We start from the raw sequence: 69,796 nt of genomic DNA, 5'->3' as shown, positions 1-69,796 counted from the left end.
AATGCACAGATAGTTTCATTAATAGTGTTACTATGTTGAAACACATGTACGGGCCCATTTACCAAGTATTACATCACTGACAAATGGAAAAGTTGCCTTAGTATTACATCAATGAAAAACAGAACAGTTGTGTTACTTTATTCAAATTTCATGTCAATGACCCATTTGGAATCACTCCCTGCCAGTGCAATTTCATGTCCAAAAAATTTTTCCATTTCAATTGCACTGTATTTCTTTATTATCTACATTATCCATCATCAATCATTTAAAATCACTTCTATTATTTCTCATGCAATTTAAAAAGATGCCTGTACAGATATTCAATTCTATCTTTTTCCTATTATTCTTTATCTTTCTTTTATCTTTGCTAAATAAGAGATAGAGGAACCTTTTTTCATGTTATTTCCATCAGGGTTACAAACTATTCCGATGTTTTTGAGTAAATAAATTAAAAAACAGAGAACCGGCGAATAAAGGCTACAATGTGATAGTATCTTATACCTGACAGCAACCTTGCCCAACCAATCCTGATACTGCCATGTGCACATGTCTCCTGCACAAATAAGTGGAACAACAACGATACAGATATTAAACCTGAAAAATGAAAAGGTGTCAAGAAAATATTATTATGAATGAACTAAACATAAAAATGCTAAATGACAGTAGAAAGACTTGAAAAAAAAATAATAAATCAGCACAAGAAGAAAAGGACCAAAGATAGAGTTAGATCCTAGTGGCGCACAACCTTACCTTTTATTTTGCTTTAAAAGGAACAAAAGTTAGCACTTGTGTATCAAAGGCAACATCTCAACTCAGAGGTGACCAAGTCAAGAAAGGCATCTAGAGTAAATAGGTCAATCCTGAGAATAGAACAGGAATCCTTGCTAGCCAAACCAAAACCAAAGCCAACTAATCTCATTGAAGGTTTGTTTCTGACCCAATCATAAATCGAATTATCCTAATGCTGAGCTCATTGTGTACTCCTACCCTCAAGCCGTGCAACTGTTTAGCAAACCCAACCAAACTTTGTGTCAACAAGCCAATACAGAGCATAACAAGCAATGTGGAAAGCTAAATCTTTTGCCACCCTTTATTGATTAAAATTGTGGCATTGGGGTTCCAATATTCAGATAATTTAAATCACCTTTGCTGATCTTTTGGCAGCGTTCTACATAAATTAAAACTATAAGGACCTGAACATGCAGCAATTCCAACAATTATAGACACCATTGCAGTATCAGCCTATTATCTAAGCAATCAGGCAAATGCTGAGATTTTGGCCAACTATATCAACATATTTACCAGAACTTAATGCCTTCCTCAAGGGGAATTCCCCAACATATAGCCCACACGGAAACTAAGTATATCTTGGGCAATTGATCAACCAGCTTACTGTAATTGAGAAGCCAGTTATTCAGTTCTAGAGCAGGGTCCTTACTATATACGAATTTGCAAAACGGTCAATTCTTTTTTCTTTGTAAAAGGGCAAACAAGAATGGTGAAAGGAATCTCATTACAATTGAAGATACCGAATCAAATCTTAAGCTCTAAGCTCCACATAATTCTCAAATTTAAGCTGAATATTTCATCAAAAACTGGAACCTCCTAGGCATTAAGCAAAAAGACACTCACTTTCAAAGAACTCAGACAACAGAGACTATATATCCAAAGCCAAAAGGGTTCAATTCACCATGATAAAAGAAACTATCTTCCACATTCAAAGCACAAAAACAATCCAAAATACGGAATTTTTCACCCATGAAGCACGTAATGGACTCTTCTGAGTTAAAGCTTTGAACTTTGAACAGCTACCAGATAAGAAGACGCTACTTATGCCTTTGATATTAAATTAACTACCTGCAGGTAATAGCAGAAATGTGCCTGTGAGTGAACTCACCATGGACTGTTTGATAATTTGGAGCAGAAGAAGCTATTTCTGTTATATATAGCTGTCTACATCGGATACTTCCTTTTATCCCCTCTTTTCTTGTCAGGATTTAAGGATTGTTTACTGGGGAATCCAAAAGGTACAATTTGCAAACGCCAAAATCCGCCATCAGTCCTCACTTAAACACCTTTATCTTTTTTTTTTCCTCCATCTTGCTCTTCTTTTTTTTTTGGGAAAATGGTTCAAAACCTCCCTCACATTTTGTAAAATAACTTTTTTCGTCCCTCACTTTTAAAAGTATAATTTTATGTCCCTTACATATTCACATCGGACAAATTTAGTCCCTAATTAGGTTTCCGATCATTTTTTGACCGGAATCCATCACGTGCAAGGCACGTGATCATTTTTTAAGGGTAAATTTGTTAAATTATATTTTACATAATCTGATCTATAGTCCTCCACATTTTATAAAACAAATTTTTCGTCCCTCACATTTTATAAAATGATTTTTTTCATCCCTCACATTTCATAAAATGAATTTCTCCATCCCTCACATTTCAAAAAATGAATATTTCCATCCCTCACTAATTATGTATGTGAGGAAAACCCTAAAAAAAAATGTGTTTGAATACATTTTGTTTAAACACATGTATATGTCTATTTGATTTTGTTTAATAATACGAATAGCATAAATATATGTATGTGTCTATTTGATTTCACTTAACAATACGAATACCATATATTATACGTGATCATTTGATTTCATCTGGTATTAGCTAGTAAATAATCTTGCATTCATTGTCAAGTTGGCCAATAAAGCTATTTTTGGTCAAAATACAATAAGAATATGCAAATTAAGGTTCTATTGGTAAATATTAGTCATAATCATACAAAAAGAGAAGATAGCCCACAAGTTGGGTCCAATTACATACATGTGTTTATGCTATTATTATTAAGCAAAATCAAATAGGCATATACATGTGTTTTAAAAAATGTATTCACACACATAATTAGTGAGAAATGAAAAATTCATTTTTTGAAATGTGAGGGATGGAGAAATTCATTTTGTGAAATGTGAGGGATGAAAAAAATTATTTTATAAAATGTAAGGGATGAAAACATTTATTTTATAAAATGTGGAGGACTATAGATTAGATTATGTAAAATATAATTTGACAAATTTACCCTTAAAAAATGATCATGTGCCTTGCACATGATGGATTGCGGCCAAAAAATGATCGGAAACCTAGTTAGGGACTAAATTTGTCCGATATGAATATGTAAGGGATATAAAATTACACTTTTAAAAGTAAGGGACGAAAAAAGTTATTTTATAAAATATGAGGGACGTTTTGGATGATTTTCCCTTTTTTTTTTGGGTTAGAGGGCTTTTCTTGGGCAAGATACGTTTTTTCAGTTTATTTTCTTTTGCTTTTTCTTTCTGGTTGGCTTTTCTTAGGGAATACAGATTCTTTGCACTATATACCAGCGAATTTTCCTAATTATAAATATTTTTGGGTACATAAATTAATTTAAATATCAACACGACATGGAAAATAGAATCTCCTTATTCATCAATTTATATCATGATTGTTAATCAATTAATGTTCAATGTGAGGACGTGATAAACTCGAATTTCAAATTTAACTAAAGTGATGTTGTGAGTATTAGTTAGTAATTTATTTAAGATCAAAATGCATATAATTTAAATAATCTAAGATAAAAGAAAGAAAAGTCAGATAAATATGCTCTTTAAGGAAAATATCTCTTAACGCGTTGCATGAGTTTTCGGTCAATTAAACCAAAATCAACCAATAACACTGAAATAGAATTAACCGTAAAGAAAATAACAGTTTGATTCTTCCGCTACTCTATAATTACAATTCAATTATATGACAAAAATTTTGCTTCTGCAAGCTTAAAAGTGAATTATTATGGTACGAGTCCACCTATACAAAGTGATAAAAATCACTACATTCTTATTTGGAAGATACAAACAAAAGAATTGCTAAAATCAGGAAGGTGAATTTTTTTTTTTTAATTTGTAGTATAGAATGATTCTCATGGAACACCACGTACAAATGTATTTCCTAGCATTTTCATCTACTAATATCTTTCCTGTTTGGGCTTTTACAAGACCTATATATACCCAGTTTCAGAAGGCCAGAGGCAGTCGCCTCTTCCTGAAGGAAGCCAAGAAACCCTAGAAGCAAAATGGAGACATTTACAATTTGCAGCTTTTCCGCTACCATCACCTCTCCTTTCCTTCTCCTCCCTAATTTGCCTTTTTCTTCTTTTCTCCAATTGATCATGCAATAAAGGGCTGGATGCAAATAAGGGGAGAGTTCTTCTACTAATGGCTCTGAAATACCCTGCAGGTACTCTGCAGGTTGCCCTGCAACTCCATGCCCTATACAACAAACTATTATGGCATCATAGTACGGGTTTGTTTGCTTCAAGTGGGCATCTGTTAGAAGTTAGTAAGAATTCTTTTGGTCTCTTTTTGGGCCAAATTTATTTTACTTTCTTCTCATCGTTCCTCACTCGGTCTTTTTTATCACAAGCCTGCCTCCAAATGCCATTACATTTCTTAGATCCATTCTCTTTTATTGTTTATTTTCCTGATTTAGAAATTATATTCAAGTTTGGAACGAGAAATTTTAATAAGACTAACGTTATTTGTGTTGTTTTTGCTGTGTAAGTTTATTTTCAAGATTAACTTCTGATTGACCGTTTCGGCAATGTATTGACAAATGAAACCAATTGCTTCTCAAGAAACCAGCTGATAGTGTGTGTTTCTTGGTGAGCTGAGGCAATTCATTGGGCATGAGACAAATCTACATGCAGAAAGTAGTTGAATCGGTCATGGAGAAGAAAATTCAAGAAAAGCAATTGCATATTTTTGAAGGAGTTGAAAGCTCCAAGCTCAGCAAGATTCTACTGCAAACAGTTGAACAGAGTTGAACTGGCGCCTATTGCCATTGGTTGTTTCCAAAAAGCAGCATATATTCATTTGAACTCATTAGTAACTTAATGAGTATCGGTTCATTAGGCTGTGCCTAAGAACAAAGATAGTAATAACTAATTTGTGATGGCTACTGAAACTGCTAATTCATCAGCCGAGATGACAAAGTTCTTGGCTTCAAGTGTAAATACTGGAGCTGAATTACTAGGACAGATATTGCAGCACACAACAAAGTAAATAAAATATGACACAACAAAGTGATATTTGGTTTGCATTTTGTTTGCTAATTGGCAAACAATCCCCTGTCCAAAACCCAGTCTTCTATCATTGCTTGAGAATTCAAAGGCTGATCAGCAGGCACAAGGTGTCCAGCATTCAACACCACAACATGACTCAAATTCTCATACTTCTGCACAGAACCTGCTAAAGTCTCATTCACTCTCCAAACTTTCTTTTCTGCCTCCAAGAACTCTCTTATTTTTTCCCACTTCAGTTTCTTCACCCAAGCCTCATTCGACACCACATTATCCAGCATATCACACTGGCCCTGGTACAGTAAAACCTTAGTTTCCTGAACTAAGTAGTCAACCATATACCTCACACTCTTCATGTGATCTTCATTCAGTGCCTCTGCCACAACTGCGCTACAATCTTTGAACACAATATCTTCCTTAGCCCCTAACGCCTTTTTTACCTCTGAATTTGTTAAAAACTCAGCCACTAAATAATCTTGATATGGAACTAACCTTCTAAAATCATACATAGTTGACAAGCCAGTCATGTCTAGCAATGTTTTGAACACTATATGCCTCGCATCAGCAGCACCAGTCCAGTTCCCAATTCGTACCAATTCAACAGCCTCCTTTTGAAGATTCTCCAAGACTTCCTTCTGCTTATCATTAATGAATCCAGAATAGTAAGCATTCAAAGCATGTGTGGTCGTTTGTGTTGCAGGATCAGTTATCCCATTCCCTATAGCTACACCGGCTAAATTGACCCTATTAGAAACTGGCAACATAGCATTCTTTGTCAATATGTAGTGGCCAAGTGCTGGAACGTATTTTCCAGCATAACTTTCCCCAGCAACATAAATTGGCCTCGTTTTAAACAAATCATCTAGCTTAATAAACTTCTTGATTGCAATGAAAAGATGTTTCGCGACATCATGCTGATTTCTTGGGATTTCTTGAGGCGAAGCGGTAATGCTGAATCCAGTTCCAATTGGATTATCAATAAAAAGGAGACCAAATATCCTGTTCCAGGCCCCTGGATTAGGCTTAACTGAAACATTAGACGAAACCAGCCAGGGGCCTAGTTCATAGAAGTTTCCAAGCATGGAGGAGCATCCAGGCCCACCTTGGAGCCAGATGAGAAGTGGGGTTTGACAGAGGGGTGTGGCCGGCTCTTGTGCCTCGTAATATGTGTAGAAAAGGGCTGAACCAGTTGTTGAGTTGACTTCGAGGTATCCAGAATTGGTCGGCAGTGCTTCTTTGGGAAGGAGATCGAGAGAGGTGGTTGAGTGTTGTAGATGGTGGAGGATGGTGAGGAAGAGGAGGAGTTTGAGGAGGTTGTGACTGTGCAATTGAATTACTGACTCCATTTGAGTTGAGAAAAGTGACAGAGCTAAGAGCTTGAATGGATTTTGAATTTTGATAGTGCAAACAAAGCCAACAGATTCCACTTAGCCTCCTGAAGGTCCAGACAAGTTCTACTGGCGTGCAAACAATTCAGGGTTGTATACTGTCAAATCTGGCTGCCGGTTGGCAAAAAGGAAGGAAGGAAGTCGAACACAGTGCGTGTTCGACTTGGGATAAGCACATGAACGCGGAGATGCTGGATTATTTTGGATAATTTTTTGAAAAAAAAATTTGCAATAAATTTTTTATATGATGTATGCGAGATGAAAAAATAATTAAAAAATATGTTAATTATGTAATCAAATAAATTTCTATAAATAATCCGCTATCCAAACAAGCACAAATGAAGCATTGGTGGGGCTTAATATCAAGCACAAGATAAAGCACTTCACAAATTTTTTTTGCATCAAATGTCAGTAATTTATACCTACACTTATTCCCTGCTCTTACACCGTGGAAAAGGACATAGATTTACCTAAGTCATTGATAGGAATGGCAGTTAGGGCGGGTGCCTGCAGGGGACTAATGGGGCGGGGTGGAATTTTTTCTCCCCTTTAAGAAACGGGGCGGGGCGGGGGCAGGGGATTATACCCCAGCCCCATCCCCCAGCCCGCCGATCCGTTTAAATATATATATTTATATAGATATGTATATATAATATTTAATTTAATTAGTTACAAACTTATAATAATGATATTATTAGTTATAAATAATATATAATGTATATTAGTATATGTAATATAATTGACATTATCAATTATACTAATAAGTATACATGTCTACTAATAAAAATTATTAATTAGTTATACTAAATTTATTAATACATTTATACTAAATTCCTAATTACACTTAACATAATAACACTTTTTTTCTCAAAAAAAATATATAATAATGACTTAGTGATTGTATTTATTTCAAAAATGAAAACTTGACTACTTTAGTTGTATTTGTTTCATCATGTTGGATTGTATTCAAATAATGTTTCTATGGATTTCAATTGTGAAATTACAATGAATAATAATTTGATGATGTGTTGATATTTTAAGACTTAATTATTTGTTAAAATTTGACTACACTAAAATCATATTACAAATTTTTATTAACCCTACAAGTTCCCCCGCGAGGAAGCGGGGCAAGGCAAAGGGAGCGGGGGATGGGGGCGGGCTGGGGGCAGGGGGAAGTCGTAGGTAGCGAGACGGGGGGCGGGGGAAGTAGGGCGAGGTGAAAGGAGCAGAGGATGGGGGTAGGTGGGGCTGGGGGAAGTAGTAGGCAGCAACCTCCCCTGCCCTAAACCCGTCCCGTTGCCATTCCTAGTCACTGAGAATCTGCAAAGACTAAACCACTTCTAGACCCACTGAATTTGGAGAAGTCAACCAAGAGTGGCAACACCCGCTAGATAAAGCACTCCGTATGGAAATGCTTGAAGAACATCCTCTCAACCAATGGAATTATTAGTAGGAGAATAAATTAGGATTGCAAATGAATCGAATCAAGTCGAGTTTTGATCTAGTCGAATCGAGTATAGACTTAATTTTATCAAATTTGAATTCGAACTCGATGAGTTCTCAATGTAAAACTTGAGCTCAATCTGAAATTCGAGTCAAGTCGAGTTCGCGTTCCAGTTTAAAATGATAAAAAATTATTCATTTTATATTTTTAAAAATGAATAAAATAGTAATTTTTTAATAAATAATAAAATATTACAAATATATATGTAATTTTACTATTAAAATAATATATATATATATAAAATCGAATCGGCTCGTGAGCTAACAAGTTGAGTATTTTGTAATTCGAATTCGAGCCTGATTTGATTAATTCGAACTTGAATCGAGTTTTTAACTCAAACTGCTCGCGAGTGACTCGACTCGTATGCAATCATAGGACAAACTATCGTTTCTTTCCACTTCTCTTTGAAGACAAACTGTCCAACAAAATAGCTGTGTTTTGGATAATTTGCTGAAATATGGTTGGATTTCTATATGTTAAATTTGTTCTCACTTGTAGGGTCGTAGGATAAGAATATGCAATTATTCATCAGTATTTTCTGTTTTTTTTTAAACGTTTTGGAGTGGCAATGATCTTGCATGCTGAAGTTGTTGACGTTTTCCTTTTGGTAAGTGTCTCTATTCGGTTTTACGAACTGATAATTCTGTTTTAATTGCTCAAATGTTGTTCAAAGGATGATTGATTTAATTGAAGTCTATGCCAGACCACTGAAATTGTGATGCCCTCCAAAGAGTATTTCTTTTAGTGAACAAATCAACTACTAGTAAGACTATTGTACCAATGAGATTACGAGATTAGCAGCATTTTCTTGGGCAAATACAGGGGGCTTTTCTATTTTTCCTTCTTTCCGGCTTTGCTTGGGGATGATAGGTTCTTTGCCATAGTATCCCCCTTTATTATGAATGTTTTTGGGACATGTTTCATATTAGTGGACATATATTAATTCACAAATGTACGTTAGAGTTTTATCGTTGGCTGGTAAAAATCAGAGATTTTGACTATTAATTGTAACAATTTAAATAATTTAAAATATAAATTACTATCATTTTTAAAGAAAAATATAAATTGAGGGAATGGTTCTTTAGAGGGACCATAGAATTGCTCACTTGGTCTTTCTTATCACAAGCATGCCTCCAAATGCCATTACATTTCTTAGATCCATTCTCTTTTATTGTTTATTTTTCTGATTTAGAAATTATATTCAAGTTTGGAACAAGAAAATTTGATAAGACTAACATTATTTGGTGTTGTTTTTTTCTGTGTAAGTCTATTTTCAAGATTAACTTGTGAGACTTTGGGGAAATTGTTGGATGGAAGTCATACAATGGATGATTGATAGAGCATTATTTGTTAGTAATTTTATTATTAATTTCCCCTTTTATCCCTGATAAATATTGTGTTAATTACTGATATCTACTCATATTTGGTATCTGAACTTAATTTCAGGAATGAAACAAAAAACTACCAAAAAAAAGAGATTTTATGGAGAATATGGAGACTTCTAAGGGTTTCAATCCTTGGGCCCTTGGATTGGTGGGGACCACAAAGCTATAAGTCATTTGGGCTCTTCAAAGAAAGCTACGTAAGAGACTTGAAGCAAGAAGTACTTTGGAGGTTTTGTCCACATGTGTGGGGACCACCTAGATAGCTTTAGCCTATCTTTCTTTTGTTGTTTAAATAGGGATAACGTAGGGAAAGAAGACATCTCTAGTTTTAGTTTTTTAGTTTAGTTCTAGTTTTCTTTCTTTTGACTGGCCTCTGACACACGCCAGGTATTCGACAATATTCCCCAACGGGAAGATTTTCTCACGAGGCGTGACTAAGTTTTTCTAGTCAAGGGGACAACTGACGATTTGGTTCGACAATTACTGTGAGATCGAATCTGTTTTAATTATTTTCTTCATTTATTGGTATTTATATGTTCCTTGATTTTAATTGCTATGGCCTTGTGTATGATTGATTAGTGCGCAATAATTAATTATTCATATAGGCTATTTTTGCTAAATAGGGGTAATTGAATCCGTAATTGTTCGTTATCTCTATCTTAGTAGCAACTGGCGTAATTGGGTTTATGTCAGGGGAGCATATGATCTAGCTTAAACAAACCCTCGTAGCGTGTTTGTTGGTTAGGATTGGGCCTTTCTAATTTTTAATGCAATCTAAAAATTAAATCCTACGGTCGTACCTAGGGTTGTTTTTGGGTTAGAGAAATAGCTAACGGTCGTACCTTAGCTATCGAGAAATTAAGGAAGGGTTGGTTGTTTATCGCGTGCATGACAACTATAACTAATCTATTACTAAATGTTGGAATTATTTCTGTATCAATGATCAGTGCATGAACCATTTCTGAAGTATACCCTTGGCTAGAGTTTTCCCTTAATTATTCCTCTTAATCAATTATTTTCTGTAGTTAATTTATCTAGTTAGCATTTAATCCAAAACCCCCCATACCTTGGATTCTAGAAGAAACGAATTATCCCCAATCCCTGTGGATTCGACCCTACTCACCGCTATATACAAAATCTGTATTTTTCTCGAGTAGATATTTATTATTGAACAGGTTCGGCACCTGTCAATTTTTGGCGCCGTTGCCGGGGACTGGTGTCAGATTAATTTGTTTCTTTTTGAGTTCATCTTGTTTTTATTTATTTTTTTATTTTTCTCTTATTTTTTTTATATAGTTTATGGTTTCTAACACTCCATATTTTGGTGATAGACTGGATTTTGTTTCCGGGGAAGGTGATGAGACTAGTTTTTTTGCTAAGTTTGCATATGCAGAGACACTAAACTCTATTAGAGAAAGAATGGCTGCTGCAACCTGTAAAATTTGTTATGCCAGGGATCATTCAACCAGTATGTGCCCCGAATATCAAGATAATCTGAATGTCCCAATCAATAATTATGGAGATTTTTCACCCTGGTCTCAAACGTGGTATAACTCTAATCCAAACGGGTATGATCAAGGATGGTGGGATAACTCCAGTTATGATTATACAACAGGGCCAATGAATTTTCAGCAGCCAATGAATTTTCAGCAGTATGAGTCTCAAGAACCGTCATCCATGTCAGGTATGTCTCTTGAAGAAATAGTTGAATTAATAGCTACTAACACATATCAAATTCAACAGGAGGTACATCAACTTCAACAGGAGACACAAAGGATGAGTAAAGAGATGAAAGAAGCAAGGCGTGAATGGGCATTTAAAACGAGCAAATTGATTTCTCCAGTTTATGAAGAATTGCCCTCACCGACTATTATCGACCATGAGGAAGATGAGAGTGCAATTATTCTGACAAATGACATGGTACTGCAAGAGTCTCAAGAAGAAAAATCTAAAGATGCAGTTGAAAAGAAAGTTGAAGAGCAAAAATTGAGACCCTAACATCAAATGGTTCAAGTGAATGAATCCAGTGAACAATCTCCAAATGCGGTGACATCTCCTCCATTCCTTGACCAATATTTTCCTGACTCTTATTCTTTAATTCCTGTTAGTGAGACTGATTTTATTATACCAGACGATTTTGAATTTCATGCCAGGAATAAGTTAAGAGTCATGATGGCAAAATATTTCGAACCAATAAGTGCTCGTGATGGAGGAGTGGGTGAAAATTTAAGATCATCACTTGTTTGTTTGGCGCCATCTACTAATCCATGGAAGACCGTAGCTCGGGTGGTCAAGAATTACTCCATTTACGAGGGCTATCAGGATTACATAGAAGATGAAGCACTGAAACGAGCTACACGATTTTATCCTCCATGAATAAACAGGACAATGTCTAGCCGAAAACATTAAAGAAAGGCGTTGTTTGGGAGGCAACCCAAGACTATTTGTTTCAATTTTCATACATTTTTTTTTAGTTTTAGTTAAGTATTAGTATCAATTAATAGTTTGATATTTGGTGGCAGGATCTGCGGACTCTATAGCAGTTAGACGTGCCCACGCCAGGTGGTCACGCCTGAGGGAAAGGAATTTTCGTTCAGGATCTGCGGAGTCTATAGCAGTTGGACGTGCCCACGCCTTAGCCAGAGGTTCCTTGAAAAAAAAAAAAAATCGTAGGCCTACTTTTTCTTTTCTTTCTTTTTCTTTCTTTCTTCTTTTTCTTTCTTTTCTTTCTTCTTCTTTCCTTTCCTCTGCTTGGACCGCCGCCGCTCCCCACCTGGCCGCACGCCGCCATTGCTGTCCGCCGCCGCCACTTTGTAGTCCGCCAGCGCCACACGTCCGCCGCCACAGTCCCTCCAGCTCAAATCCTCCGTGCGCCCCCCTGTACGCCAGCGGACAGCGCGCAGCGACCTCCCACCTGGCAGCACGCCGCGCGCCAGCGCGCGACGTCTCTCTCTCTGCGCAAGTCCATCGTGCGCAGATCCAGCCCTGCAGGGGACCGCGCGCGAGCTCCTCTGCCTAGCGCTGTCTTGCGCGACCTTCTGCCTTCTCTCCAGCAGTCCGCTCGTCACAGCCACCAGCGCACCTCTGCAGCCACGCGGCCCAGCAGCGCCTCCCTCCACGAAGCCGCTGCAGTCTGCCGCTAGCTCCTCTTCACGGCCATCAACTGTCCAGCCGCGCCATTCCACCTGTCGATTTCTGACAGGTGGAGGTATTGTAATTTCTTCCCCAATTAGTTTGACTCCCTGCAACTTGTTGTTGGTTTCTTGATGGTTAAAGGAAGGTGATAATTTGGGCATTTTCTGGGCCAATTTTGGTTTGAATTGAGTTTAATTGCTGCTAGATTGTTGTCCGTTTGATTAATTTTTCCATGTGGCTCACCAGTGGTACTGGTTGAGGTCCTTTGCCTATCATTGTTGCCGCTATTTGAAGATACTTGCGTATTTTACAGTTTAAGTTCCCGCGGTTGAGTTGCTGCCATTGAATTTAATTCTTTTCTGTCTGTGCACCAGTGGTACTGGTTGCGGTGTTGCTTGCAATTCTTGAGATTTGATCGAATTATATTCGGTTGTCGCTGGAAATCGAATTGGATATTTGACTGTTCAATTGGAGACAGTTGTTGGATTTTGATTGGAATTGTGTCCTAGTATTGTGGGTATTTTTCTGCGTGCATTTGTTGAATTGGGATATGAAGGTGCCATTTGCACTGGTCTGTTGAAGTAGTTGCCTCTATTTGCCTTGTTTAGGGGCTATTGTGCCATTTGCTCTGCTTATTCTGATTTGATACATCTAGTGAGATTGTTAGGCTGATCTTATTCTGCTTTTGCCTTAATTGGGAACACCAGTGGTTATTGCTTGCGCTCTTGTTAGGATAGTTCGTATAACCTGTGGGCGAGTGAATTGTTTCTCTTGATTCATTAGGCTGGTTTTGAAAATTGTTATTGCTTGGAATTTCCGCGTGACCCAGCTTGGCTTCAACTTGCATGGCATGGCGCAGAATTTGGCAGCATTTATGCACCGTGTGGGAATTGAGCCTCAATTCGCACTCGATCCACCCCTTTTTTGACGACCTCGGGGAAGTACCGTTGCCCTTCTCCTTCATGTTTGCTGTTACATTTTCACATTGAGGGCAATGTGTAACTTAGGTGTGGGGGGGTCGGTTTGGGTGTTGGATATTTTCAGTTTTTCGTTTTTTTATTGTTTTCCTCTTGTTTTCTGTTTAGGTGTTATTCCCTTATCCCTTTTGGGTATTTTTTCCTTGATGTTATCTTGGTGAATATTTTGGCAGCTCACTTATTTATTGCTAGTTGTAGTTTACACTATGAATTGAGTTTCGGTGGCAAGTAAGAGCATGCTGTCTTGGTGAATTTGTTTGAGTTTAACGACTTGGTGCAATTTATAACTAACTTGTTTAAGCAATGTAAATATTTGGCTGGCATTGTTGTGTGGATTGGTCTCCTGTCTACCTTAGTTCTCCATATTTAGGACATGACGCAGGCTATGATCTTTAATTACTTGATATTTTGGTGCTTATTGGTGAATAACGTATGGCTATACTCCGCTAGTGTCGCCACCCAGTAACCGGGAGTCTTCACCACAAGTGTCGGCTCTCGCGTCAAAAAGTGGCGATATCTATGAGTAAGTGGATCTGGAGCTGTGAAAAGTTGAGTAACTGGATTCTTTCATCTAAAAATGTCAGAGTTCATGTCAAAAGACTTGAATAGCTTGGGACTAAGCAATGTTTATGCAAAATGCAAAATGCAAAAAAAATAATAAATATAAAAAAAAATAAAAAAATAAAAAAAAAAGAGAGAAGAAAAAAGAAAATCAGATGTGGAGATTATGTGAGTTTATGATCATGTTGGCCTGCCGATCCTTGGTTCGTAATGTTGAAATTTTGGTTGCCAGTTGACTTAACTGCTGACTATTGCTAGTTAATATTTGGATTTCCTAGACGAGTTAGCCATGAATTGGACAGGTCTATGAACTTAGGAGCTAACCGGGAGAGATATGTCTTGACACTTAGCCACTAAATCTTGATTTTGGGTATAAGCACAGCGGGCAATTATAATGTGAAAGCTAGCCATTGTTGAGTTGAATTGTCCCCATGCTTGAAGGCAAGCATGATTCAGGTGTGGGGGGAATTGATAGGGCATTATTTGTTAGTAATTTTATTATTAATTTTCCCTTTTATCCCTGATAAATATTGTGTTAATTGCTGATATCTACTCATATTTGGTATCTGAACTTAATTTCAGGAATGAAACAGAAAACTACCAAAAAAGAGAGATTTTATGGAGAATATGGAGACTTCTAAGGGCTTCAATCCTTGGGCCCTTGGATTGGTGGGGACCACAAAGCTATAAGTCATTTGGGCTCTTCAAAGAAAGCTACGTAAGAGACTTGGAGCAAGAATTACTTTGGAGGTTTTGTCCACATGTGTGGGGACCACCTAGATAGCTTTAGCCTATCTTTCTTTTGTTGTTTAAATAGGGATAACGTAGGGAAAGAAGACATCTCTAGTTTTAGTTTTTTAGTTTAGTTCTAGTTTTCTTTCTTTTGACTGGCCTCTGACACACGCCAGGTATTCGACAATATTCCTCAACGGGAAGATTTTCTCATGAGACGTGGCTAAGTTTTTCTAGTCAAGGGGACAACTAACGATTTGGTTCGACAATTACTGTGAGATCGAATCTGTTTTAATTATTTTCTTCATTTATTGGTATTTATATGTTCCTTGATTTTAATTGCTATGGCCTTGTGTATGATTGATTAGTGCGCAATAATTAATTATTCATATAGGCTATTTTTGCTAAATAGGGGTAATTGAATCCGAATTGTTCGTTATCTCTATCTTAGTAGCAACTGGCGTAATTGGGTTTATGTCAGGGGAGCATATGATCTAGCTTAAACAAACCCTCGTAGCGTGTTTGTTGGTTAGGATTGGGCCTTTCTAATTTTTAATGCAATCTAGAAATTAAATCCTACGATCGTACCTAGGGTTGTTTTTGGGTTAGAGAAATAGCTAACGGTCGTACCTTAGCTATCGAGAAATTAAGGAAGGGTTGGTTGTTTATCGCGTGCATGACAACTATAACTAATCTATTACTAAATGTTGGAATTATTTCTGTATCAATGATCAGTGCATGAACCATTTCTGAAGTATACCCTTGGCTAGAGTTTTCCCTTAATTATTCCTCTTAATCAATTATTTTCTGTAGTTAATTTATCTAGTTAGCATTTAATCCAAAACCCCCCATACCTTGGACTCTAGAAGAAACGAATTATCCCCAGTCCCTGTGGATTCGACCCTACTCACCGTTATATACAAAATCTGTATTTTTCTCGAGTAGGTATTTATTATTAAACAGGTTCGGCGCCTGTCAATGATTGACCGTTTGGGCAGTGTATTGACAAATGAAACCAATTGCTTCTCGAGAAACCGGCTGATAGTGCGTACTTTTTGGTGAGCTGAGGCAATTCATTGGACATGATGCAGAATGTAGTTGAACCAGTCATGGAGAAGAAAATTCAAGAAAAACAATTGCATATTTTTGAAGGAGTTGAAAGCTCCAAGCTCAGCAAGATTCTACTGCAAACAGTTGAACAGAGTTGAACTGGCGCCTATTGCTATTGGTTGTTTCCAAAAAGCAGCATATATTCATTTGAACTCATTAGTAACTTAATGAGTATCGGTTCATTAGGCTGTGCCTAAGAACAAAGATAGTAATAACTAATTTGTGATGGCTACTGAAACTGCTAATTCATCAGCCCAGATGATAAAGTTCTTGGCTTCAAGTGTAAATACTGGAGCTGAATTACTAGGACAGATATTGCAGCACACAACAAAGTAAATAAAATATGACACAACAAAGTGATATTTGGTTTGCATGTTGTTCTACTGCTAATCGGCAAAGAGTCCCCTGTCCAAAACCCAGTCTTCTATCATAGCTTGAGAATTCAAAGGCTGATCAGCAGGCACAAGGTGTCCCGCATTCAACACCACAACATGACTCAATTTCTCAAACTTCTGCACAGAGCCAGCTGAAGTCTCGTTCACTCTCCAAACTTTCCTATCTGCTTCCATGAACTCTCTTTGTCTCGCCCACTTCAGTTTCTTTATCCAAGCCTCATTCGACACCACATTAAGAAGCATATCACACTGTCCCTGGTACAATAAAACCTTAGTTTCCCTAACTAAATAGTCAACCATATACCTCACACTCTTCATGATATCCTCGGTTAGCGCATCTTCCACAACATCACTACATGCTTCAAACACAATATTTTCCTTAGCCCCTAACGCCTTTTTTACCTCCATATTTGTTAGAAACTCAGCCACTAAATAATCTTGATATGGAACTAACCTTCTAAAATCATATACACTTACGAAGCCAGTCATGTCTAGCAATGTTTGCACCACTGTATCTCTTGCATTAGAAGCCTGAGTCCAATTCCCAATTTGTGTCAATTCAACAGCCTTCTTCTGAAGATTCTCCAAGATTTTCTTCTGCTTATCGTTAATGAATCCAGAATAGTAAGCATTCACAGCATAAGTGGCCGTTTGTGTGGCCGGATCTGTTAGTCCTTTTCCAATAGCTACACCGGCCAAATTGACCCTACTGGAAACTGGCAAAATAGCATTCTTTTTCAATATGTAGTAGCCAAGTGCCGGAACATACTTTCCAGCATAACTCTCCCCAGTAACATAAATTGGCCTCGTTTTAAACATATCATCCAGCTTAATAAACTTCTTGATAGCGATGAAAAGATGTTTCGCAACGTCATGCTGATTTCTTGGGATTTCTTGAAGCGAAGCAGCAATGCTGAATCCAGTTCCAATTGGATTATCAATAAAAAGGACCCCAAATATCCTGTTCCATGCCCCTGGATTATGCTTAACTGAAACATTAGACGTAACCAGCCACGGACCAAGTTCATAGAAGTTTCCAAGCATGGAGGAGCATCCAGGGCCACCTTGGAGCCAGATGAGAAGGGGGGTTTGAGAGAGGGGTGTGGTGGGCTTTTGTGCCTCATAATATGTGTAGAAAAGGGCTGAACCAGTTGTGGAGTTTACTTCGAGGTAGCCAGATTTCGTCGGCAGCGCTTCTTTAGGGAGTAGATCGAGAGAGGTGGTTGAGTGTGGTACATGGTGGAGGATGGTGAGGAAGAGGAGGAGTTTGAGGAGGTTGTGACCGTGCAATGGAATCACTGACTCCATTTGAGTTTGAGAATGTAAAAAACTGCTCTGTTCGACAAAGCTAGCTGCGTTTTGGATAATTTGGATCCCTCACTTGTTGGGTTGTAGGATAAGAATATTCATCAATTATTCATCACTAGTTTCTGCCCTTTTCTAATTTTGTGATCTTGCATGCCAAGTTTTTGAGGTTCTCCTTTCGTTAAGTGTCTCTATCCTGTTTTCGGAACTGATAATTATATATGTTTTAGTTGCTCCAATGTTGTTGAATTCAAGGGATGATTGCTTTAATTGAATTCTAAATTGGAGTGCTAGACCACTAAATTTGTGATGATGTCCACCAGAGAGAGTACTGCTTCTTTAGGTAAACAAATCAGCTACTGATAAGAAGATTGTACCAATGAGATTTTCTTTGGCAAATACAGGGGGCCTTTTCTTGGGTAAATGCCTTATTCCAATTTTTTTTTGTTTGTCCTTCTTTCGCCTTTGCTTGGAGGCAATAGGCTCTTTGCCATAGTGTCCCCTTTTATTATTATTGTGAATGATGCTAAACCCACAACCCTACCTACGGTCTAAATCTACACATGGTATAACTATTAATGTTAATAGTACAAATTATCAATACTCATGATACAAGTCATTAATGCATTAGGGGTGTGAATTTAGACCATCCCAATATAATATATGTCCAATAATATGAAACATGTCCAAAAACATTAAGGGATGGGTTGAATCTACAATATACGTTAGAGATTTATCGTTGGATCGCAAAATAAAAGATTTTGACTATTAGATTGTAACAATTTAAATCGTTTAAAAAATAAATCATTATCATTTTTTAAAAATATAAATTGAGGAAATAGCTCTCTAGAGGGACCATAAAATTTTCCCATAAATTAACACAGCACCACATAAAAAAAAATTAGAATCTTGTGCTTCTTTACCAATTTTATACCATGATGATTGCTGATCAATAGGAGAGGACCCGACGATGATTACAACTAGGTTATGTTGTGATTATTAATTAGTGATGTCTTTAAGATAAGATCCATTACTCAGCATTGACAATGATGTAACTCCCAAATGCATATATATAATCTGAAAATGAAAATATGAGGTAGCTATATTTATAAGGAGAGTATCTTTTGCCACCTTACATGAGTTTTTAGCACATGAACCCAAAAATTAACCAATAACATTAAAACAGAATTAACCCTGAGTTAATGATAGCTTGATCCAACCCCTGCTTTACAATTATAATTCAATCAAATGACGTAGAAGATTATTTGAAAAGAATTTTTTAGAATAAATCTGCAACATTTTTTGTGATGTAATTTATGTGAAATAAAAAAGTAAATAAAATTTTTCGACAAAAAAAGTGTTAAAAAAGTATTTATTATGCAACAAACAAACAAAATATATATATATATTTTTTTACAAATAATTCACTGCGTAGACAAATCAAAAAATATTCCAGTATTCCATTCTAGAGGAGGACTGGAAACCCTGCAAGCAAAACATAGACATTTACAGGTTGCAGCTCTTCTACTGTGTCACGCACGTTGCCTTCTTCTTCTTCTGCTTCTACCTTTTCCTTCTTTTCTCCAGTTCATCATTTTAGACGAACAAAAATTGCAAGCAAGCATATCTGAAGAATACAATAAACGGCTGGACGCAAATATGGGGAGAGTTCTTGTACTAATCTTTATGGCTCTGAAATACCTGCAGGTTGCCCTGCAATTCCATGCCCTGTACGAACAACAGGAATGGCAATCATGGTACGGGTTTGTTTGCTTCAAGTTGGCATCTGGTAGAAGTTAATAGTAATTCTTTTGGTCTCTTTTTTGGGCCAATTTATTTTATTTTCCTCGCATCATTGCTCACTTGGTCTTCTTCATCACAGGCTTGCCTCCAAATGTCATTACATCTCTTGAAATCTACTTTATATCTGGTCTAAATAAGACTAACAGAATCTGTGTACTGTTTTCTGTATGAGATTATGATGAAGATTAACTTCTGAGACCTGGGGAATTTGTTTGGTTGAAATCATAAATATCAATGGACAAATAAAACCAATTTCTTCTCGAGGCAACCAGCTCTTATCATACATTTGTTTGGACATGAACTGATTTACATGCAGAAAGCGCTTGGAGAAGAAAAATTCAAGAAAAAGTAACTGCATTTTTTGTGAAGGATTTGAAAGATTCTACTGCAAACCCTGTTGATAACTCTGCGTCTCATTGCAACACTGTTGATGTGAAACCCCCTTTTTTTGATCCAATTGTTATCATTATTGTTACTCAAATGTCAAATATAATTTTAAATAGGCAAAATTAATAATTAGGATTATCAAGACTTCATTAACTAACTCCACAATAATGCAATAGTAGTGTCTAAGTTAGTGGGTGGTTAATTCTGATTAGTGGACAAATAAGAATAAAAGTTTCATTAGTAATTGAAAACCTAAGATAACTACACTTGACAACTAGCCTAATCAACGACACAGCCACTTCTTTCCCCATAGAAACTATAACAAATGTGAGAAAGAGATGAAGAAAAACTACCACTCCACTCCAGTTTTTCCTGTATGACTCCACTCCAGAAAAACGTGTGTTTCAGGTTTTGAGTTGGTCAATTGTGACTTGCCTACTTAGTCGTATGTCGGCTGTAATCAAGGGGAATCTTTGCATAAAAGTCACTTATATATTGATTGTTTACTGGGGAGAAATAATACCGTGGCATGCAAGCCATATTAGTTAAATTTGAAGTTGGCTACAAATTGGGTAACTGATCTTCAAGGTTTGAATTATGTCTGGGTTTTCAAGTTGATTTGTGAATCATGAAATGGACCTTTCATCTGTGAGCAATTTTTACTAAAGTTCGGATCAACATTACTTGGTCTAAAGCACTGTTTTAGTTGGACTACAAAATGGTTCAATTCAACTAGTCGATATGTTTTACTAATTAGATCTCAAATGTTGGTCATTGACCAATTGTGTATAAAAAAAAAAAAAAAAAAAAAAGCCTCTTGTTGGCATTATTAAGCTGGTGCCTTTAGAAATGCTTAGGCAATGACTAAACTGTGATTGACCAAGTTAATACAGGGACAACTATTATATAAATAAACCCCAGATTTTATGCATGACAAAGTTCATTTTTGATAAAAGGACTATTTTTACAAGCACACGAGTTGAGAAATGATCCCTATAGGGCTAAGATAATCATGATAAAGCAATTAAAGTATTTTAAAATTTCATTATGGCCCAAAAGGGTTTAACAATTGACTGTTTTTCTATGAACTAGTCTTATTGGTTAAATCGAGTCCAAAGTGTTTTGGAAGTAAACCAACGAAATATAATAATGCAGTGAAATGCCCAAACTAAGTAGAACAAGTCATTTTCATAAATCAGATTATTTATAAAAAAAAAACCAAATCTACTGTAAACTTAATTAGACTGCCTAAAAAAATTATTTTAAAAGTCCAACACTATTTTAAAGACCCAATTTTGTTTAAATGAATTCAAAAACTCTTTTAAGTACCCAAGTGAATCGGGAACCCAAATATAAATTTAAACAAGCCATTTTCATGAATGGACTTAACTCTAAGGCCAAGTCTAAACTCAAATTCGGTCTAAATTATTGTAAGGCCGTTTATACTAGAATATAGAGAGTTTCTTTGTGAATATATGAATTTAGGCAATTTCAAAAACAAAAAAAAAAAAAGAAGAAGAAAAGTTTTGAAATCGAGGAACCTTCTGGAAAAAAATTGAAACTTTATAAGTATTTTCTTGGAAGGGGAACCATTCTATTCTTAGGAAACTATTCAAGTACGTTTTATTGAAAATCCATATATGTTTTATAGAATTACTTGAGAAAGAAATAAGTTCTTTAAGAACAAGACATGAGAACTAATTATGGTATACATGTTATTGACAATAGGTTTGAAGCACGTTTAAGGCATGTTAGCAGTTCGAGGTAGGTGGTGCTTATCCCTCTGGGTTTTTTGAAATGTTATATATGAATTTTTCTCAAGTGAATGTTTTATTTTGATAAATGCAAATTGGATCATGTATGCCTATTTGAAATTTATTTGTAGTTATGCTATATTAAATAAAATGAGTGGCATACTTTTATGAATTTAAAAGAATTATGCATGTGACATGTGAAATGATTTTAAGTTATCCAAAAGCTCTAAACGATCATGAAATAAATGATATGGGATATAGTTCTATCAGTGTGACGATCAAGTGAATATTAGGGAAAATGCTTGATCGGTTATAAATAGTCATTATATGGGTAGATTAAGTGAAGATCAAGGACAATGCTTAATCTACCGCCCTCCTAGAAGAGGTTCAATATCTAGGCTGAATACTCAGAAGCCGAATATTGCGTGTACTTGTTTATGAGCTATATTTATGAAATGAGATGACGTGATTGATATGTTTTATAATTTGCAAGTATGTTTAATGAATACGATCATGTCATGTTATGTGTATTTCTACGCTACGTTCGACGGAAGTCAGCTCTAAAACCTGCGAGACTAAGTGCCTTGTCGGACGGAGGCCAATTATGTACATACCACTAGCTTTCAGTGAAGTATGTTTATATAATATTTGAAATAGGATGACAAATGTTTTTAATTGATGTAGTATGCATGTGGTATGGAGTGACCGAATTTGCAAATGTATAAAATATGTATATAGTTACATGATCTGACAGGGGAGTAAGTACTATCTACTGGGCGTACATCGCTCAACCCACGTCTCTTTATCTTTCTTGCAGATCAAGGAAGTCAACTCGTGTACATTTAGAAGATAAGTGAGAGAGGTAAATAGATAGATGTTTAAATTTTAAGAAGTTAGAGTAAAGTATTTTGTAGATGCAATTTAGTAAGATGTATGTATTTCATTAGTATTTGTAAGTTCTAAATTTTAGTGAAATTTTATAAGTTATGATCATGATACCTTGTATTTATGGGAGTAAGGTCTCGTAGATACGATGTGCCACGTTGCAAATTCGGTCCAAGGACCCGGATTTGGAGCGTGAAAGTTGAACTGATTCCTATTTGATCCTCTTTTTTTTTCCGGGAAGCAGAACATTTTATTTGAACGTATCGATAGAATTCAGGCTATGCCCACATCAAATCTATAATGGCTATTGAAGCTGCTTGTTCATCAGCCAAGATGGCCAAGATGATTAAGTTCTTGGCTTAAGAGTAACAATTGGAGCTAAATTACTAGGTAAATCAAATAATACAAATTATCAATTGGAGTAACAAATATAACAGCACACAACATAAAGTAAATCAAATTTGACACAGTAAAATTTGGTTTGCATGTTGTTCTACTGCTAATCGGCAAAGAGTCCCCTGTCCAAAACCCAGTCTTCTATCATAGCTTGAGAATTCAAAGGCTGATCAGCAGGCACAAGGTGTCCCGCATTCAACACCACAACATGACTCAATTTCTCAAACTTCTGCACAGAGCCAGCTGAAGTCTCGTTCACTCTCCAAACTTTCCTATCTGCTTCCATGAACTCTCTTTGTCTCGCCCACTTCAGTTTCTTTATCCAAGCCTCATTCGACACCACATTAAGAAGCATATCACACTGTCCCTGGTACAATAAAACCTTAGTTTCCCTAACTAAATAGTCAACCATATACCTCACACTCTTCATGATATCCTCGGTTAGCGCATCTTCCACAACATCACTACATGCTTCAAACACAATATTTTCCTTAGCCCCTAACGCCTTTTTTACCTCCATATTTGTTAGAAACTCAGCCACTAAATAATCTTGATATGGAACTAACCTTCTAAAATCATATACACTTACGAAGCCAGTCATGTCTAGCAATGTTTGCACCACTGTATCTCTTGCATTAGAAGCCTGAGTCCAATTCCCAATTTGTGTCAATTCAACAGCCTTCTTCTGAAGATTCTCCAAGATTTTCTTCTGCTTATCGTTAATGAATCCAGAATAGTAAGCATTCACAGCATAAGTGGCCGTTTGTGTGGCCGGATCTGTTAGTCCTTTTCCAATAGCTACACCGGCCAAATTGACCCTACTGGAAACTGGCAAAATAGCATTCTTTTTCAATATGTAGTAGCCAAGTGCCGGAACATACTTTCCAGCATAACTCTCCCCAGTAACATAAATTGGCCTCGTTTTAAACATATCATCCAGCTTAATAAACTTCTTGATAGCGATGAAAAGATGTTTCGCAACGTCATGCTGATTTCTTGGGATTTCTTGAAGCGAAGCAGCAATGCTGAATCCAGTTCCAATTGGATTATCAATAAAAAGGACCCCAAATATCCTGTTCCATGCCCCTGGATTATGCTTAACTGAAACATTAGACGTAACCAGCCACGGACCAAGTTCATAGAAGTTTCCAAGCATGGAGGAGCATCCAGGGCCACCTTGGAGCCAGATGAGAAGGGGGGTTTGAGAGAGGGGTGTGGTGGGCTTTTGTGCCTCATAATATGTGTAGAAAAGGGCTGAACCAGTTGTGGAGTTTACTTCGAGGTAGCCAGATTTCGTCGGCAGCGCTTCTTTAGGGAGTAGATCGAGAGAGGTGGTTGAGTGTGGTACATGGTGGAGGATGGTGAGGAAGAGGAGGAGTTTGAGGAGGTTGCGACAGTGCAGCGGAATTATGAACTCCATTTGAGTTGAGAATAGTGACTACGTTAAGGGTTTTTTTTTTTTTTTTTTCAGAATGTTGAGTAAGGCAAGAGCTTGAATGGATTTTCAGCAATGAGACGGATGATGATTTATAGTTGATAAAAAAGGGCAGGAGTCAATGAAAAAACAGCTAAGCCATCACCAAGCCTCCACTTCACATCTTATCAGTCAGAACAAAACACCTTAGAGAATCTGCCTTATCTTGGTGTATAGAAGCTCAATTTGAACACTGTTCGTTAGATTTGAAATTGGAGTCTTAGATCATTTTAATAATCCATGTCTTCAAACATGACACGCAATTTGCTTCTAGAAATCTAAACAGCCTTTGGACTGTGATTTTTTGCAGAAAAATTTTTATATTTTTTTTGAACACATTTTTCAATTATCTTTTTATTTCACGTGTATCAAATCGCTACGGTACATATTTTCACAAAAAATCCTAAAAATAGCAATTCAAACAGGACCGAAAATGTACTAGATGAAACCATAAAGGGTTATTAATAATTTATCCAAAATTAATTAGGTCCTCTGTCTTTCTTGAATGAACTTGATGTATATATAAATTCATCACTCTTTTTAGTCTGTCTCAGAATTTCAGACGCCTTTCAGTCTCTACTTCTTTAATTGCTTTTAGGTTCAATCATAGACTCATCAATCTACGGTATGAGCTTTCAGGTCACTTAATTGCATCTGTTTTTATCTTTTCCAGATGTATCAGAACTATTTTTGATTTGTCGTGGAATAAAATAACATACTAGAAAATAGAAGCATAGGCAGCGGGTGGACAAATAAAATTAACAAGAGGGGATTTATAATAGTTTTAATAAGCAAGTCTTTTTCCTGGAACTGTGCTATTGCCATTTTGAGGATAGTTTGAGTGAGGATTCCTTAAGAATATCTACGTGATCTTGCATTGTTTTGGGTCATTAAATTTTCATAGCACGTTGCTGGCAAGTATCATCTTTGAATTGGCATCTGGACTTGAGCCTTTAAAGGAGAATGACCCTTTCCTTACCTGGACTTGAAAGCAAACAGAAACAAAGCAATCCCCTGAAAATCGATGCTCTAATAATACTCATAGCCATTTTGTAGTTGGTTGATGTTTTTGGGTAGGCTGAACTTTAGAGGCTGAAGAAGAAAAAAAGCTGTTTGTTGATATTACAAAAAATTTGTGCTCTATTTATAGTTAGACATCTAATTCTTACGCATACATGCTTTCTTGTTAATAATGACATGCTAATATGTCAAAATTTTGATTTTATGCCACTGATAATATGTTTTTTTTTTTTTTTTTGGTGTACAGATGTTGTTGTTGTGACAGGTGAAAGAACGTTGGTATACCAAGGTCCTTGCTCTGAGTTTTAAAGATTGTAACCAAACTTGCATTGACAGAAAATTTCCACAGGGTGGCATTTGTGAACAGCCTGCTCCTGGTTCGCCCTTGGGTTGCTACTGCATAACCAATTGATTTGGAATAATAGGCTTTGGATTTGAACATGTAACTTTGTTCAACTAGATGTAATAATGCATTAAGAGTTGTTATGCATTGAGGATCTTGATGGGAAAATGGCCATTTTCGTCTCTAAACTTTTTTCTAGAGTCAACTTAGTCCCTAACTTTTATTTCTGGCCAATTTAATACATAAACTTAATTTTTGGATCCAATTAAGGACTTCTGTGGCGGCACCACCACCTAAAAGCAATTTATCTCTTAATTTAATATTAAACAAGTGTATTTTTGGAACTTCAGGTATGAATTGTAATCAAACTGAGTAAATTAAAAAATTATTAGTATTTGGGGTATTTTTAAATTTAAAACTTTTTGAAGGGATTTTTAATATTTTTAATTAACTTCTTAATTCTTCCTCTGCCTCACCCCTTCTTCCTCCTTGCCGCCACTGCCACCGCCACCGCCTCCCCTTCCTTGACTGGAGGCTGCTGCTGTTTTTGTTGGCTGCCTTTCGCAGCCGATTGGCCTGTGGTTGTGGGGTTGTTCCTTCTTAGTCTTTCATTGCTTGCCTGCTACAGAGGCTTTAGCAGAAGCAAGACAAGAAAAAGGTGCCGAATCACAATTTTCCGAATGCCAAATCAAGACAAGAAGGTGCCGAAGCTGAAGCAAGACAAGTCTTTCCGTATCAAGTCTTTCCAAATGCTGAATGCCGAATCAAGTCTTCATGCTGAATCAAGTCTTTTCGAATGCCGAATGCCGAAGCAAGACAAGAACAGCGCTGGCTGCTCTTGACGAGTTTGTTCAAAAATGTATTGGGAGTGAGATTCTCCAAGGTTTTGTGGTTGATGGGCTTGTTCAAAAATGTACTGGGAGTGAGACTCTCCGAGGTTTTGGGATTGATGGGTTCGTTCAAAACCGTAATAGGCGTCTAAATCTAGGGAGGTTTTGAAATGGTTTGCAATTGAACTAGAATCATGGGATCTATAGTGGTAGAAATTTATGGACCACAAACGTTGGAGAACAAAGGGTGATCTAGCAAGCTTGGGTTGTTGAGGATGAAGATCATTTTGGGAGTTTTGCTGGTGCTGATGGTTGTGGTGCTGTTTCTGGTTAGCTAAAGTCGAAGTAATTGCAATGGTACCAATCATGAGATTGAGGAGAACAAAGAGAACAGCAAGAGTAAACCAGCTGTTCATGGATGCCCAGATCGAAGGTATAGTGATTGACACAGATTCGCCAAACATCGTGCAACTTTTGTTCTTCAGAAATGAAGGGCTGGAATATTGGGGAACCCACTCGCCTGCACTTACAGATTTCCTCTTGTACTTTCTAAATTACAATGTAAACTCAAAGGTGGATGAAAAGAGAAGGATAAGAGGATGAGGAGGTGGTGGGTGGCTGGTGACGAAGGTTGACAGTGGAGAGGAGATAATTTGAAGTTTTTAAAAATGCTCTTGTTTAATGTTAAATTAGGAGATAAATTGCTTTTAGGTGGTGGTGCAGCTACAGAAGTCCTTAATTGAATCCGAAAATTAAGTTTATGTATTAAATTGGCCAGAAATAAAAGTTAGAGACTAAATCGACTCTAGAAAAAAGTTTAGGGACGAAAATGGCCATTTCCCCTGATCTTTATTTACTAAATAAAAATATCAATTTTGGATAATATAGTTTGAGTACTTCAAGGTTTTTCTATTGCCGAATTGATAAGTTTGGCGCAATCAAAATTACTATTTTGCAATTCTCTAAAGGCACACAAGAGAGAGAGAGCAAGAGCTTATGACCCACCTCGCAAAAGAGATCGAAAACAAACACCATGGATTTGAAAAGGAAAAAAAAAATCATAACTTCCCAAATATACATGCTCAAAAACATCAATTATCATTTTTATCGCTATCCCATGAGATGTTATCATTGATGATCTTTATTTAGTAAACAAGATTATCGATGTTGGATAACAATATTTTGACCCCAAGGTAAGTAATTTTGACATAACCATATTTAGGATTGCAAACAAACCAAACTAGTTACAAGCGTTTGTGAGTCGATTCAATCAAAACTTGACTCAAATTCGATCAAAATTGGGCTTGAGTTCGAGCACAGAAAAATTCAACTCATTAACTCACAAGCCGCTCGATTACATATATATATATATATTTATTTATTTATTTATTTATTTATTTATTTTAATAAGAAAATTACATATATATCTAATATTTTATTATTTATTAAGAAACAAATACTATTTTATTCATTTTTTAAAAATAAAATAAATGTTTTTATTTTTTTAAGCTTGAGAAGACTTGAGTTTGAGCTCGATTCGACTATAATTTGAGGTCGAACTCGAGTTTGAATTCAAATTTGATAAAATTAAATCAAGATTCGCCTTAACTAATCTTAAATTTTTCTTGACTCGACTCAATTCGTTTGTAACCCTATCCATATTATCTTGAAATTCTATAAGGTCACTGCACGCCAATACAGTGCAAGATCTTATGGCCGAATCTTGCAAAAGAAAATGCAAATAATCTATTGATATCTACACTTTTATGCCAATTGTTTATTTTTCTTCACTACAATAAAATGTTTTCTCAAATCAAATCATCCTTGGAAGGAGCAAGAAACTAAAAACGAACCAGTAATAAAATAAAAACCGATTCTTTACCACCAAACATTAATATAAATTCCCAGCACGGCCAGAATATGCAGCAGTAATAGTAGTAGTAGCATGACTACATATAACAACAATTCCGCAGCAACAAACCTCTAGATAAATAATTTTCATTTTCTTGGATAAATGAAGTGATTAGAGGCACACATTCGTAGGGAGACCCTAATAACCTTAGTGACATGACAATGTTGAACTCAAATAGCTGCTACAGATTTGCTATAGTAGAAAACAGAAAATGGTTCAAACCTTGCCTCCCACCAAAATGCCACATTTAAGTGATTTGCTTCAAAAAAAAAAAAATCCAGACGGATGTGTTGTGTTGGAAAAATGGCTATATCCATTGTAGAGTGAATGAGAAAATTTGTTCTCATAATGGCACTCTTGAAAGAATCCAGGATAATTATCTATCATTCATTCATGTATATAGGATTCATGTGTATTAATTATTGGTACGTGATTTTGGATAGGATATATGTACTTAATACATGATTTTGGAGTTATCTTATTAAGATACATGTATGTACATGAATGTGGTCCTTTGATAAACGTGAAGATAATTATCTGGAATTTAACATTTGTTGTCAATTTCTAACAGTCACCCTTGGCCAGCATCTATAAATATCTCTTTTTGTTTCAAAAGCAAGCGCGCTCTCTCTCTCTCTTTTTCCTTCTTGCATCTTCATCTTTTATAGTGTTCCATATTGCTCTAATTCGAGTTCGCTGTGGTGAAGAAAGTTTGGTGCTGACATATTTACCTTTAATCCGTTGTATCCTGGGAGACAGACGCCTACTTAACATCGAGCACTCTACCTGAAGGGGGCGAATCTGTTTTAAGGAAATTGTGCTCACAAGTCTCGGATTACTATTATTGTTATTTTCGATCATTATTTTCTTTCTAGGTTGTATTTATTCTTCTCTATAGTGTATCAACCTGTTTTTATTATTATTTTTTCTAACATGTTGTGCACCCGTTTGATCCAATGGTGGTTCAGTCCCCTTCGGATTATCTCTGAGCCTCCTTAGGTCCGCTTCCTCCCCTTTAGTGTACTATAGATTAGATTATATAACTGTTGTCGTTTCCGAAAAAAAAAAAAAACAAAAAATGGTGCAACGGTGCTTTATATGTAAAATGGCTGGAATTCAAAGTTTAGTGGTTTATATGTAACTGAATAAAAGTTTTTGGGGAGTAAATTTCAATTAGCTCCGTAAAAAGTCTAAGAGCTCGACTGGTTGATTGCAAACGACGTCGTCGTTATGTCGGCAGATTGCTTTTTGTCTTTGACAGATTGCTTTTTGTCTTTGAATAGGAGCTGTTCGGTAAAATGTCTCCAAAAGCTTACATGAACATCAGTCTTGATATAGTTGCTTTTGTTAGCGTAATTACCTAAGCCTACTCCAACAACGCTGATTAATTTCTTCTTCGGAATTCAGTTTATTACTCGGGAAATTATATACTGTACGTGCAGGATTTTCCATGTTTGCATAATCGCTGTGTCTAAGCCAGTAAAGAAATTTTTCAGAAGTATACTGCTGAATCTTTATGTTCTGGCAAAAAATGGAGCTGGGTTTGGGTAATTTGATGAAATACAGCTACGTTTCTAAGTTAATTTTTCCCTGGGTTGCTGGATATGCATATCCATCAGTAGTTTCTGCTTTTCTTTTTATCTTTGGTGTGGCAATTACCTTGCATGCTAAATTCCTGGAGGTTTCACTTTTGATCAAGTGTCTCGATTCTGTTATTAGAAATTGATAATCATGCCTTAATTCCTCAATGTTGTTCGAGGGATGGTTGCTTTAATTGAAGACTGAACTGGGACAGTGCTGAACCATGAACACAGTGATTCCCTCCAAATAGTGCTTCTTTTTTTGATGGTTAAGTCAATGGTTGAACGATTGAATTCCTTTCTTTTTTGGAATTACTACTTCTTGAATGAACTGATCTTGTTTCATCCTCTGGAATGGAGATCAACTTCAATAGGTCATACATGAACAAGTGCTACTTACTCAGTACCAAATTACGGTGATTCATTGATTACCAGTTATTTCTTTGTTAAGCCATCGCTATTCGACTTTAAATTGCAGGATTTTCTGTTTGTACGTTCCCAAGAAAAGTTCAGAACTTTGTTGCGCCAAACATGGCCAGTGCAATGTGGAGGATACAAACTGGAATTGGTAGATCATCGCATGGGAGACATGCAATTGTGAAGACAGCAGCAGCTCTAGGACGGGAACTTGCAGAAATGTCTGCAAATTTTTTAAGCTGAAGTCATGTATAGGCTTTGTAACATAACATAAAACATAGTAGTGGCAGAATCGGATTCTGAGTAAACTATAGATCAATGGTTCCCAAAACCAGATGACACACAAGTGTGACTATTTTAGAGGCTGCTTGTACAGAGAAGAGTGTAGTTAAGTTCTGGTTTCTGAAATTAACAGCTCACTTTGGTCAGACATTCTTATGCTTGGAGCTGAATTACTATTACAACAAATAATGCAGCACACTACAGCTAAAATTAAAGTGAGCCAGTAACATTGGCCTGCAATTTGTTAATCTGCTGATCAGAAAACAATCCCTTCTCCAGAACCCAATCTTCTATCATTGCCTGAGAATTAACTGCCTGATCAGTAGGCACAAGATGTCCAGCACCCAACACTACCACATGGCTTAAACTCCCCAGCTTCTGCACATAACCAGCTAATTTCCCATCCACCTTCCACACCTTCCTTGTTGCTTCCAAAAACTCTCCAATTTTCTCCCACTTCAATTTCTTCACCCACGCCTCAGTTGACACCACGCCGTCTCTCAAATCGCAGTGTCCCTGATACAACAAAACCTTTGTATTCTTAACCAAATAGTCAACCATGTATCTCACACTCTTCATCACATCTGCATGCAATACCTCGCCCACAGCATCACTACATACTTCAAAAACAATGCTTTCCTTCGCCCCTAGCGCCTTTCTGACCTCCACATTCGCTAAGAACTCGGCTACTAATTCATCTTGATAAGGAATTAGCCTTCTGAAATCATACAAAGTAGCCAAGCCAGTCATCTGCTGTAATTCGTCTAGCACCCTGCTTCTTGCATTTGTAGCCTCGCTCCAGTTGCGATTTTGAGTTAATTCAACAGCCTCCTTCTGAAGATCCTCCAACACCTTCTTCTGCTTATCGTTCACGAATCCAGAATAATAAGCATTCAAAGCATGAGTAGCCACTTGTGTAATAGGATCAGTCAGTCCATTCCCTATTGCAACTCCCTGCAAATTCAGCCTCTCAGAAACTGGCAACTTAGCATTCTGTTTCAATGCATAGTATCCAAATCCCGGAACATATTTTCCAGCATAACTCTCTCCAGTTACATAGACAGGCCTCGTCTTAAACGAATCATCCAGCATCAAAAACTTCTTGATCGCAATGAAAAGATGTTTCGCGACATCATGTTGATTTCTTGGGATTTCTTCAGGTGAAGCAGCAATGCTAAATCCAACTCCAATAGGATTATCAATAAAAAGCAGCCCAAAAATCCTATTCCAAGGCCCTGGATTAGGCTCAACTGACACGTTAGACGAAACCCGCCAGGGGCCGAGTTCATAGAAGTTTCCAAGCATGGAGGAGCAGCCAGGGCCACCTTGGAGCCAGATGAGAAGTGGGGTTTCAGAGAGGGGTGTGGTGGCCTTTTGTGCTTCATAAAAGGTGTAGAATATGGCTGATCCTGAAGTAGAGTTGATAGTCAGGTAGCCAGATTTTGTTGGCAGGGCTTCCTTGGGGAGAGGGGATGGTGTAGAGGATGAGATTCGAGGTGGTAGGTGGAGAAGAAAGGCGAGGAAGAGGAGGATATGGGGAAGAAATGAATCTTTCATTTCAGCCGGAGAGCGGAGTACTGACTACTGAGTAGGACTATACCAGTACAACAGCGGTCGTTGGATGGCATTTGCACTGAATTGATTGAAAGCCAGGATATATAACTGTAAAGTTGTCAAAGTCCGACAATTCAGAGGTTCTGGTCCCAATGAAATACTGGCAGATGGTGAGAAGATTTACCAAAGAAATTTGTGTAATTGCTGGATAGTGACAACGGGGAAATTGCAAATAAAAATAGCCCTGAACTGAAGTCTTCAATTCAGTACTGCCGCATCTTTGGAATATAGCATTTGGACCATGATTCTTCACCAAATTGGTCAATGGTCCAATTTCATCTAATCATATTTTTTAGCTTATAAAGTCATGGGCACGAGTTATGTCGTCCCATTTCATGTCTTCTTGCAGATTTGAGATTTCTTTATTGCGTCCAAGATTTTGATATTTTGTATTGAGGACTTGAGCATGAGCTTTATCGAGTAGGAAAGAACAGCCAATATGGAAATGGAGACCTCTTTAGGAACTTTCAGGCATAGGAAATTTATAGGTCAAAATCAAGTTCCAACACATTACAAGTCAATTTGGTGTTGGATTACATAAATTTTGGCATTGGACTCAATGGTCACTAAGAAAATCAAAATGTTTGTATTTCTTGGAAAAAGATTGACAAGGGGCAAGTTATGATATCTCGATATAAAGGGCATTTATATTTAATTTTGTACATTTAAAGGGCTTTTAGAGTTCGATTATTTGGTTAGTAATGCATTTGTGGCAAAATCGAAAGTCGTATAGATTGGATCAAGGCTAGATAAAGCAATTGATTTTCAGTTAAGTCAAATAAAAAACCAAGCAAGTGAATTTATGTCATTTTGTCTCGATTTGGATTTTAATTTGATTTTAATGAATAGTATAGTGCATCCCATTACCAACTTTTAATGCTAGAATGATAATTGAAAATGTGATTGAAGTTCAAATTGATCATTTTTTAAATATGAGGGACGAATATATAAATGAGAGAAATTTGAAGACTGCGTTATGAATGTGTGCCTCCCACACCACGTCCACAGCAGTAACAGGAAGTACTAGCTACTACTCGCCTATTGCGGCGTCGTTTTACCTGCTGATTCAGTCCATTGTCGTCCCCAGAGTTCTGCTGGAAACTCCGCTCTCGTTTCACCTGCTACTTTAGCTTCTCACAAGTAATTTTGTCTCCAGTCTCCCTCGTTCACACACATAAATTCACAGAATCTCGCATGTTTTTACGTGTAAAAAGAAAAACAAGTTGCATTTATATGCAAATAGCATACTATGAAGATGGACTGTTTGACAAAATGTCTGACTGAAGCTTTGCTTGTAGGAAATTAGATGGCCCTCTGGTGGTTACTGAACATGAATATGAGGCTCTATGAAGGGTGGAAGGAAATTTTGAAAATTCAGAAGTTCAGGAGAATAGTAGGTTACACTGGATTTTATTGTTTCACTGCCCTCATTAGCTATGCCTACACCAGCAACACGTAAGTTCAATCCCTTCTTACAGAAAATTTTGGATTACTTGAAAAAATGGAGAAATTTACGTGCAATAGCTTTCTGGGATTTTAAGTTATCGAAAAATTTAGAGCTGGGTTTTTATGATTTTGGTGAATATGGCTTGCTTTGGACCATTTAAATCCTGAAACTTATCATTTCAGAGGGGAAAAAAATAGAGAACGGAAAAGGATAGGCAAAAAAAGTGAAATGCATGCTTAATCATATTTGTGTTGTTAATCTGGTATTGCAGAACAAGGGCTGGGTACTCTAGGGGTGATCAATTCTATGCATCTTATCCGGCTGGCACTGAGCTCTTAACTGACACTGCCAAGGTACGTTGTATGATTGGGAATGTTATGTATTTTATGCTAATTATTGTTGTTTTGAGAAATATTTGTTGATTGTAGTGATGAATATTTGGTTTTCGATAGTTATACAAAGCGGCACTTGGTAATTGTTTTGAAGAGGAAGAGTGGGGACCTATTGAATGGTTGGTTTTGGCAAAACATTTTGAACGCCAAGGGAAATCTCCATATGCATATCATGCAGTAAGTCAAAAGTTTGATTACTATCTGCCTTTTTTCACCATATGCATATATAATGATAGTTATTGAGTTTGCACTTCTGAAAAGATGTCTCTATTCTGTTTTACAGCCTAACGATCTTTGTTTGAATAGCTCTATGTCGCTTGAAAGAATGGTTGGTTGTTGGGGAAAAATTGGTGCTAGTTTACAACATTGTGATTAATTCCGTACTCCATAGTGGTGTCCTGATGATTTTAGGCGTTGAATTAAAGGCTTATAGTTATGTCTTCTTTAGATGAGAACATCTTCTTAAATGAATATAGATGTCATGTCATACTGAGAAATTAAGATAAAATATGAGGTAGTGATAATTTGAGGTGCTATTCTGTGGTGCTTGTTCTTTTACATCTCAGTTTAGTCCAGTTAGTAAGCTGACTTTAGATTCTTGCCGAGGCCTTTGATCCACCCCAGTAAGGGTTCAATATCTTTCATGAGTTTCTAGAACCAACTGCACTGAACTACTTGCTCCACTAGGTGTAGAGAATTCTAGTCTGAAGCCGGTAATGGAAGAAACCCCACAGGACATGAATGCCTGAAGAAAAGGAAGCTTTGGCCTAATTGATGTTGCTGCAAATCTGATATATCCTTAGAAAGACTTTCAAAATTTCTTGTTAGTCTTCTCAAAAAGTCCACTGTTAGGTCGCGGACAAGTATAATTACTCATGTCTCATCAACTAGTAAAATATGTTTGTGTATCTCCATGTGGTCTGCTAGAATCCAAATTTTAGAATACTGCATGTTTTTAGAACTGCTGATTCTTTTACATATAATGCTTATTCTGAAAATATACTAGTGTCTTATCCAATAAAGCTTCTTCTTCTTCCTTTTTTTTAAGGAAAAAATTTATATAAGGCTGCAAACTTTATCGTGTTTGTTCCTTCTGGTAAGGTAGTAGTTGTGGATGGTTTTGCACCCTTTGATCTAACTAATATTCTGAAACAATCTTTCATTGCTGCAGCAATACATGGCACACCTTGCCTCCCATGGACAAGTTGATGGAAGTGGTTAGCCAGTGATCAGTGGTTGCCCCAAAGATGCCAACAGTCAGCAGTAATAATATGTTACGGAGGACAATGCGACCAAAGCGAAAGAAGGAACACATGCTCTTGATTAATGACTTCAAAGTGCAATCTGATTCACAGAGAAGTATGTTGTATACTTTTTAGTTGCACAAACAAATTATCCACAACTCAACAAAATGTGCATCGTAAAGCTGAAGTTTGTGCGTCTTCCATTACTTGGTTGTAGCTTCCCTAGAGGTGCAAGTAGCAGTATCATTTACTTCCTAGAGCTTCCCCTCGAGGGCAGAAATCCACCGATGGAGTATATTGTTTATCCTTTCAGAACAATCCGTTTGTAGTTACATTTGACAGCTATGCAGTGATTGAGGATATGGTTTATCCTTCCACAATATTTTCTAAGGTTTGAGGGGATGCAGAATGCTCTGATGGAGTATATAGTTTATTCTTTCATAAAAATCCGATTGTAGTCACATTTGCTGGCTTGTGGGGAAGCAGAGATGTACTGATTGAAAATATGGTTTATCCTTCCAGAACAGTTTCTTTGTTCTGTTTTCAGCACAAAAGAACAACATATGCAGAGCTAAACAAGAATAAAACACCTAATCTGGTTGAGGCCAATTTAGATCAGGCATTGACTTCATTGTTGATTTCTTCCAAGCAATGATTATGCCGATTTGAAACGAATGACTATGTCAATTTGAAACGATACATTCTTTTCAGGTTCTAGCCACAAATTTGCGGAATTCTTTCTGCCTTCTAAAGCTTTTTAATGTACTGATTTGCAAAGGTGTAGTGTGCATGGTGTGCCAGCACTTGATACATTGACCAGAACAAGGACACAGCACAAAGATTTCACAAGTCAGAAAAGAAAATCAGTAACGTGATTCCTATTAAGTTACATCAGAATGATTGTTGACAGTTTAACAACAATGAAAGTGGTAAAGTTGGTAGCATACATCAGCAACTACAGAATGACACTTGAGACATTAGCAACAAATCTAATTAGCCAAACTAAACCTATCAAGCATACAAAGCTGGCACCTTCTCTGACAATCCACCAATCCCATTCATGCGTTGCTTGGAAAGTGCATCCTGGGGGCAATGCAGATAGAAAAGAAAGCACAATTTAGAACTATCATTCTTTTCATGCTCGCATTTGAATCCCTGTCGCATAACTTTGAATTTAAACTAGAAGAATAAGAAGAATAAACTCAACAGCAGTGTGGTTCCCCACCCCTAGAACGGATGGAGGAGGAAAATAGGGAAAAAGGAGAAGACCTCCAACCCTTACCGATTGGAGAAAATTGGAAAAAATAAAAATTCAATTGGGTATATTAGGCTTCTTTTAGTGAAGATTGGTGTTTTCCTCTTTCTCGCTCATGCTCACTGAAGCACCACTACACTAGCACACCAAGTTTTTTTTCAAGTGGTCTATTTGCTTGATCCCCTTTTTTGTATTCGTTTAGTTACTGTTGACAAGGCCATACATCATAGGGTATAGGACACTTACCTCACAACCGCCACTTTTAACTTCAATGCACTTGGAAGCACTAATACTAGAACTTCTTAATATACAACGTGCACTATAGCATGGTCTACTACGGCAATTGGGCAAAGCAACCATACTAGAATTAGCAGATTCTGATTCTTTCTTCTCCTCTGATCTTGGAGGGCTCTGGAGGCAAGTACGTGCAACAGCATCCATTGCATGTTTTTCGAGTTCTTCTTTCTGGTCTGGATCCTCGTCTATAGGTGCACAAACCCTCTCCCTGTTGATAGAAGAAAAGGCTGGTCATGAAAAAGGGGACCTCAGATTCTTCTACATTACATTTAGTCACATGCGGAACACCTCACCTGGGCAAAGAAGCATACCGCCTCAGTAGTGGAAGCCTTCGCATTCCTTTACCAAAGTGCCCCTCAAGATGGTCAAATTGCCGCTTAAATTGATCAATCCCACTGAAAAACAGAGATGTCAACTAACATTCCATGAAAAATGAATTCCCAGCGAACGTTACAAGGAGAAAGCAGCACAAGCATAGTTAATAAGACCTACAAAACATGCAACAGCATACCGTGAAGTGACATAATATAACCCTATGCAACTTAATCACCATCAGCCTACATCCATTTTTAGGGGTCATATTAAAACTGCATGGTAGTCAGCAATATTATCTTAACTCTATCCCAGAAAGTAATTCACAAAGGAAAAGAAAAGCTTAAATATGAAAATTTTGAGACAACACCTAAAAATGGAAACATGTAGTTCATATGTATGAGAAGATCCAGTATTAAGGTTACTCCTTCCATTTCGAAAGTTATCAAAAATGTATCTCCAGGTTCAACTACTGAGAAAGAAAACTAATTCATTGTCATACGAAAATCATCTGAATGATTGCGTCACTTGGCTTAAATGATAGTAAATCTTTGGTGGTGATATCAATGTTTGTGTCAAGACAGCCCAGCAAAGTTAAAAGTACTTTCGGACATCCTATTGGGTATCAATGTGACTAAACCTTCCCAAATAGAAGCTGTTCAGAAGGAAGATGCAACCAAGCTTGCCCCACGCACGATGGAATGCATGCAATTCACCAGGCTTAGACACAATGGTTCCCATTTTCAATTCATCCTGGAACCATAATATACGAGCAGAATCAACAGGGGTCAGGCAGGTGTAGTTTTCTGTTCACAAAACCTGAAGCCACAGTATGCAACTCCTATTTTTACATTTTACTACTAAATCCTAGCATTTAACGCTTGAGGACCCAGTGGATAACAGAATCCAGCTCCTAAATTGTTTCTTTTTTGAAAAAGAAGATTTACTAAATACATAGAATCACTTGAAGAAGGTTCCAAGACAGGGGGGTACTTATTTGTAAGAAAAATAAAAGAGCGCGTGGAAGTAACAAGAACAAAAGAATGTTGACATAGCTCTATAAGAAAACAAAATTATGCAAGTAAATAAATAGATGCATAGTCAGTGGAAACTATTTTGAAAGGCCCAACCTGGGATACATAAAGCTAGTATGATCCACGCCAAGAAGATACTCCTGGAGCATCTGGGGATGATACTCCAAGATCTGTTGTCCTTAAATTTGATCAGAGTAAGTACTGGTAACAGATAAAGAATACATTAAATAAGATCTATTGCAATGCTCGCACCTCTCTGTATATTAGCTCTCTCACATCATCCTTTGACAGTTTTCTCCTTTCAAAAGCAAATTCAAATTTTGAAATGGGATGAGTGGATGGTTCCTCTTCAACATTCGCCAAGCCATAAAAATATGGATCTGCCAAGGCCTGCAGGAATATAGCACATAGATATCGGTATACCATTCTAATGAACATAACACTACCTGACTAATTGACAAATTTAACATTAGAAATTTTCTTTTACTAAAGCTTACCTCTTCAGCAGATATACGGTCTCTGGGATCAAATGCAATCAATCGCTCCAATAATTTAAGAGCCAGTGGATCAGCATTTGGGATTTTCTGTGAGAGGGGCACTGGTGTTTTTTTCCTCATGCTACTTAAATATCTTCTGGCCTTATCATTTTTTATCTGAAAACATCATCAACAAAAAATTATTCGCAAACAAAAAGTATTCATAATTGTATTAAAGTAAAAATTACAGCCAATGCCAACTAAAATAATTGACAGAGAACAAACCCTTGCAATGGATTCAGCAGCAGGAGTACCAAGCAGATCAGTTATGAGATCCAACTGGTGAACCACATTCTTTCCAGGAAACAGTGGTTTTCCCAAAAGCATTTCAGCATATATGCATCCTATACTCCAGATATCAATAGCCGGGGTATACTGCAAAAATTTACATGTCAGACAATGATAGACAAATTGAAACCACAAAAGACCTATAAATTGTGAAACAATAGTTGATTTTTCAGCAAATATGCGTCCTATACTCCAGATGTCAATAGCAGGGTATTCTGCAAAACATTATGTGTTACACTATGACAGACGAACTGAAACTGCAAAACACCTATAAATTGTGAAACGATAATTGATTTTCAGCAAATATGCATCCTATGCTCCAGACATCAGTACAGGGGTATACTGCAGAAAGTAACATTTTACACAATTGGAACTGCAAAAGACCTATAAATTGTGAAACAACAATCGACTTTCCAATAAGAATAATCAACAATCTATCAACTTAAAGAAGAAAACAAGACCAAACTGTCATATCAGGAGAGTGACTATAAGATGTGTCTGTACAATCCTACCAAAAAAATGTGATTACTTACTTTGGAGAAGAAGGACCCACAGAGTTCAGGAGCACGATACCATCGAGTTGCTACATAATCCTTCAATAATCAGCATATAAGTAAGAAATTACTAACAAGAAATTTAAATTCTCAAACTCAGTAAGTAGTGATAATATGCATTTCCAATGTTCCAATTGTAAAGCTCTATCCTCATTTTAGAAGGACATCGCTTGTAGAATATTGGTATGAAACAAAGCAAAATAATGATTTTAAATTAGCAGAAGGCTGCACTACTTAAATACTTACAGTCCAAAATACTGCTGATGGAGTATCACCAAATGATGCACGAGCAAGGCCAAAATCGCAGATCTTCAACTTGCAGTCTGCATTGGCAAGGATGTTTTTAGGCTTCAAATCTCGATGAAACACATTTGCTGCAAAAAGAATGGTGAGTTAGGAAGTGGCACGGAGATATAGAGCAAAATTACGTTAAGCACCAGTATAAGACAGGACAATAGCCAACCTGAATGAATATACTTTAATGCTCTAAGTAGCTGATACAAAAAGAACTGAAAATGTCCAGGAGTGAGATCATCATTCGTCTTAATAACATGATGGAGGTCAGTCTCCATCAGCTCGAAAACCACAAATATATCCTTGAACTCCCTTCGACAAGGAGGCAACATTATATGCTTAATTTCTACAATATCTGGGTGACGAAGCAGCCTAAGGAGCTTGATTTCCCTAAGGATTCGGGTAGCCTCAGAAACATGCTCAAAAACATCAGTTATCTTTTTTATCGCTACCTTCTCCCCAGTGTGAGTATCAACTGCAGCTGCAACAACACCATAACTTCCCTTGCCAACCACCTCTTGAATTTCATATTGGTTTGCTTCACCATATTCAGTGAAGAATTCCTTAAAAGGAGTATGCCGTACAGTAACAAATTAGTATCAGAATCATGCATTTATGAGCAAAATAAATAAGAACCGCAAAAAAAAAAAAAACTATGTTTTGTTTCTCAGTTTAACCCTTTCTTACGTAGTAAAAGATTTTAGATATGATGAGTATCTAGCATGAGCATGCCCTGCTTTAATACATGTATGCCTCTCCACCTAAAACAACACTAGATTCTAGATCTACTGATAACTAGTTGCCTACTTGCTTCAACCTCAAAAGCGAAGCTAATCTTCTACAAAATTCAAGCTAAGAATAAGATACTAGGCTAGTTATGTTGCAAGAAAACAATCTTAGATCGACAGTCGGCATTGCTCAGAAGCAGAATAATCTGAAAATTACACATAACCAAGAGCTTGGAGAGAAGCACCAGAAATAATAGCAATATCAAATCAAGTAAAGAATTATTAGATCTCATATAAAAAACTAAACTTGGATACTTTTGAGCTAAATTATTGCAGGCCATGATGATGTAACAAACCACTCGAGAATTTTAAAAAAACCTCAGTAACTTGAGATGTAGTACAAAACACAATTTTTAAGAAAAGATGTAGTATAGGCGAGCTCCCAAACGGGCATCTCAAGACGAAGCATATAGAAACAGTGCCAGAAATGAAATTAAAAAAATATATATATATGTATATATATATATATATATATATATATATAAACAAACAAGGATAAAGGAAGGAAACAAATCTACCTTGAATTATTATATTCTTAACAAATTTGAGAACCCTCTTAGCAGAATAGAAGAAAGCCAAATTCAGACTCATGTTCATAATGTTTCTACAAATTTAATATGAACCCAGAAAATTGGACCAAAGAAAGTTAAATTCAAGAATCTTACCATTTCTACGTCAATTTGGGGAAGGCAGAGAACCCTTTACTTCTTTCTCCTACAAGAATTCAAGCCTGGAAGCATAAAGGGTTCTGAGATAATCCTCCCCGAAGTAGCCGGGGAGAAGGCTGATATATATTATATGAAGAGAGACGACGAGGTCATGAAAGAGGAAGAAATGTTTCATAATTCCATCAAAGTACGCGAAATACAGACCAGCCAATGACCACTTCAAAAAGTAGCCTCAACGGTTGAGCTTGATGTAAATCTGTACCCTGAATTTTCGGACGCCATACGCCAGCTTGATATAAAGTTGTACCCTGAATTTTCGGAAAATAAAATAATTATGGAAAACCTATTTTGTTTTTTATTCTTTGGGATAATTTCAAAAAACCTCCCTCGAAACTTCTGACAATTGCAATCACCTTCCCTAAAGTTTGAAAATAAAGAAATCTCTCTAAAAAAGTATGTCTTGGTAAGCACCAACACTTGGTGATGTTAGATCGAAAAGTCCAATGAATTTATATTGCCACTATTTGATTTCTAAAACATATGAAATGCCAAAAGAAGTCAAATATCACCATTGTCTATTAGGTAAAAATTTTAAGATAGTTTATTTTTTGAGCAATTTTAAGATAGTTCTTTGTAAGAAAATCTGAATCACATTTTATTTAAAAAAAATTGGGAATGGAATATAATGTGGATGAGATCAGACCTTTCAAACAAAGAAATATTAGCAAGAAATCATTTAGTTTTTTTACCTCTTAAACTAATTTTTACGTGTTTTCCTATAATACTAAGGGAGGTTAGCATAATTTTCACAACGACAAGAGACGTGATCGCAATTGTTACAAACCTCCGAGAAGGTTTCTAAAATTATGCCATCAGTTTTTTTGATGAGGATTGATCAAGGGTAAGATCGTAATTAACTGGTTGCTATTTCCATGCGTGCCTCACTAGTTTGCCCTCTAATGGATCGTGTTCGCTTGTCCAACTTGTATGACGAAATTGGGTTGAAAAGTCTAATTCATACTAAAAGTATGACGCAAATTTTGCCTGAAAATGGAAAAGTTATTTTAAAATTTTCGGATTAATCTTTTCGATACCGACAATCAGCATTAGATGAATAATAATCATATAAAAATTAAATTTTATGTCATGAATCCAACGTGCATAAACTGTTAATGTACATAGGACTTGCACATTTTTTAACATATACTTTCAATCCACTTTTATCTCACCTACGCCTTTTTCATAAAGGAACTGCAATATACATTTTTCAAATTACTTCAAGTTTGGCTCGAATATAATCATGCTTTTATTCTATTTTGTACTATTATAGTACAAAAACATAATAATTTAACATATAAAAGATATATCACTAACATATAAAACACAATAATTTAATACTATTGTACAACAAATATTCTAACAAATACAACAACCCTAGGTATCAATATTCAATAGTAATACATCTCCACACTTGCTTTAAAATGTAAAGGGTGTGTGGAGCTCACGGGCCGGAAGAAAAAAAAAAAAGAATTGAATATGTCAGATCAGTCCATATCATAATGGTTCCGCGGCTAATTACGGGTAGGTGCAGAAGATCTACCAGCCAGGAACGTCATTGCCACATCTGAGTTATTGGAGGGCCCCGGAAAAGGCAGACCACGTTTATTATTTTTTTTTTGTGGGGTCTAAAAAAGGCTGCATTCTTTAATATTGTGGCCTGTGGGGTGGTTATTGACCATGTGAATGCGAATTAAAAGCTGTACCTTTTTTAATTTTTAAGAGAAAAAAAAAAAGAAATTTCAATTCTCCTAATTTAAGTAGCTTCTTTTTAATGATAGTACAAACTTTTGCTTTTATAATAGTGGTACAGATTATCTGGATTTAGCATAAGTTACGTCCTTTTGGATTTGGATTACATTTTTCATGATTTTTTTATGAAAAAAATACTGTAGCAATTTGATTTGATGTATATGAAGGAAAAAAATAACAGAAAAATGTGATCACGGAAAATGACATAATTTTTTGACAAAAACAGCAATCCAAACAAAGCCTTAATTGCTAACTTTGACGTGTATCAGCTTCATTCGAAAATGTTTTACTACCATATTTTCAAATTAATCCACAGGCTAATGACAACATTTTTTTTTCTTAATCCTTTATCATTAACACACGTCATTTCAAATTAAAGTATAGTTATTGAATAAATAATTCCGTTTACTTTTTGTTTTCGGCTTCCCATTTCATACATCATTCACGAATCTAGGAATAACTAAGAAATGACTAAGAAGGAAGGAAGAGAATTGACAAGAGAAGAAAAGGTCATAAAAACTTATTGAATATATGCTTTCTCTTTTTTTTTTTTTTTTTAACATTGCCCCCTTCATTTTGGGTTGAGTAATCAGATGATAGCTCAATCAAATTTTTTGGTCATATTTTTTTATGGTGAAATCAACGCATGAATGAAGGCTGTGTCTCGGAAGGCGAGCCTTATCTTATCCCTCATTAGTCTCCACCGGTAGGAGGTCGCAGTTTTGGTGACCTTATTTAATCATCATACGCTTTTGTCTTCATTTGGGGGAGGCTGCTTTGGTGTTGGATCATTTTATGGATGCTTTGAACTTTGATCGGCATTGCCATTGGACTGGTGCCACAAGAGGAGGCACCCCTTTTCAGAAAAATTGTTTTTTTTTTTTTTTAAACAAACTACAGCATATATGGCCTATCTTTATCAAGAACAAGAAATTCAACTGAATTATATCATATGAGAGGATGCCTTAGCTCCTCTAAATTAGAGGGGTGTATAAAGTTTAGGTATTTATTTGCCCCAGACAACAACGAAGCACAATTTTGATAATAAGACGTTTTATCTATAAATAAATAATGAATCGCGGGTTTAGATCATCAAGCGATAGGTAGAGAATTAGAGCGGTATTAATTCCCTTCTTTGGAAAAATGTATTATTGTGCGCTTAAATTAAACGAAACTTCGCACCAACAGCTGCGTGGCTAAATGGGTAGGAATCACAGTCGCTTTGGCTCGGTGACTTGACGTTTCAGTCCGTGGAAAGGACACAAATAGTGGTGCATAATAAAATTGTCCAAGTGGCTGGAATGTGATGCAGCCCATGAGGAAGGATGGATTGACACAGACTCTTTTTTTGTTTTTTTTTTTTTGGATACATGTGTGGAACGAGTTCCCATTAAGAGACATTTTGAAGCTGAAATCAACTTGTGGTTGGAGGATTTTTCAACACTATCCAAATTGCATGTTGTATATAGCCCACAAAAGATTTTTGTGTTCCCTCAAATTTGCGTAATTTTTGGACTAGGATGAAAAGAAAATTTTAAAGAAATCATCACGTTCAAATAATGATACATATTCTCACATCCACCATAAGAACCTAATTACCGTCCAGTCCATATAAAAAGTTAGCTCAAGTGGTTGGTGGGCAGCTGTGGTGTGGTGCCTTTGTTGACTTTTATGAACTCTTTAGAATCCCCCTTGGTAAAATTTCAACTTGCAGATGAATTGTCTCCGCGTACATGGATCCCAACTACAGTTGGGGTCAATTTTGGGCTGCACTTTTTTTTTTTGGCATCAAACAATTAGCACTCAAACATCTGCTGCATCACCAGTATTTGCCCTCCAAAACTATGTATGTATTGGTTGGACAATTGGTTTTGTCTGGGTGAGTTTGTAGCCTTTTTGAGTTGTCATTCCCATCATTTGTAAGTTGTAATTGGCCTTTTCTTTGGCCGGGGAGGAATGAAAGAGCTGGTAAATATCAGAAGGTCATTTCACAATCTTGTAGATTCCATTCTTCCAATATTCTCTACGTGCAGCCAATGGAAGGTGTCGCTCCCATCCACCTATACACTATTTGATTCTGTCAAGAATTTTCTTTAATCCCCGAGGGAGAAGTCAGATGATGCTGACTCGTTGCTGATCATTTTCCCACAAATCGGAATGGTCTCATGGGGTCAATTACACATTTCACAACCACTAGCAACTTCTTGATGTGCTCAGCTTTCAAACAATTCACACCTTTAGAACCAAATTATTCTATAATCACACAAATGGGAAAGAACTTGAGGCAGGGAATCAATAATACTAGCATGATACTGGTACCATTTATGCTCTCCACAAAGTATTTCTTTTTTTTTTTTCTTCTTCTTTCTCTTTTGTAATTGAGGACCTTTTTTTTTTGTTGGGGGGGGGGGGGGGGAGGATTTCATGATAGCAGGTGGGGCAGGAGAAGAGGACAGCATGAAGAGGAAAGAATATACCACTAACACAATCTATTACTATTAATATCAAGAACGCAAACAAAGACATCCAGCATCAATAATCCTCCACTGCACAAGCCAGGATATATCCTACCTGAATAATTTAATTATTTTAGTTGTCAGTTGCTTTCATTCTAATAAATCTGTCTTCCTAGGTCTTCCACGACCTAGGTATTTGGTTGTTTTGCGCTGTTCCAAGTCGGATTTCTTGACGGAACTAGCACCTCGTTTGCGTTTAGGAGGCCTTCCACGACCTCTATATCTTGGTTTCTCCAATCGCTGCTCCAAATGAGGATCTATAGCCAGCTCTAACTTTTCTGTTGGCGGCTGTGCGAGATGCTCATTGTGCTGCTGGCTTTGATCATCATCAGGTGTCACGTCCTCTGGAACCAACGTATCAGATTTAGCTTTTGCACCACACCTAGATTTTGGAGGTCGCCCTCGACGTCGAAGTCCTATTTGCTGCTTGATTTTGCAATGATGCTTTGGCGACAACTTTTCCTGCTTTGCACCTTGAGATGGTTCACATTTGGCTCCTGCTGGAAACAGGTCTTGTTCATCCTGATCAACTGACATTGTCAACTCATTTGTGACTTTCGTACTAGGGCATTGAGATTCTGGTGTTTGCCTTTCCTGCTGATCAAGCTGTGATGAGAAACTGTCTTCAGTTATGACATTAGATAATTGAGGTTCAGGTTTAAGAGGCCGAGGCCGCAGAACTCTAGGTATTTCAGTTCCTTGCGCAACTTGATTCTTTCTCTTGTGCTTTGAAGGTTCTGCCTGGCATTTCGGTTCAGCAGGATAGTCACCTAAACATGGGAGCTTGCTCAATGTTTCTGAATCCGGCTGCTGCAAATTTTTTGATGAATCAATGGCAGCTTTTTGCAGCTGACTACATTGCTTTCGTTGCACCTCTGTAGTCAGAGTTGACTCCAATGATGTGTGATGTTTTCCATAAGCACTACAATGATCAGAAAGTTGCAACTTTGGAGGATTGTCATCCTGCAACTCTGGATAAGGTAAGATATCTGACATCGAAGAAGCTTTATCTCCAGATAGCCTTCTGCTATAGCACTTCATCTGTTTTCCATGCGCCTTATCCTGATGAGAAAGTTCTGATTTTGGAGGGCATTTATCCAGTAAATTTGGATGATGCAAGATATCTGATATCAAGGAAGCTTTTTCTCCAGCTAGCCTTTTGCTCCAACGCTTCTTCTGCCTTTCCATCCGCTCAGTTGGAATTGACTCTTCAACAACAGCTGAGTCAGGCCCTGATGCTTCCACATTACCCAAAATATCATGTTCATCATGTTGGTTGAGCTGCTCTTGGTGAATTGTTAATTCAGAAGAAACTGTGGTCCAAGGCTGAACAGGGGATACTTTCTCCAAAATCACATACTCGAAACCGGGTGGCCTCTCTGGAGATGAGAGTTCTGTATAATTAGCTTCAAGATGTTTCCCCCCTATCTCCAGCTGTGCATTCTGGCTACAAATTTCAGTTATTCCCAACATAGGTTCACTACTCTGTTGCTGGACAGTGATTAATTCGGAGCTCTCCTTTCCATCTGTAATCGGAAAGCTAGGAGTCACAGTGGGAGGAGCATCTGAGTTACAATCAATACCTTTTTCTTCAACAACACATAATTTCTCTGCATCTTTACTAAACTGAGCTTCTAGCTTCTGCTGTCCAATTCCCTGCATCATGCAATCTGTCCCTTCATGTAGTTGATTTGAAGTTCCTTGATCTTTTGGTTGGCAAAAGAGCAAGTCAATGTCATTGCCATTTGAATTCTGCTGTTCAACTCTTTCAACCATGAGTACTTGCTCTACTACTTCCTTTGATATTACTTGATCTTCTCGTTGGCTTAAAAGCAACTTGTCAACATCACCTCTGGGTTCCTGCTCTTTAATTCCTTCATCCACAGGCTTCTCTTCCTCATTCACTTCAATTGGAGTTCCCCGATCTTTTTGTTGGCCACAAAGATATTCAACACCATTAGCCTTCCCAGTTACTTTTTTACTCCGCTTGCTTCGCTTCTTCTCCCAATCCCACCCACGTTTTCTCTTCATCCACTTCCTCCTGCTTTTTCTTTTTACTTTCAGATCTGAATTTCCACTAACAAGCAAGTATCGCTTGTCTTGAGTTAGAACTATACAGCCACCTTCACAAAGCTGTACAAGATGATGTTTCAGCATTGTATGATGAGCCCATGGTAAATCATCATATTCCTTTCTAATAAACTTTGATATCGATTCCTCTGTAGAGCCTCCTCTTTCATTTAATTCTTGAAGCGCCCTCTCTATCATCTACACCAGAAAAACTTATTATCAGATAAAATTTAATTCAAAACCAAAATAGGCCAAAAAAGAAAAGAACGGACACTGGCCTCTGAATTAAGTCCAAAGGATTTCCACCAAGAAAAATCACACGTCTTGTTGCAGAAGTTCATAATCAAGAATTCGTTGCAGCATTTTACCATAAACTCTATAATATATCCCAACTCAAATCACAAATCAATGGCAAATCGTTACTGCATTTTGTTCATTTGTCAAGAGAAAGATATTAACCTTGTAACAACTATAAACAAACAAATAAAGAGAGAGAATTCTCCATTACTTCAATTTTCTTCACAGTCCAACATGCGTACCTCCGCAATCAGCAATCGCAGGCAGTATAAATTTCGAAGATTTAAACAAAATCAAAATTAAAATTAAACAAACAGCAACTAGCATTCCCAAATGCAATCAAAACCATCCCAACCACAAGATTAACAAGCCAATCCCAAGATTAACGCTTTGAACAATCCCATTAACCAGAAAGATCAACAAATTCCAAAAACTGCAACAAACAAACGTAAAAGAAGCAAATTTTCAGAAAGCCGTTAATGAAATAATCCTAATTACCAAGAACATCAATCATCCAACAACAAGATCAAATTTTTAAACAGACAAACCCATCAAAGAAAATCGTCATAAAAACGAAGAAAAAAAGGAATGTGATTATCATACCCACGCATAAGGCGGATGCTCAGGTGAGTGAAGAGGGGACAAGAATTGAGTTAAGCGTTCTTCGACACGGGCTTTGTGAGTTTCTGATAAAGGCGTGTTTGCTTGATTGTTCAAAAGTTTCATCACCGCTCCTTTCAGTTTCTCCATATTGGCTGCTTTTTTCGTCTGTGCAGTGTTTTCAGAAGGGTTTTGAGGTTTTTGGAAGTGAATTTGAGGGATTGGGGAGGCCATGCTTTTTGGGTGGTCTGTTACAAGACTTGCATGCGGAATCAATCCCTCCTTAGTACTGCAAATTACACTTGGTTTTTTACCCAATTATTGGGTATATATATTCCGATCGATTATACTTTGCTGAAAATAAATATGAGAAGTCTTCGCGCTGTTGTAGAACTCAGTACTTTGGTTCCCTTATTAACCAACGGTCTGTTTCGGATTATTTTCTCAATACTTACTTTGGTTCCTTTTTGAGAGAATATTAAACATTTCCACACTATAGCCATCGGACTTTTGAACGCAGATGTTGCATAAACAGTTTTACAACTACTATTGTCTTGAACTTTAATTCAAAAAAATGAGTTTACACTCTAATTTGTATCACTAAATTGTCAGTCACAACTAATGAATAAGTTTTAAAACCTTCTAGGGGTTTTTTTTTTTAAAAAAAATAGTTTCTGACGAAAAAGACGCGGGAAGAAGCGATTGGGAGAAGAAGCGAAATAAAGAAAAATTTCGTGTATACGAAAACACTAATAGTTTCTTTTAAGGAAGCGAAATTAAGAAAAATAGTTTCTGACTAAATTAAGAAACGCGCGAATTGAATGCGTGTATCTAGGAAGAATTCAAAGCATGGCACTAGTATTTTAATTTTTAATTCTTTCTTATACCGCTCATTCCCATCCACGAACAATAATTTCATATTTTGATAGCTTGAATTGTTGTTATCCTTAGCATTTCTTAATTTATTTTTGAAATAAAAAAATAATGCATACACTAGAACAATTAATTAGTTTTTTCTCTTATAGGGATCCAACGTGCCAATAATGGCACTAATTGTATGTAAATGTAACTCGTTATTTAGACAATTATTTAGAGTTCCTAGACCTCCCTATAAAACTTGTTGGAAAACCCTTTTCTTGAACTTCCATAATAGTCCTTTGCGGTTCAAACTTAATATTAAAATTTCTTAATTGCTGCAAAATCTTATAAGTTGAGTTAATTAATTCCAATATTTCCCGTTCTATCTCGGAGTACCCATCACATGAAAAAGAAAGGAGGGAAAAAAAAAAAGGAAATCTACCCAAGAAAATAAAGCTAGTAGTTTAATACTAAATGAATAGTCTATAAAGTAAATTGTATGAAATGTGGCTCATGTGTTGGATTAAGCATTTTGTGTAATTTGACGGTCAACTGTTGTAATATGTAGGTAAGATCCAAAGTTTAAGGGACTTAATAATTGAAGGAAGGATGTCAACTCGGTCTAGTGGCTCGTTTGCTGGTTGAAATTAGGGCCGGTCCATCCGGGCTTGATTGCAATGCATATATGGTTCAGTCCACATCTACGAACCATACATAACAAGTTGACATTATTGACATTTAAACAGGTTGTAGAAGGAAATTTGATTCAAAAAATATTGAGACAAACTTCCATATGCAATACACTCTTACCAAAACAAGAAAAAGGGAAAGATTTTTGAGATTTCTCTATGTCTCTTCTTCATTTTGTTTAGGATTTCGAGTTTTTGTTGCATAGTGTAAGGTGGTGGTTCTCATAAATGTGAAAGGGATTTTTCAACGGGGCGCACATAAATTTCACTTAATCTACTGTATATATATACATTAATAATTACTTCTTCCTTACATTTATACATTTTACCTAATTAATCTTATCATTCCAAAAATCTAACGTCTGAAGTACATCTTAACAAAAAAATGTCCAATGGGTATCTGTTAGACTAGCAGACCCAATGTGAAATTAGACATTACACAAGGATAATAAATTACAGTTCACATTAGTTCCAAGCGGTTCTAAACAGCAACGATGTTAGGTAATATCTCTAGTAACTTTTATGTCATAAACAGGACAAAAAGATATGTAAAGATCCAATACAACAAGTTTACATCTGATAAGTTAAACTAAAGAAGCCTCATGCATGCAATGCTACTCTAGGATATACTGTGCAAAATTAGATCGTCCGATCATCAGATTTTGGTCTTGCATGACTTGCTACATTAAGCTACAAACCAACATATACACCACAAAACCTGTAAGTTGCTGGATTCCCTTTGAAGGTCAAGGTGAATTTTCAATCAACTGTTGCTGTAAAACCAAAAAAAGTTTTACGTTAGTGTACCTGCATGAATTCTTCAATGCGGCATAAAAAATGAGTAAAAGAAATCTGTAATCACACAAAAAAAAGTAATAATAACGTGGATCTATGTGGTAGAAAATCAACATTAGATGGCTGAAAACTGTGCTAAACAAAATGCATATGTACTGCAGGAATTTGAGAACATTCACAGAGATGGAGGAAGGAAGAAGGCAAATGTAACAATAACTACCAGTAGGTCAAATTCACTGCTTGATAGAGAAATTATACGGACAAGAGAGAGTCTTTCTAGATTCAGCAGCCCGCAAAAAGATACACTTTTGAAGATCCATTTGAAGATGGTCAGGTGATAGCTCTGAAGACTGCCCAGAGCCAACTTAATTTTAAACTTTTTAAATGCTTTCTATTTTCTTTATCTCTCCTATGTATAAACAAGGGAGTGGGAGTCATTCTGAAAGTTTTGGACCATGGTTTTAGTCAACATACCAGAAACTAAAGCACGCCATTCATAAAAAATTTAAAAGCCACCGCCATAATCGCTGTGGCTTCTCCTGTCCCTGTTGAGGTTGCTCCAGAGATCCTGGTTGAATTGACACTTCTTCTGATTTCAGCTTTAAGGACGACTCTGAGCTAAACAACTCTGGCTTGTCAGTGATCTCAACATCTCCTGCTTGTACAGGACTCCCCACTTGCGGCTCCTTGTTTTTCATTGATGGCCCCTCCTTTTCTTCTTCAGACATTGGACCTGGAAGCTGAAGTAATTGTGATAGAGATGATATTTCAACTGATTTCAATTTCGAGGACAACTCTGAAGTAGGGAAGTCCGGCTGTGCACATGCATGTTTGCCATAGATTTTGGTATCTTCCTCTTTTCCAGGAATCTCATTCTGCCAGTCCATGTCCATATTTGAAACTTCCACCTCCTCTTCATAAACTTGACTGGATGTTTCTGTTGGCAAAGTAGTTGCTTTACTAGTAATTAACCTTTCAGCATCCTCATGTTCTCCCTCAAGATGGAATTTCTGTTGAATTTTTGGGTTCTGATTGTGCATTTCATGCATTTCAACTTCCTGTGCAGTACTAGATTCAATTTTCTTTTCTACCAGCTGATTCTGCTCTAGGTTCTGTTGCCTATGTGGCTTATTTTGCTCTTTGAAAGCTTCATTTTTGGCTTTTCCAGATAGATAACACTCCTGGTCAATGTTTTCATGTTCCTGTTGTTTGTCAGATCTTTCAGTGCCTCCAATTAATTGTGACTCTTGCTTGATCACCATATTATGCTGTTCTCCTGATACAATTTCTTCTGCAATAACACCAGGTTTTCCAATTTCAGTTTCTGTCACGGTTTCCTCTGCTAGACTGCATCCAAAACTTTCTTGTCCATGGCCATGTACTTGGTTTGTCCCTTCAATCCCCAAAGCCCCTTCTTTTACTTCATTTTGTTCCTTAATCACTTCAGTTTTCTCTTCTAACATCACTTCTTGAGTTTCATTAGCCTCCATTTCTTCAGCATTAGTTTGGCTTGCTTCTACCAACAAATCCTTCTTTGGCCTACCCCTACGCCTCCCAGGTATCGGTACACTCTTCTTATGAGCTTTTCTTCCTCTCACAGTTCTTTTACAAGGTTGAGCCCTTTTTCTTTGCTCCTCCGTTGACTCCCTCACAGTCTGAATGTCATGTTCTTCAAGTAAACTAGGTTCTCCAGTCACTACAAGCACTATATCTTCCATACAACTCTCTCTTGCAATCACCTGAATCACCAGATTCTCTTCTTTTGCAATATCCAATTGTGCAGTTGTTTCTCTAAGTCCATCCTTCAAGTAATCTTCTTGCCCCACCACTTCAACCTCTGCTTCTTGCTGCAGCATGCATACAAGATTTACTTCACTGTGATTTTGCAGTGGCTGATCCTCTTCTTCTTTTCCTTCAATATAATGAGCCTGGTCCTCCCTTTGTTTTTCAAGCTCCTCTGCTTGACTGTTGTCCCTGCTAACTGATTTTTCTTGTGAATGTTTTTTCCGCCATTCCTCCTTAGTTGCCACTTCAAATTGGTCAAAGTCGGTGTCTCTCAGTGCCCTGGTTTCTTGACTTTGACCACACTCTATCTTTCTTCTTTTCCTTCTAACTTGATCACAGCCCTCAAGCACCTCATTTTGTTCTTTCTTTCTGACATTTTGCTCTTCTAATTCTTTGACTTCCTCTTCTAACATCAGCTTGTCAGAATATACTTGATCTTCTACATTCTTCTTACGTGGTCTACCACGTCTCTCAACTCTCTTTCCTTTACGCTTAATCTGTACTCTCTTTCGTTGAGTAGTTCTCCTGCGCTGTCTTCCCCTTTTTCCCCCTCTTTTCTGCCTTCGAGCATATGGACGGTTACTCCTTGGGCTAGAAAAGCTGCTGCAGGAAGTGCTTGAGCACCAGCTGGGGCTACTAGGACTGGACTCAACACCATCATGAGAGGTTGGACTGTAAATATTACTGTGAGTGACTATATGACTAAGATTATAGAGACTGTCAGGACTATGTTCATCTCCAGTCATATAGAACCTGTTACCAGCTTTGACAACAGCTCCATCCTCGCAGAGGTTTTTCAAATGGTACTTGAATAAACTATCATGAGCCCTTGGCAAATCAGGATACTCTTTCCTAATAAACAGTGATATTGCCTCCTCAGTAGATCCACCTTCCTCGTTCAATTTTTCAATTGCATGTTCAATCATCTGTGCAAAGTGCATGAGACAATAGAACTAAGAACGTAGCTGAAATTTATTCCATGCAATTTAAGAATTTGGTTGGATGTACTATCTTGAAATTATAGTAATAAGATTCATTTGCAGATTTATGTGGCGCTCTCAATCAGTCAACAAATAATCAAAATTTCTACCAAATTCAAATTTAACTTACACTTCCCAATTACCAACCTTATTTGAGGACCACATGTTTAGCACAGAAGTTAACTCATCATAGTTGTAGCACTTCTTCCTAAACACAGTCACATGTTTACACATTCACTTCGCATATATAAAACGAAGGATCTCAATTCACATTAGGCTACATGAAATACCCACTAGAGTGTGCTTTTGGAAAAAAAAAAAAAGGGGTTGTGAACTGAGCTAGAATTTCAACATCATGTTGAAACTTTAAGAATTTTGTGTTCAGGAAGAGGTACATAGAAGCCAGTACTACAATCGAAATACATGGACGGAATCTGTCCAAATCCATTTTGGAACAATGAGCACTTGATGATGACCAAAATACAATTTAAGCAAGAAGCACCCAATAAGGTGTGATCTCACAGAAAAACCCTCTTACCCCAACATGGTCATCCAAGAGTAGTGGTGGCAAAATGTGCAGGATCTACTTGGGTTTGAAATGGGACCGAGTAATATGGGTTTAGGCGCAACCTTATTCATATGTGTTTTGGGACTAATTTGGACAGGATTACTTTGGGATGGGTTTAGATATATAACCCGCCCAATACCCAAATCTATTTCCTGTATTCTTTTTTCCTTTATTTTTTTTATAACTTTCATATTTTTTATTTATTAAATTTCTTTTGGTCTTATTGGGAATTTATATTTTCCTAAATTCTTTGTTTCCTCAAATTTTCTTTTATTTATTTTCTATGTGTGTGTGTATATATATATATATATATATATTTTTTTTTAATCTTTGATTTCCAATGTTGCTAAATTTTAGTTGAGGAAAAAAATAAGTCCTACAAAACTTAAAAAGACATTTATTTATGAATATAGAGAAATGCCATTGTATGACTTGTATTTATGCTATTGCAACCTGTACAGCGAGTGAAATTAGTTGTAGCCCAACAATAAGCTACAAGGATGAAAGTTTAGTAGCATTAAAACTCTTCACATATGCAGCAGAGGCACATCAACCTGAATGCTTTAGCCTAAACAACTAAAAAATAACACAGCTCCCTATATTTTATTTTATTTAACGGCCAACAATTTTTCAGAATCATTTAATCTAGATAACTAGATGGTTTAAATTAAAACTCAATTTATAATTACTATTTTAATCTTTCCCTTGCAATATAGAAGAGAAAGGAGAATAGGATTTGAAAACAAAAGAATTTCTAACCACATGACCCTGCTTTATTCCCCATATCTTCAGCAACAACAACAAAGTTTATTCGTTAGGGAGGGAGGAGCTTTTGGATTAATTAAATTTTTGATGAGATGTTTGGGCCCCAATGGGTACCCAAATATTTCTCAACAATTTCCATCAATTGATGGGTATAAATGGGATTAGTTCCATCACAAGTCCAACCTCAAAATTAGAATACCCATCCCGTCCAAAGTCCCTTTGGGTATGGATAACCCATTGGGACTTGGTACATATTGCCATCTCTATCCAAGAGGCAGATTTCTTCGGAGAGCAAAAGTGTGAAGTGGAGCTAATGTGTATGTGCTAAGCTTAAGAGTGAAGTGGAGCTAATGTGTATGTGCTAAGCTTTGAGAAGTGAGCTAAAGCTATTTACACCTCTCCCTAAAGCATCTAACCGAATGCCCTGCTGTAAAAGAAACTTTTCTTGAACGCATCATCCCAATATAGTTACTGAAAATTAATAAAATGCTGCTAGTTGTTTTGAGGATAACCTACAAATTTGGACACTGACAAGATTGGATTTTCACAATTATTTCAAACAATGAATTTATTAAATCTGACCGTCCTCTCGCTTAAACACACAGAAAAAGCAACCAGCCTTTGGGATTATTTTTCAAAAGTGTAAAAATTTCTTAAATTCCTCCCTTTAGGCATGGAGTTCAGCTCGAGTAGTGCACTGCTGATGCTCGACTCGACTCGACTCGACTTGATTGCATAATCGACTTGACAAAGTAATATTCAGAAGTCGACTTCACCAAATAAAACTTAAAAAAAAAAAGGTGAAGTGGATTTTTATAAAGCCAATCTTTGAGAAAATAGACTTTGCATTCGGTTAAAATTTGACTTTACAAAATAAAGCTAAACATAAAAAGAGAAGTCGAATTCTAGGAAATCGACCATCTTAACAGCCACATTTATTATTACATATTTTTTGGGTAAGTCACATTTATTATTTATGCTTAAAAAGCTGATCTTTTTCAAGGATAAAGCTCCAACTACTGCAGCATTACTCAATTTGATCATCAATCAGCATTTCTAGTACAAATGCTTGTAAATCCAACAACCCTTTTGAGAATAAACCAATCACAAGCTTGCATGTTTATACGCAGGGCAGATTACAGAAATAAAAGTGCCAAAAAAAATTGTAGTACGGAAAATTATAAAAAAAATGGTAAAAGAAAAAGAAAAGGAGAAAAGGAAAAGGGAATAATGCAGACTTACAGCAGCATAAGGAGGATGATCAGGAGTGTGAAAATCAGGGAAGAAGTCATGAAGGCGCTGTTCAATCATGGACCTTTGCAGGGGGGATAAAGACTTGGTTGGAGAAGAGGATAGAGCATATCTCAACAAAAAAGCTTTGAAGTTTCCCATTTTAGTACCAGTTGCATGGCTGTGTTTTTGGCCATTCTCGAAAGGGAAACTATTTTCATGGCTGAATTCCTGGGTCTTGGGTAGTGGGTTTTCAGTTTCAGGTGGGATATCAGGAGAAAATGGTAGCTCTTGATCGTCCATTTTTGGGGTAACGAGGAGGGGAGGATGAGGTCTTTATTGTGTTGACTGACGAGTGAAAAACAGAAAAGGGCGAGAGTTTGTGGGACTTTTGTGTTGGATTTAGGAGTAGGCAGGTATAATCGAATCTGAGTCTAGTCGAATTCGAATAATGTATTACTCGAATTTGATTTGAGCTAAAAAAAAATTTGAATTCGAATTTGAGTTAAACAGATCGTGTTCTTGAAAGTTAAATTCGAGCTTGATAATATTTTACATTGTTCGAGTTCGAATTTAATCCCCTACTTATCGAGCCCGGTCAAACCTAATTGAGTTTAAAAAATATAAAATTATATTTTATATAATTTTAATAAAGGGATGAAAATTATGAAATAGACATTTCATACTAATAAATAAAGAAAATTAATATATGTGTGTGTGCATACGTACGTGTGTGTGTGTGAAGGTTGATTCATTAAACTCGATGAACTTTCGAATTTCATATATTAAATTTAAATTCAACTTATAAAGTAGTTTGAACCGCTCGAACTCAGTTCATAGTTTCTATTCGAGTTTTGATCGATCAAGTTGGTGAGTTACTCGATTAAGTTCGACTCGTTTGCACCCTTATTTATGACAGTGACCGGAGTATAAGAAACTAATACCATGTAAAGAGACTTTGGATTTTTCGGGAGGGCCAGGAGGACTAGTTTTATATTATATCATTTGATCAAATAAGGATTACATTTGAAACAGATGCCTGAAAAATAGTTAATGAATATATGATAGGAGATTATTTTTAAAAAAAGAATAATTATTGTAGTATTTTTTTATAATGTGATATATTTAAGATAAAAAAAAGATAGTTAGAAAGATTTGAAAAAAAAGAGTAACTAAAAATGTGTATTTGCAATGCCAACAATTTTTTTTTGGGAATAAAATTGGCTATCCAAACAAACCTGACCCTATAACTCTATTAATTATGCAGTACAATATATCTTGGAATTTTTTCCCTTTTTCGGACGCAAGTTTAATAATTGGAGGGCTTGTATGGGATCTTGGAATAATGTTGGTTAAGATTTTAGGCGACAATACAGCACTAATATTATTGTAATAAAGGCAACTGGAATAAGAATTAACAACAAAATCACAATGGAGAACGAGACATTAGTTTAGCTCTCCACATCGAAACCTCAAAGAAGCATAAAATCGCATCATTTCTTTATACCTTATGGTGAGTAGCTTTCACTGGCAAAGTATCATGTAAGTTTGAATGTACTTGTAGTAATTACACATGTGACTAAAAATTAGCAATAAAAGAGTTGAATGATGAGCTTTCATGCACGAAAGTTTACACTTTTTTAGCACAGTTACAGGATACGGAAGTGCTAAAATGTAAACTGAAAAAGAAGAGAGAATAACTGAATGAGAAACCAAGGATTGCACCAGAATGGATGCTCCCAAAATTTCAGCTGAAAATTTTCAATTCGACAGATGCAAATTCACAACTGCTGCTCCGCTAAGCTCATACATGCAACATATAAATTCCCAACCATCAAAATTACTCGGTATTCATGGATTACAACAGCTGTATCACATGAAAAGTAATAAACAGGCTATGGGACAATAGGCTTGCTATCCCAGATCTCCCTAGCTTCAAGTAGATCTGGACAATATCGCTTTGCCAGTACTTCAACTTGATCAGCAAATGAATTGCTTCGACAGTCGCCAATGTGAAGAACCATTTGCCTCCAACGTTTTCGACACACATCTCCAGACCTGTGCTCAAGAAGATTGTCCCAATCCACATCTTCAGTGCAGCTGGCATCCAACTGAAAAAGTGCATCAATTAGGCGATAATCATCAGCATCAGCCCATAAACCTTCAGCCACCATAGATGATGTTAACTGGTTGTACCATTTTAGACAGCAGTTAGCTTCAGGTCGCGTGGACAATTTATCACTAATTGCAGCCCAAGGAATATTATCTCGTAACATGCCATGCTTGGATTTCTTCTCTTCACAATACTTCATTCTCAGATCTGTGTTCACTAAATCAAATAGAATCTGGTACTCCTCCTGAGACCAACGTCCTTTTCTCAAATTTTCATGTCTTATTCTGCGCCAAGTGTCCTTTACATGAAACCTATGTTTGCCAAGTTCGTCAGCCAATTCCTTCCATTGGTTCCCGCGCATCTTGTGGGACTCACGGAGCATTTCAATCTCTTCTTCAGTCCATTTACGCTTTTTATCCCTTCGAAACAGAACCTGAGCACGACAATAGATGGCACTATGAGGCCGATGTGGTAAGCAAGTTGTTATTTCCTTCCAGCAATTCTTAACTTCAGGGTGTGACCTGCAGTTCAAGACCATGTTCAAACCTTCTTCACCTAAACAATGTGCCTCTATATAGTCAAAGACAGCCTGTTTCACGATCTCATCTTCTTCGTTCGAGAAACGTTTACCCCGAACTAAGTTATCATCAGATGGAGGAAAAACCTCCGTAGTGCCTGAAAACCTTACTTTTTTCTTGCTTTTCTCAGCTTTAGGATCTTTGGAACCATTTTGCACTGATTTGGCCTTTCCCCTCTTCCTTTTACCTCCATTTTGCAAATCTTTGTCAGATTTCTCATTCAAGGTTGAATTAGCATTGCCATTCATGGACTCTTCAACCAGAATACCAAGCCCACTACCAGCTGAAACATCATTTTCTTTCTTTTTCTCTCTCTTCTTCTTCTTCTTCTTCTTCTTTTTTTGCTCCTCAACATTTTCCGTTTCACAGTCTTCATCAATTGCTTCAAGTTTAGCTTCTTCTCCACTTTGATCCTTGTTCTCCTGAGCTTCAGTTTCGTTCGAACTAGTGTTTCCCTGCTGCAAAGCACCAGAATGAACACTAATTAATTTCTTCTTTTTCTTCTTCTTTTCAACCTTCACCACACCATCCCCCTCTCTAGCCCCTCGTATTGCTTCAGAACATGTCCCATTCATGCTCAACTGACTTCCATGCTTAGCATCCTCAAGTTCTTCCTGTTTCAACTGCTCGTCAGAGCCAATCATCTTATCCTTCTCTCTCTTTCTTTTCTTCTTTTCGATCTTCTCCAGTACATCCACACCATCGTTCCTTTCCCTACTATGCTCAAAATCTTTCTTCTTATCATTTCCTCTCACCCTCCTACCATTACCTTCATTACTGCTTTCACTAACTTCACATTTTTCCTCCTCTTTTTTCTTCTTCTCAATATTTCCACCTTCGCCACATTCTTTATCATCACTTTTACAACTCTCAATTACCTTATCTTTACCTCCACCATTACCCTCTTGAATTTTGTTATCACTAACCTCATTTTTCTTCCCTTTCTTAGACTTTTTCATGTCTTTTTCAGCACTTTTACCCGAATCTTTGCCTCCACCATCACCCTTGCAAATATGGATATCAGCAACCTCATTCTTCTTCCCTTTCTTAGACTTCTTCTTGTCTTTCTTCCTAACCTCCACAGTCCCCTCTTCTTCCGCACCCATTCGTATTCAAAATACCTATTCCTATCCTTCACAACTCTCTCACAAGTCACAACAATTAATTCCTGTAAACAAGAAATTTCAAACAAATCTATCAATTTAGGGAGAGTAAATCATCAATTTTTCATAAGTAACATTTTCGTCAAAATAAATTAAGTTTGTAGAAATTACAGTTCCCATTAAGTAAATCTTATTCCGCTGTAGTCCAAAATTCTATTCTGGTGAAACTCAAGAATCTAATCTCCTGAAACCCTAACTTACAGTACGCAATTAAACCCAGAAAAAGGGGGGGGGGGAGAAAGCACAGAATAGAGCTAACAAGAGATGAATTTCAGGGTTCGATCGAGGTTGGACCGGTCTAAGAACCGGATGACATCATCATGATGTCATAAATACATTATATATATATATTTATAACCTGAAATACCACAAAAAGTACATACACGTTGGTGTTTTCCTTCTTCCTACACATTTCCTACATATCATACGCACAAAGTAAAACCAACTTCGAAAACTCAAAACACATACAATCCAACCAATAACTTCACAAATTAAGAATAACAACCTCCAATCCATCCACACTATCAAACTAAACTAAATAGAAATCTAATACATCTTAAAATCTTAAGACAATGAAAGTACACCTATTTATGTACATTCATCAACTCCCTCAAGTTGAAATACTGTAATAACTCGTTTCAATCTAAAACCTTGACGCGGCAACATCATCTGAAAGAAAAAATGCAAAACAAATTGAAGTATACTAAGTTTTGCTTAGTTGAAAACATATCACAGTATTTATTTAGGCATTGAAATATTAAGTTTCTATACATTGAGTTATTCAAAAATTTTCTAGGCCCAATATATACATTTTAGTTCTTTTTCTTATGATCCATTTGTCACAAATTATTGCAGAATATAATCTCCAGCATGTTCTTACTTCTTACACGCGAAGCTTAATCTAAAACACGAATGCCAAATATGAAAAAACACTAATACAAAACTTGATTCCCAAATAGCAGCATCAATTATTACTATTCTGCTTCTTATATTAATGCACATTTTTAACTACTACCGGTAATATCTTTCAAAGAGTAGGCCTATGTTGCTGTGAAATCATTCCACACATCGAAGTGTTCAGTCAAACATCAATTTGCCGTCCCTTTCACAGCCAATCTCCCAAGAGCAAAGAGCATGCCAATTAACATATTTATACTTGCGAGAAACAAACTTACCTTAGATAGATGAAGCCGCCGGCGTCTGTACCGTCATGTCTCTGAGGAGACAGGAGGCGAATTCGGTGAGGAGGAAGGGAAGTGGGGTGGTGGCCAAGGGCTGAGGGCGACGGCTGGGGGCGAAGGGAAAGATCAGTAATAGGTCTGGTCGGTCAAACATAAGTTAGGCAAGTCAAGCGTCCAAAAATTTTTTTTTTTTTTTAAAAAACCCGGTTTTGAAACTCTTAGATGCTTTTACAAGTATTTTAATCCGTGGATTAACGCGATTTCGATTTTATACATGATTAGCTGTGAATTTAATTCAAAAAAATAATATTCGTACGTATTCATGAATATTTATTTTAGCAAATTAATATAAAAGGCGTTGAGATACCATATTAATCTTTGAATCAATTATTAAATTTTTATATGATTAAAAACCCAAAACTATATGTCTGTATTCAATTAAATACAAAAGATATAAAAACATTTTTTTTCTTCATGAACCGATATTTAGTTTCCAGAAACTTTAATGAAGTTACAATTAAAACAAAACTAAATAAGGTTAATACACGTAGCTAGAATAATTAAGTGAATTTATAAATAAAAATAAAGTTTGCTAGAAGAGAGAGGAAAATCATAACTAAATATAATTTAAATTTATTAAAAAGGATTAAGTTTTAAAAGAGAGAGAAATTATGAGGGGAATTGATTAGATGGAGCTGGATATGAATACGGATAAAATTCAAGTATCCACGTGATCCATCAATTTTATTCAAATGATGGAACTTACACCCGCGCGCATACTTCGTTATTCATTAGTTCATTTATGAAACTATTCAATTGATGTACTTGAAGCACTAAATTCATGAATAAATGTTTAATAAAATTCATATACCTTTAGCTTGTATTACCTATATATATATATATATATAGAGGTATTCTAACCTCTCTCTTGTAACAACTTTTTATCAGTTGAATATAATAAGAAAATAGTTCTTTACTCTCTCTACTTTTTTTCTCTAATATTCTAATCCCAATTTTAGTAGTTTATTTTATTCGTTTTACAACATTTTCAGCCAAAAGGGTATATTTTTACGGTAAACAATCTGATTGGGCATTCCACTATGTCGACAAAATCCTAGACTACTTGCACCATTTTAATGCAATTACTTTTCATCCTGTGTGTTTTCTCTTGACGCGGTAAACTGTTGACTAAACTAGAAGATTTCATCAACTCTCTTATTACTTTTGGCCCCTCGCAGCCTTCTATTTGCATTAAGCTAACTTTCTTCTTTGCGACTGCAACCTCTCTGTGAACCACATTCTGATACATCTTCAATTTCATTGACTTCAGGAAGAAATTCAGGTTGGTAGCTAACTGGTGCCAACAGATACTACTAGTTAAACGAGCTCTGGCCTTAATTTTGAGAAAATATATTTCGTCAAATGAATTTTTTTGTTCTTCACTTTTAAAATGATAATTTTATATCCTTTATAAAATTAAATCGGTAAAATTTGATTGCAACATAAATTTTTGACCATTTTTTACTCTGAATCCATCATGTGACCTACATATGGTTATTTTTTGGGAGGCTAAAAGGTTAAATCCTATTTATAATTAAACAAATAATTCGATTCATATTCATTTTTATCCCTAAAATGGTAGAATCTGACCTTACCTATATTCATCTTTTCCCTAAAAAAGTGATATTTGACCTTTTTTGTGCATAAAAAGTTATTGTATGTGGTCACGTGGCGATTGCACGCTAAAAAGTGGTCAAAAATTTATGTTGGGATCAAATCCTACTAACATAAATTTGTAATAGATGAAAAATTAATATATTAAAAGTGAATGACGAAAAATTCATTTGATGAAATGTAAGTGACGGTGAATGACTTTTCCCTTAATTTTTATAAAAGTTAATTTGGAAAAATGAATAAGTTCAAGAAGGGCAATACACATAAACCTGGAAAAATGTGTGTTGACCAGACTGTAAACATCCAAAATTTAAACATTCATGGTGCCTCTTGCTCATTAACCAGAGTTAAAAGTTGGAGATTTTATCAAAGAATCTTGCATTATATTCCAGAATTGTGGAGAAGATCATTACCCGTTTTATAGCATCAATGCATCAGCGTACCCTTCCAGCACAAATCATGCAAGCCCGTTAAAACCTTAAAAGAAACATATGCCATAAAAACGTGATAGCTAGCTAAGGTTTCAGATTGCCATATTCATTTACAGAGAGCTCTTTAGAATCTAAATACTGCAAACTCAGGCAGAGAAAGAAAGAAAAAACTGCATATCTGCACTTTTTTTCACCACTTTGTCGATTGGCATTTGGCAGCCTTTCCATTATCATTAAGGTAGGGGCCGAATGTTCTCATAACTTCCTCATAGGTAGGCCTCTTGTAGTCCACTGCCTGTTATCAGTCACATTATAACCTGCCCTGGTAAGCTACTATGAAGACAAAAGGCACTGAGAACCTTAGCGGGAAAGGCATAGAGAACAGTACCTGTTCGATGACTTCTTCAGGTCTAGCCCATTTCCAATCTGCAAATTCTGGCTCAACTTCACCGTTTGCTAAATTGATCTCGCTTTCATCTTTTGTCAATCTCATGAGAAACCTGTTGAGAACAAAAAGTTAAATTATGGTGCAATTGATTCGTAAGTAGGAACTCTAAGGGGGAGAAACTAGGGAGAAAGAACAAGTAACATGATGGCTGAGGAGCAATTGATGAAGGGTAGAGAAGCCAGTTAAAGGAAGATTAGAACTATAGAAAGAGTGGAGGAGACAGCAGAAGGGGAAGAACCAGAAGTCAAGAAACAAGGATTAGTTGAAAGCACCAGAAAACAATAACGATGGAATTAACCTTTGACAACACCATGGACTAGATACAAAGGTACATCTTCTACACATGTATGAATTGCATGTTTCATTCATCTATAAACTCCAATAGGCTTCAAAAACACCAAATAGGGATACTGAAAATGTACAGACACTACTCACCACTTTTGTGCCTGACCATGCCATTCTCCTCCTCCCCAAAGGCGATTCACTTTTGCCTTAACAGCAGGAGGAAAATCATAGGTCAACCATTGAGGAACCTGATAAAGGACAACAACATTTAGCAAACTACTAAGTTTCCCATTTTCTCCTGAAACACTAGAACATACACTGACGTATTAGATTATTTCCCCTAAAGCAATTTCTTATGGAAAATGTGCAAATCATAACCGGAATCACCATTTGAAATCAATCTGCTACATAATTTTGTCAGCAGTTACGTAATTATAGTATTTTCACCAACTTATTTGTCACGATTGTGCACACCAGATGAATCACGTTTAAAAGGTTTCCAATGTTTCAGAAAGTCAAAACGTTCTTAGATGTTAAGACCTATTTTCTAAAGCATTCTCCAGAATATACGTACATCAACCTAAAAAACAAAAGAATATATGTACATAAGTGCTAGAATACCTAAAATTTAAGGATACTTAGGACGTACATAAAGCATACCCGTTTGCATTATAAGCAAGAGGCTTGAAGCATATAGTTGAGATTCAGTTTAGACAAACCTCATCAATTATTTCAGCAGAGACAATTCCAGTTTCTTCTCGCAATTCTCTAGTCGCTGCAGACCTAGGATCCTCCCCATCTTCAATTCCCCCCTAATAGTAATAAATCAAGCATGATTCAGATAAGGATGCTGAAGCAGTTGCATCACCTCATGCAATGGATTAAATCCCAATGAAACACAATGATCATGTAGGGAATGTATCCATTAAAAAAAAATATTAGTGGAAATCTTTCTCTTGCCATATATTGTTGAGCATATAATACACAAACAAATTCAAGGGAATGATAAAAAGAGATGTAGGATAAAGCTGATAATGAACTCTTCCTTCAGTCATTAAAAAGAATCAAACAGCAACCTGGTCATAACTTCATTGTAACTATAGCATTAAGCAAGAAAAGTAGATTGCATTACCTGCGGCATTTGCCAAGCTCCTGGAACATTTAATCTGGAAGCTACAAATACCTGCAAACCAGTAGTATCAGATCCGTGATTCAAAATCTGTACACTCAGATCTATCATACTAGGATGAGGAATACTCTAATACTGGTGAAAAGGAGTCTTGTGAAAGAAGTGTTTATGCATAAACTTTTTGAGTGGAGGACCATTGAATAAGGAGTGTTTATACATAAACTTCTGCACTTCGTTTTATCCCTAATCCATATCAACCTAAGGAAAAATGGAACATCTTTTTCCTTTTCTTTTCTATGGATTCAAATTCACTAATAAGAATCCAATAGGCTAGAAAGCTGCTACCACATCACGAATAAACTCCCAAAAAAATGGATGGTCCGTAAACACTGCACAAATTATTTGTAGATGCGCAACTTTTCCCTGTAGAATTCCTGTTACGTTCCATGTAGATATGGTAAGAATGATATCCAAAACAAGGGTGGCTTCTACACTCTATAAGGAACTTTATTTTTAGCACTAGACAACCTAGCCGTACATAGTATATCTTCGCTCAGGAGGAGAATATGACAGAACTCAATGAGTAGAGATGCCTACATACTTTACATGTCAATTTTGAAAGACACCTAGATTTCAGACTAGAAAAACCTCAGCAATTACAAGAACCTACTTTCCATCTGCCTACAGGAAATCATTTTTTGCTTGTTTTCCACCTCAGCTACGTTCAATCACAAGAATTAACAAAGCTCTGAGCATGAAAGTTGTTCTGAATGCCAAATCCATGGCATCTTGATCTTTCTACAGATCTATCCACTACAGTTCAGAGAAACATATATGAGCAAAGCAGCTAACAAGACCGGAAAAATAATTCACAAAAAGGAATAAACTTTTAAGAACATACTAACTGTTATCCAGGAATCAAGAATTTTTCCTTCACTAATTTCCTTGCCAAAACTCTCATGAACAGTACCAGGTCAAAAAATTTTCGTAAACTAGGTACTACTACCATATAACACCCCAATCCATCATCAATATTCTTATCTTAATTAGCTTAAAACAAACTCTTTGCCGGGTCAAATTCACAACAAAACATCGTCATCATCTACTGATCAAACAAAGCAAGAAACTGGTGACCCTTTACACTTCCCTTTCCATTGCCAGCAAAAATCAATGGAAACAGAAAAAAGAGAGCAAGTCAACCAGAAACATGAAAAACCCCATTAAGGAAAAACAAAATCGTAATCACTTAAACAGAAAAACACCCATCTGGATTTTTCAACAATCAGAGTTAGAAAAATTTACCAGTAATAAAGAAAAAGAAACAGTACCAAATTATCATCATTGATGAGACAAACTCCAACGTTGGGGCGATAGCCAGAGGGCAGGCCCTCCATTTCTATTCTATTTTCCTCTCTATCCTGAGTTCAGCTGAGGAAAAAAGGTCAGACAGAACTGAAACAAAAGAAAGGTTAAGACTTTGAAAGAGTTGAGAACAAGCAGGAAAGGAAGAGAGAGAGAGAAGAAGCATACAAGGACAAGTCTAGTGTTTGATGACGGGATCACTATCATTATACCACTAACTGAAAGTCAACCCTGTGGGGTTAAGTTCCCACATCGCTTGGGGGGGTTTGGGGGGTTTAGTAGTTAAGTGCTGCGGAGCACTTCAAAAGTTGCCGGCTTTTGAAGTGTCTTCGCAGAGTCCATTTATCGAAACACTCATACAAAAAACTGTGAGTTATGAAAGGGAAAAACCTGTCTCGGGGAGTCTGGGGGGTCTTTATCTCTTAGCAGCAGGGCACCCTGTGGGGTTAAGTTCCCACATCGCTTGGGGGGGTTTGGGGGGTTTAGTAGTTAAGTGCTGCGGAGCACTTCAAAAGTTGCCGGCTTTTGAAGTGTCTTCGCAGAGTCCATTTATCGAAACACTCATACAAAAAACTGTGAGTTATGAAAGGGAAAGTCAACCCATTATTTGATTAAATTAATGTTTGCAGTACTATATTTTGTGTGTATGTGATGATGATGATGATGATGTTGGAGCGTAGTGGCAGTGGTGGGGGATCGAGTTTTTATCATGTGGAGGGATGACTTCTGAGTGGGTTGGGAGGAGTTGAAATTCAGCAGTGCATGTGATCCCAATTTCCATTTTTTGTTTAGCTCTCAATTGGGGCCTGAATTCAACATCAGCTTTAGTTTAGTAAAAGCTTGTTGAATTCAATGGAGTGATTTCTGGAGAGACTTAAGACCAGTATGATTTACGAGCCTCCTTTTTTACCCCTATTCTTGTAAGGGTTTGACCAAGGGATGTCCATTCCTTGTTAAGAGAAGTCTGAATTTGAGATTTGAGAGAAGTAAAATGTATAATTAATGTGGAAGAGTGTGTAAATGCACTTAGATACTAATTATCAATGTACACACTCACATAGTAAATTTAGTATAATTTAGATGATAGGTACATATGCATAATTTTTTTAAAAAATTATCTTGATATTGACTTTTCATTTTTCACATTCACAGTTAACTATACAGAGGTGGTGTTCTTATGTATGGTTGGACTTTGGGGGGCTAGATTTTGAATAAAAACTATTAAATGAAAACAGAAAAGGTAGATGATCAGCAGCCAAGTAAGCTTACAAAGGCTCCTGAGGGTTAGCTCGAGCGGTCAGCTCCCCCTCTTTAAGGTATGATAGATTTATCTGGGTAATCAGGGTTCGAGCCCCCTTGCTACCGTGCTCGGAGTGGAGTGGAACCTCCTCTTCCAGGCCGGAGTGGGATTAGTCGGGTCAAAGGCCCGAACACCCACTCCGTCAGCAAAAAAAATCGGATTTTAAAATGTTCTGACACATTTGATAACCAAAAAATAAAACAATTAAATTAATTAAATGATACTGAATTTTCTAAACAAAATTTGCTCTAAAAAATGTGTGATGAACTATTCACTTATCACTTAATGTGAAAATGTGTCAAATTTAATACTTAACAATTCAATAATTTAACAAATTCGGATTTTTGATTTCAGTTTTAGACTTCAGTTTTATCTAAAATTTGTGAATGCAAAGTCTTTTTCATTAAATGACGTAGAATGCTATGCTTGCAATTTGTAGATTAAGTGGAAATGAACTAGTAATTTCAGTTCCTGTATCCGCTAATAGCTCATGGACGGTGGCCACATATGACATGCCACATAAGGCATTAGCCACTTACGCTGTACTTATTTCGTGTTACTTAGGTTAAAAAAGTTATTAGGGCACATGTTTAATGTTTCGTTTAATTAGGTACAGAAGATAAGGTATTACTCAGAATGAAATAAGACATTTTGACTTGGAAAACTAGTTTGCTTTATGGTTGGATCATAATAAAATGAAAAAAAAAATGGGAGAAAAAGGCTCAAATTTGATTAGATGAGATCAAAATAGTGATGGCCTCACCAAATTTTTGCCTTTTTCTTTGTTTTTTTTTCACTTAATTGATGTTCAATTAATATGTTTTCTTTGCATTGATATAACACACATATACGATATAATGAGATGTGTAATTTTTTTTGACTGCTGCGAATGAGGATTTATTCAAGTGACACTTCATATAAAGTTTTAATCGATCGAAATATTACAATATTACACATGCAAATTGCACACGATTAAAATGCAATAGTTGTGTGAGTTGCAATCTTAAAGGAATAGTAATTGATGCTTTCTTCTTTTTTGTTATGTAGATGAGGAAGTAATCAAATAGGATAGATTTACTTATGTGTATATTTTTTTTTCTGTTTTTTGATGTATATGTTTGATGATGTAACTTCTGCCATTAGTGTACATTTTAATGAAATTATGATATTTTATCAAAAAATGTTAAAATAAACAAAAAAAAATCAAAGTTAAATATAAATATTTGATGGCCTATATTAAATATTTGGATACTTTATTATTTATACAATTTTATTTGCTTGTATCATAAAATATATTTTTCAACCATTTTTTTTATTTCACATACATCATATGAAAAATGGTGCTATAGTATTTTTCAAAAAATTATCCCAAATAATCTCCTATCCAAACACAATTTATGATATCTTAAAACTTCTCTTACTATATTTCTGCGAGAAATAAAGATAGATTTTATAACTAATGGTTGCCGTTTTTCATTTTTGGTTCCTAGAATATAGGATTAAGAACCATTCTGACGGGAGTAGGATTGCAAACGAGTCGAACCGAGTCTTGACTTAATTTCATCGAACTCGAACTCGACGAGCTGGTAATTTTCAAGCTCGAGCTCGAAAAAATAAAAAATAATTATTTTATTTTTAAAAAAATAAATAAAATAATATTTTTTCTTAATAAATAATAAAATATTAAGGATATTTATGTAATTTTACTATAAAAAATAAAAATAAAAAAAAAAATATATATACTCGAGCTTGTGAGTCTAACGAG

At 36.4% G+C, this 69,796-nt stretch overlaps 11 protein-coding genes across 23 annotated transcripts in view; 1 reads left to right on the top strand and 10 right to left on the bottom strand.

Annotated features, from left to right (window-relative positions):
• LOC140003946 (ATP-dependent DNA helicase homolog RECG1, chloroplastic/mitochondrial-like) overlaps positions 1-2,062 on the bottom strand; it is a 17,664-nt gene extending 15,602 nt beyond the window's left edge. For 2 of the 13 annotated variants that reach the window (XM_072070409.1, XM_072070416.1), the window contains exons 1-2: positions 1,858-2,058; positions 502-594 (exon numbers count right to left, since the gene is read on the bottom strand). In XM_072070409.1, the coding sequence (XP_071926510.1) occupies positions 502-540 (39 nt within the window). In that variant the 5' untranslated portion in view covers positions 541-594; positions 1,858-2,058. Of the gene's footprint in view, positions 1-501; positions 595-1,857 lie in introns of all 13 variants that reach the window. The other 11 variants (XM_072070408.1, XM_072070414.1, XM_072070412.1 and 8 more) reach the window with 7 other exon arrangements.
• A 2,811-nt stretch (positions 2,063-4,873) lies between these two features.
• Positions 4,874-6,697, bottom strand: LOC113715505 (serine carboxypeptidase-like 50). The gene has a single exon (XM_027239726.2). The coding sequence runs from the start codon at positions 6,451-6,453 to the stop codon at positions 5,137-5,139; it is 1,317 nt and encodes a 438-aa protein (XP_027095527.1). The 5' UTR covers positions 6,454-6,697; the 3' UTR covers positions 4,874-5,136.
• A 9,321-nt stretch (positions 6,698-16,018) lies between these two features.
• On the bottom strand, positions 16,019-17,772 carry LOC113716461 (serine carboxypeptidase-like 50). The gene has a single exon (XM_027240793.2). The coding sequence runs from the start codon at positions 17,600-17,602 to the stop codon at positions 16,286-16,288; it is 1,317 nt and encodes a 438-aa protein (XP_027096594.1). The 5' UTR covers positions 17,603-17,772; the 3' UTR covers positions 16,019-16,285.
• A 5,131-nt stretch (positions 17,773-22,903) lies between these two features.
• Positions 22,904-24,283, bottom strand: LOC140016635 (serine carboxypeptidase-like 50). Its single transcript, XM_072070198.1, has one exon. The coding sequence runs from the start codon at positions 24,242-24,244 to the stop codon at positions 22,928-22,930; it is 1,317 nt and encodes a 438-aa protein (XP_071926299.1). The 5' UTR covers positions 24,245-24,283; the 3' UTR covers positions 22,904-22,927.
• Positions 24,284-30,684: 6,401 nt separating this feature from the next.
• LOC113717163 (serine carboxypeptidase-like 50) lies at positions 30,685-32,420 on the bottom strand. Its single transcript, XM_027241847.2, has one exon. It carries the CDS (start codon positions 32,237-32,239, stop codon positions 30,893-30,895), a length of 1,347 nt encoding a protein of 448 aa, XP_027097648.1. The 5' UTR covers positions 32,240-32,420; the 3' UTR covers positions 30,685-30,892.
• Positions 32,421-33,296: 876 nt separating this feature from the next.
• On the top strand, positions 33,297-35,761 carry LOC113716719 (uncharacterized). Its single transcript, XM_027241125.2, has 5 exons — positions 33,297-33,436; positions 33,595-33,751; positions 34,015-34,096; positions 34,196-34,312; positions 35,307-35,761. The coding sequence occupies exons 2-5, from the start codon at positions 33,603-33,605 to the stop codon at positions 35,355-35,357; spliced, it is 399 nt and encodes a 132-aa protein (XP_027096926.1). The 5' UTR covers positions 33,297-33,436; positions 33,595-33,602; the 3' UTR covers positions 35,358-35,761.
• A 459-nt stretch (positions 35,762-36,220) lies between these two features.
• LOC113716718 (mitogen-activated protein kinase 9) lies at positions 36,221-41,670 on the bottom strand. The gene is made up of 11 exons (XM_027241124.2): positions 41,403-41,670; positions 40,119-40,512; positions 39,902-40,029; positions 39,635-39,694; positions 39,039-39,188; positions 38,775-38,930; positions 38,530-38,667; positions 38,374-38,447; positions 37,225-37,326; positions 36,881-37,139; positions 36,221-36,462 (listed from the first exon to the last, which is right to left on the bottom strand). The coding sequence occupies exons 1-11, from the start codon at positions 41,403-41,405 to the stop codon at positions 36,391-36,393; spliced, it is 1,536 nt and encodes a 511-aa protein (XP_027096925.1). The 5' UTR covers positions 41,406-41,670; the 3' UTR covers positions 36,221-36,390.
• Positions 41,671-45,688: 4,018 nt separating this feature from the next.
• Positions 45,689-49,140, bottom strand: LOC113717131 (uncharacterized). Its single transcript, XM_027241793.2, has 2 exons — positions 48,701-49,140; positions 45,689-47,998 (listed from the first exon to the last, which is right to left on the bottom strand). The coding sequence occupies exons 1-2, from the start codon at positions 48,929-48,931 to the stop codon at positions 45,821-45,823; spliced, it is 2,409 nt and encodes an 802-aa protein (XP_027097594.1). The 5' UTR covers positions 48,932-49,140; the 3' UTR covers positions 45,689-45,820.
• A 1,601-nt stretch (positions 49,141-50,741) lies between these two features.
• LOC113720414 (uncharacterized) lies at positions 50,742-56,706 on the bottom strand. The gene is made up of 3 exons (XM_027245290.2): positions 56,380-56,706; positions 51,514-53,750; positions 50,742-51,017 (listed from the first exon to the last, which is right to left on the bottom strand). The coding sequence occupies exons 1-2, from the start codon at positions 56,668-56,670 to the stop codon at positions 51,534-51,536; spliced, it is 2,508 nt and encodes an 835-aa protein (XP_027101091.2). The 5' UTR covers positions 56,671-56,706; the 3' UTR covers positions 50,742-51,017; positions 51,514-51,533.
• Positions 56,707-58,068: 1,362 nt separating this feature from the next.
• On the bottom strand, positions 58,069-61,578 carry LOC113716959 (uncharacterized). Its single transcript, XM_027241527.2, has 2 exons — positions 61,397-61,578; positions 58,069-60,226 (listed from the first exon to the last, which is right to left on the bottom strand). The coding sequence occupies exon 2, from the start codon at positions 60,162-60,164 to the stop codon at positions 58,263-58,265; it is 1,902 nt and encodes a 633-aa protein (XP_027097328.1). The 5' UTR covers positions 60,165-60,226; positions 61,397-61,578; the 3' UTR covers positions 58,069-58,262.
• Positions 61,579-63,546: 1,968 nt separating this feature from the next.
• LOC113720417 (nudix hydrolase 25-like) lies at positions 63,547-66,906 on the bottom strand. The gene is made up of 6 exons (XM_027245292.2): positions 66,698-66,906; positions 65,373-65,423; positions 64,960-65,052; positions 64,391-64,488; positions 63,896-64,007; positions 63,547-63,802 (listed from the first exon to the last, which is right to left on the bottom strand). The coding sequence occupies exons 1-6, from the start codon at positions 66,761-66,763 to the stop codon at positions 63,698-63,700; spliced, it is 525 nt and encodes a 174-aa protein (XP_027101093.1). The 5' UTR covers positions 66,764-66,906; the 3' UTR covers positions 63,547-63,697.
• Between the last annotated feature and the right edge of the window lie 2,890 nt (positions 66,907-69,796).

Source organism: Coffea arabica, chromosome 11c (genome assembly GCF_036785885.1).
Source record: "Coffea arabica cultivar ET-39 chromosome 11c, Coffea Arabica ET-39 HiFi, whole genome shotgun sequence".
NCBI lineage: Eukaryota > Viridiplantae > Streptophyta > Magnoliopsida > Gentianales > Rubiaceae > Coffea > Coffea arabica.
Note: the sequence above shows the minus strand (reverse complement) of the source record. Positions and strands in the feature narration are given on the sequence as shown.

Bases quoted from the DNA above. Each gene is read 5' to 3' on its own strand.
- LOC113715505 (XM_027239726.2), bottom strand. From the start codon at position 6,453: ATGGAGTCAGTAATTCAATTGCACAGTCACAACCTCCTCAAACTCCTC.
- LOC113716461 (XM_027240793.2), bottom strand. From the start codon at position 17,602: ATGGAGTCAGTGATTCCATTGCACGGTCACAACCTCCTCAAACTCCTC.
- LOC140016635 (XM_072070198.1), bottom strand. From the start codon at position 24,244: ATGGAGTTCATAATTCCGCTGCACTGTCGCAACCTCCTCAAACTCCTC.
- LOC113717163 (XM_027241847.2), bottom strand. From the start codon at position 32,239: ATGAAAGATTCATTTCTTCCCCATATCCTCCTCTTCCTCGCCTTTCTT.
- LOC113716719 (XM_027241125.2), top strand. From the start codon at position 33,603: ATGGCCCTCTGGTGGTTACTGAACATGAATATGAGGCTCTATGAAGGG. The intron at 33,752-34,014 runs GTAAGTTCAATC...CTGGTATTGCAG, and splicing joins TATGCCTACACCAGCAACAC to AACAAGGGCTGGGTACTCTA. The intron at 34,097-34,195 runs GTACGTTGTATG...GGTTTTCGATAG, and splicing joins TCTTAACTGACACTGCCAAG to TTATACAAAGCGGCACTTGG.
- LOC113716718 (XM_027241124.2), bottom strand. The intron at 40,030-40,118 runs GTTGGCTATTGT...TTCTTTTTGCAG, and splicing joins ATTAAAGTATATTCATTCAG to CAAATGTGTTTCATCGAGAT. The intron at 37,327-38,373 runs GTTGGGCCTTTC...TCTGTTTTTCAG, and splicing joins ACTAGCTTTATGTATCCCAG to TGGGATTGATCAATTTAAGC.
- LOC113717131 (XM_027241793.2), bottom strand. From the start codon at position 48,931: ATGGCCTCCCCAATCCCTCAAATTCACTTCCAAAAACCTCAAAACCCT. The intron at 47,999-48,700 runs GTATGATAATCA...TTTCTGGTGTAG, and splicing joins AGCATCCGCCTTATGCGTGG to ATGATAGAGAGGGCGCTTCA.
- LOC113720414 (XM_027245290.2), bottom strand. From the start codon at position 56,670: ATGGACGATCAAGAGCTACCATTTTCTCCTGATATCCCACCTGAAACT. The intron at 53,751-56,379 runs GTAAGTCTGCAT...CACTTTGCACAG, and splicing joins ATCATCCTCCTTATGCTGCT to ATGATTGAACATGCAATTGA.
- LOC113716959 (XM_027241527.2), bottom strand. From the start codon at position 60,164: ATGGGTGCGGAAGAAGAGGGGACTGTGGAGGTTAGGAAGAAAGACAAG.
- LOC113720417 (XM_027245292.2), bottom strand. From the start codon at position 66,763: ATGGAGGGCCTGCCCTCTGGCTATCGCCCCAACGTTGGAGTTTGTCTC. The intron at 65,424-66,697 runs GTACTGTTTCTT...ACTGGTTTGCAG, and splicing joins TCATCAATGATGATAATTTG to GTATTTGTAGCTTCCAGATT. The intron at 64,008-64,390 runs GTGAGTAGTGTC...TGTTCTCAACAG, and splicing joins CATGGTCAGGCACAAAAGTG to GTTTCTCATGAGATTGACAA.